General features: G+C 33.6%; 1 protein-coding gene across 1 annotated transcript; it reads left to right on the top strand.

Moving 5' to 3' along the window:
• The first annotated feature begins 5,416 nt into the window (after positions 1-5,416).
• Positions 5,417-22,355, top strand: LOC137403888 (protein DDI1 homolog 2-like). The gene is made up of 8 exons (XM_068089989.1): positions 5,417-5,682; positions 10,039-10,257; positions 14,041-14,138; positions 15,629-15,785; positions 16,012-16,140; positions 16,525-16,628; positions 18,344-18,512; positions 21,821-22,355. The coding sequence occupies exons 1-8, from the start codon at positions 5,451-5,453 to the stop codon at positions 22,072-22,074; spliced, it is 1,362 nt and encodes a 453-aa protein (XP_067946090.1). The 5' UTR covers positions 5,417-5,450; the 3' UTR covers positions 22,075-22,355.
• Positions 22,356-66,161: the final 43,806 nt, after the last annotated feature.

Here is a 66,161-nt window from a genome sequence, read left to right on the forward strand (position 1 = left end):
GTAACGCCTTGATATTGGCCCTCCTCGATCCTTGTGTAGCCAGTCTTGGGTACTATAGCGTTTTCCGGCAAAACCCATTGTTCTAGAATTCTCTGATACTTTTTTCATTCGGTTCATATAATTTTCATACTCGGATGGCATTTTCAATGTTCTACCAATGTTTGCTTCTAGACCTGAATTGGTAGACAAAGAAATGATAGAAGACTCAGCGTGACTGAAAGGGGGTGTCAATAAGGAAGGAGTGTTTAGTGTTTTGAAGGGTTGATAGGGCGGCTTCGAGTCCAAAATCGGTAATACTGACTGACCCTTTAGTTTGCTAGTTTTTATCTGTTGTGAGAGTCTGGAGAGAGGGTTGGCATTCCTGCAGACACGCTGGCTATACTGCTCGAGAGATGGCAGGATAGTGCCTGTACACTGTGTTAAACACGGCTCTGTTCTCGTTGCTCTGCATCGGTTTGCCTTCCAACGGCTAGTTGTTGTTGATTGTGAGACAATTCTGCTTGAATTCCTTGTCATGTTCTACACAGATGTACATTACAAACCGTATTATTAATCCTATAAATGGATCGTTTGAAGTATAAAGGGTCTATGTTACACTAGGAAAATAATTTCATGAATAGAAAATGACTTACTGTGATATTGAGCAAAGTGTAAAACTCAGACTAAAGCAGAAGAAAAAGGAACACTGCAAACAACCATTATAAACTGATCTCGAGCTATTATTTCACCACTAAATGACCTTACTCTTAATATACAGACAAGTCATGGAATTGGTCTGCAGAGAAAAAACTTCTAGCTCTTATTGTGAAGCTTGAACCCAAAATTCTGCAAGAATTAACTGCTGCAAGTGCACCTTGTCAGGAGGGAACAACAGGAAACAAAGTCAAGTAGAGACAAATCCCTAACTAACATTCATGAAATTACGGTGATGCATTAATTCACTTTTCTATTGCACTTTATGATCTCACAAACTCAACCCTAGTTGTATGCAAATGATTTAGTTGACAAATGACAGGCGCAAATAATAGTCAAGTGTCGTTTATGATTCTCTCCTAGTTCTCAGTTACTGCTCCTTCTCAAAGCGCTTGAAGACTTGCAAGCACTCTTTTACTTGTATGACAAATCTAACACTGCAGACACTAACTATTGGAATTGGACAATCTATTTATAGTCTTCTTTGTAATTTGGCACACTAATAATCGCTGATCAATATTCCTAGTTATTGATTATAAGTAACTCGACAACTTTGGGTTTGACTCTTGACTATAGAAATTGCTGCCACTGAACCCAACACTTTGTTCTAGTACAGTGATTTATGATCCTATGTTGCTAATCAGACAGTGTGTAGAATATTAGTTCATCAATAAATACTTCACTACCCTAGGACACTTATGTATTCGCCTCATGTAACTTTCGCATTTTTGCGGAGTCATCCTCTCGCGAAAATTTCATGCGCGAAACTAAACTATCATAATGAACGAGTGAAAACGCGAAATTAAATCGCTTTGTTCATTGATGGTCTAAGAAACAAATGGCAGCAAGCGATCAAATTGCATTGTCGACCTCGCCCACACCATTCTACCTGCGGTTTACAATTACAGGCCCGTATTCCCTGGGGCAGCTGGCTGGCTGAGCCATCCCAACTTTTTAGGAACTTTCCGCGGCTAAGTACAGTCAAACTCGGATAACTCGCCCTGGGATAAAATGTAACATTTCATCTCAAACACAAGGTTAACTCGAGCGGATTTGTTTGGTCTGTTCCCACGCTATGATAAATTGCTTCAGATAACTCGACCTCAACATTATTTATTCGAAAAATTATTTGCCCAACGGCTATGGAGACGGTTTTTATTGCTGTAGAATATCACTTTATTCCAAGCCATAGAGACATACATCAACTTTTAGTAGTTCTTAGGCGACATTATTATCATCATCAGTGGCAAAATATTCTTGTTAACGACCTTTATAAAGGTTTACAAAATATCAAGTTTTACCAAACACCCGCTTGGCCATGTCCCATCAAAAGCGTGGAAACCTCCGTATGAACTTAAAATAAAATTGGCAAAATTGATCTTTGTTAAAACGCTCGAAAGAAAAAGATGTCTTTTTTCTGAGCGTTTCAACTGCGGTCAAGTTTTGCCTATTTTAATTTAAAAATGTCTCGTCAGTCACATCACCTAAAATAAAACAAATCTCAAAAAATAGAAAAGTGTTGATACTTTCCGATAAATGTTTTTAAAACTCCACCCAAGAGGCCTGGCTGAGGCCCTACATAAGAAAAACCTGTTGGGGGCTTATACCGCCTCTCTCAACACCCCCAGGTGTTCATAACTAGTCGCCTAACATTAGCCGCCCCAACTTTTAACCAGTGAATACAGGCCTGCGGTGAACTGAACCTGAGGAATCTAATTATGTTTGTTCCACTGCATTTATTTTCACATCACTATATCTTCGCACTCTTCAGAGCTGCGAAATTAAGTTGCAGTGAAATTGTACTCTGTATGCTACTCACGAAACTAAATACTAGCGAAATATAAGTGTCCTAGGGTAGATCATAAGTTGGCCTGTAGTTCATAGCTTATCTTGTGTTTCATAGGTTAGTATGTAAGATTGTAAAAAAACTATTTACTCAGGCAATTAACAAGGCTCAAAGTCTACAGTGTAAAGTAGGATTATATAAGCTATTACTGCCTCCAATAAAAAACAATTTCTTATACAGAACTAAACTCATGTTTGATTTAACAATGTCAGTCAATTTATATACCTAACACGTATGAACAAATATTTATGACTGGATGTCATGAGATAAAAAGCTGTTCTTATATAACTTGAAATCAATTTTCAAGAAATCAAACTTAAAATATATGAGATAAATAAAAATACACTAATAAGGTAAACAAGAATACACTAATAAGGTAAACAAGAATACACTAATAAGGTAAACAAGAATAGACGAATGAGGTAAATAAGAATACACTAATAAGGTAAACAAGAATAGATGAATGAGGTAAATAAGAATACACTAATAAGGTAAACAAGAATAGATGAATGAAGTAAATAAGAATACACTAATAAGGTAAACAAGAATAGACGAATGAGGTAAATAAAAATACACAAATAAAGAAAATAAAAACACACGAATGATGTACATTACTTATATGAGAACTTCATCGGATTTTTACTGATACTTGAATCATAAAACTGACTCCTAATCAAATACATGAATCCCCATCACGAACTGACTCAAAGATAGCTATTAATTTTAGGAACCTTTTTAGCTGAGATCTAAAGAAAACTGAAGGCAATTCTTTATTTCCAGAACTTTCTGACTTAACTGAGTATAGGTCAACCTTCAGAGAATTTTCAGTCAGAGAGCTTTGAAAATGTATAGAATCACCTTACTTTTAGCGGTCTTACCTTCAGCTCCGGTTACTCGCATGAGGCTGTGTACTAGTCGAGTGAAAAACTCTCAATTTCATGTCTTAATGGAAGCTTTCAGTCCAACGCGGCTCGATTATTGTTGGCAGAGAACTGATTACATCCGTTCAACTACACTCACTCTGTTTGTCTATTAATTTGTGGTGCGAATGACCTAAAGAAAGTTAATAAATTATTCATATCTGACAAGAATAGTAATAATAAATCAAGCTAATTTGTTTTAATTGTAAAGTCTAACATTGCCAGCTTCATTGTTTGCAATCGATCAATATATTAACGAGACTACTAGTGTTGCTATACACACATAACAATCCTATCAATATCACACTGTACACAACATTTCATATATTGTGATATAAAATGGAGACTCCTATTTCATTGGTTCAATTCTCTTGAAATGAACTGACAGCGCTGCTTGCCAGACTGCTGATCTAAGTTTCACTTATGTAAATAGAATTCATAAATCAACCGCTTTGGCTTGTTTATATCTTCGTTCAGCCAATCACTCTAGTCATTGTAATTATAAAGGAACTATTTTTATAAAATGACTGAGAAAGGGGAAGAGTACAAGGAGTAACATTTTGACATTTGCCAAAAACAGGGCAGAAGGCTCAGGAAGTTATTGAACTGTTTCATTGACAAAACTCAATCAATTTAAGTTGTACCACAAAAACTAACAAATATTACGCCATAAATCGTAATACTCTTGAATACAGCTACGAAGTCAAACATGTAGCCTCGGTATACACATTCTTACCATTTGTACCATATATCTGCAGCTGCATAAACAAGGCGAGAACTCTTTTGCTATGAGAACATCTTCATCATCAGAAAATGTAGCTGCAAAGTAAAATAAGTAGATAGTATATAATGTGATAGGATCTTAACAACAGATAATGGTGAAAGTATATCTTATGAGAGGTAAATGAAGCATTTCATTGATAAACTGTTTAGTGCAAAATTATTAAATACTGACCGGGAATGCCATCTTCTATAGGTTCTAGAAGAGATATATGTATATATTCCTAGTACCATCCATCATTATGTATACATTATATATGATGTATATATGATGATGCATAGGTGATAGAGATATACATGCAAACAAGTCATCTAGTTGCACACATACACTCACTCATATGCACATGCACACACTCACTCATGCACACACACTCGCACACTCGTGCTCACATCCATGCACACACATATGTGCACACGCCCGTGGGCACACACACACGCTCACACACATGCATACATGCACACACATATACACATACACACATGAGCACAAATATGCGCGCACACCCGCATGCGCACACACGTAGACCCAGCTCGCACACACGCGCACACATGTGCACACGCGTACAGCGCACATATATACCAGTATTATATATATATAGCTATATATGTTTAACACATTTATATGAATATATGTATCTGTAAAACAGACTACATGGCACTATTTTAGCTTACATTTAGTTCATATATACAGTACTGTTGACTAAAGTTACGATCACCGCCTTACACTCTAACAAATTATCTTTAGTGCTGACATGAATAGGAGCTTTGTTAAAATTTTTAAAATAAGTGCCTATGTTTTCAGGTATATGAGTTCATTTACTTGTATTATTATTAATTCATTTAAATAATTATTTAATAACATGTCATATCATTTGTTTTAGCAGTCCTAAAAAATAATAGCTTTCTATATTTTGATTCTCTGCTCAACTACTTGCTTGATTATTCTAGAAATGCTCATATTTTTAAGACTCGACTACCAAAACTGGACTTAGCCGCGTGAATAGGTAATGAGAAACCGATAATGAGAAACGTCTGAAAATTGTAAATGATGTCTCCAAATCTTTTTACATCTTTAGAGTTTTGCTCTCGTTACCAGCAGGGTTTTCCATGACGTTAATACAGCGAATCCATCTTTTTTACATGTTTCATAATAGCCATTCATTGTTTCTATAATAATCTTATTTTGGGAACGTGATTTTGTACTCGCATAAATGAAGCTTACCATAACTACATTTAAAGATGACTTGTTTACTTTAGAGGTTCCAGAAGATATAGAATTAGAAAATGTTAAGGCTTACTGTGAAGTTGAGAGTGGTTTACCTGCAACAGACATTACTCTCGTTTGGGACGGTAATCATTTGAACGACGACAAAAAAACTGTGAAACAATATGGCATCGCTGATGGAGATATGATTTTTCTACAAATGAAACCTTTAAATACTGGTAAGTTAATCATATTTTGTGTTTTTCAGACTTTCTGCTCGTGAACGATAATGTAATTTGAATAGAATAACATAATGATATGACCCAGATGTAGATCTACGAAGTTGAACTATATAGATGCTTAGAGATCTTGCACACTTTTTAAGAATCGCTTAATATAATATTACTTGGAGGAATAAAAAATGGAAAGAACAATGATTTAGTACTGTCATATAAATGGTAGATTCAGAAAACCGTTATGAATGTCTTGACAAACAAACCACTACAACCGCTTGAGACTCAAAAATATCTAGCGCAATGTTATTTTATTCCTGGGAATAAGAGATTTTTATTATAAACTAAATATGATTCCATAATTTGATTATCGCTATCACCTTAACATAAAATCATCTGAATGATCTGATGCATGACTTCTAATCGTTTAGCAATGACCATATCAGAACAACATCAAATCTAGAGCCTGCTTACAAGCTCACCACGTGATTTCCGTAGTCAGCTTAACTTGAGGATGTGCCATTCCTTTCCAATTTTTTTGGATCGTGGTTGATCTTTCGGGTTTCTCTTGGCTTGATAGATCTAGATTCCCTACTTCTGTCTTCTATGATTACACTGGAGGTTCCGCATTTGCCACCTATTATTCGTGCTTGGAATCATAACTGCTGAAGCCATGGCTGTTATCAGAAGAAGCCGCAAAAGCTTTCAGCAACTTTTGTTTGTTATCTGATTGAGGTCTCATCGACAAAAGCCTCTTCCTATACGTAGGTCTCAAACTAACTGCGTGTCACCTAGTTTTCATCTGCAAATTTTACCATTGTTCATTTTTTTTCAGTCAGAGGTCCAACAATCAAAACATCATCTACAATCTGGCCTAGCCTCACTTTTCCTCTTTGGTAGCCAACATGAGTAATGAGGTCTCCTCCTACACATATTTGTTAACCATGTCCAACCTGCCTCACACCAATATTTTGGGTAACCTCTTTTTAAGCTAAATGCATATGAATTGAGCTTTCTTTAAAATGTTTTTACAAACATCAATCATCATAAATAACTATCTATTGCTAGAGTATTATGACTGACACAAGCCATCATCTCCAGACCAAATAAGAACAGGGTTTTATGGCTGATGTAAGAGAAAATCAATGCAAACAAACGCTTACAATTCTTTCAGGTTCAATTAAAATCTGGCTCACTGTTGGCTTTGGAGACTTTTTCCTCTCATTTCAAACATTACTCACATTCACAGATGTAGTGTCAATGGGCTTTGTGTCCTAATTGAAAACCTCTTTACTTTCAACCTCCCACAGTTTTGAATAGATTGTTGTCTTTTGCCTTATTGGGTTTGCTCCTTTGAAGGAGATAGAATTCCTAAATGTCTATTGATTAGCCTTTTTTTCTTATAATTTTGACATACTCTATGACTGATTCACGCAGCAGGCCGAGTGGTTCTGATGCTACTAGTACTTTGCATGAATTTTTATTCATCTGTGAAGTATTGTAGGTTATGGTTTGTTAAGTGTGTCCTAGTATTATGACCATTCCTTTTTGAATGATTTATCCCCATTTTTATATAAGAAACTGTTGTGGGCTAGATCACTTTACTCTTGTAAAACAGACTACACAATCCATATCAAAACCAGCACAAGAACGCAAAATGTCAAATCTGACCAAGGTACCATCAAAGCTATGCCTGGTATAGCATCAAACTTTCCAAGGATTTCTGACTTTAAAGGTTGACTTGCAACAAAATTCACAATACAGTTATTTGGTATCAAAAGATTCACCATATCTTACTCTGCTGTGTTGTATGTGCAAAATATGTGGGAATGTGATTACAAGCTCTTAAAAACTCAAGAACGAACAGTTAATCGCAGCCATCACGAAAACGCTGTAGGTTTGGAATCCCTTTATTTCGATGACGTGCTCAACTCAAACTGATTATTGTTTTGACACGTGATGCTGTCACGCGAATTGAAAGGCCAATAAAAGGCTCAATAAAAAATGTTTCGTAGCACTAATTTATGACAAACACTTCGGGTTTTACTGGAAAGCCTTTATCAAATATGGATGCTTGCTACTTTACAGTTTCGCTTCAGTTTGGTCTAATCATCTAGTCGTAATCTGATCATATGACCCATACTTCCTGCCAAATGGCGTGAACAATTTCTGCAGCAGTTTTCCACTATCACAGGTGACCAACAGGCTCATCATGTTTATCAGAGGATGGTATGCACTCTTTTGAGCGAAAGTTAAAAATTAAACGAATTTTTATGGTAGGTTTTGAGATATCAGTGCTCAAAGTGACAGCATTACAATGATGATGAAATAGACGCATAAGGACAATAGACATGGTTTTTATTGAATATGTGAAGTGTATTTGTGAAAATATTTTGAAGAATGAGGTTGCATGAAAGTGTAAACAGAAGCCATCGTGTTCAGCTACGTCCCATTTGATCTGTTATGGAAAGGGATTCCAATCTACGGCGGTTTCGTGATAGCTGCGATTAATTGTTCATTTTTTAGCTTTTAATAGCTTGTAATCACATTTCCACATATTTTGCACCTACAACATAGCAGAGTAAGACATGGTGCATCTGTTGATATCTAATAACTGTAATGTGAATTTTGTTGCAAGTCAACCTTTAACTGATATAATACAACTTAGTCAACGCTTGAATACCATGTACACATATTTGATTTGGTCATTTGCTATGCATAAGAAATTAACATTTCTATGTATTTTTTCTCAATGAAAAAAAGGAAATGTTGCCTTTGCACATTCAATGACAAGTTTTATGAGTTTCTACTGCAATACAAAGTGTTGCACTCTACAGACCTCATATGGTTGACTAAAGGAATGAATTTGTTAGGTTTACTCCTCTTTCAGGAGTATGGAAGAAAGTGTAACTGCATCTTATTGTTTGCAACTTGAAAATTTCTTTAACAAAGTCAAACAAGACGGGTAAGTAAATATAGCTATCAGTAAGTTTATGATTAGTCTCACTCACAGAATTATATCTTTTCAAGCTTTAGTTAGACTTACCAGAGCCCTAAATGATAGCAAAGCTTCTCCTTACCAGGATGTGGCATGTTTCGGGGTTTATGAATTTCTTTGAGTCTTGCTCAACTGGAAACATAATTCAATTAGCATAACACCGATAGTGAATTGATTTAAATGATGATCCCAATCACGTTTTTGATAAATCTCAGTGCTTGCCTTTTTGTTGAACCCTGGGTCTAGTTATAGCAATTAAAATTTAGCAATGAACAATCCGCACGGCACTAGATTTGATCTCAGGACCTGATGATCTAAAGGCGGCGAACTTGACCATTAACTACTCGGATTCATTGGGCAAATAGTCATTACATTGGTTAAGGTACTGACCCTTAAACCTCTAAAGTGGATGAACACAATTGTGGTAGCTTACTGCTCAACATGCTGAAATGATTAGCATAAGTATCTCTTTTTTTAGACAGGACTCATCTTTAAGGTGATTTTTACACTTGTATACATGCCTAGAGAATGAACCCATTGAAAAGGGGCCAATTCGCGCTTCTCAAAGTTATTGCACTTTCCACTTTACTCAGCATCTTTTCTCAACCAATGTGAGACACTTTCCTTGTCAAAGATAAGCACATCATTCGTTAAACTTGCAGGAAGATTCTCGGGGACGCAAAATGCCAAAGAGCATGTATTTGAAATACAACTGGCCACAGAGAGCAATAATTACAGGAGCACGCTTGCTCTTTGGTTCTAACGTACCTAACTCCAAATTAGCCTTAAGTTTAGAGAAAAATGTTGCCTTTACCTTATTCAGACAGCATTTCCTTGACTTTTGAGAGAAGTAAGGCTATTTTGAGTATACTCGATTTTGAGTAATGTGGTGGATGGAGTCATGTTTTGCAATATACCTATATGAAATTATGGTAATTCAATTATTTGCGATAGGTATATACATATAGCAGCAATGTGTAGGCCTAGGCTTGACTTTACATAATGGCCCCCACTCTAAAAAGGTTGGACACCTCTGGCTTTGGGTAACCCTATTGAATAAAATCTAGTTCAAGGTAGTTCAGGAACCCAATTCAAAATTTAATCCATAAAAAATCGAGGAATTGAAGAGGAATGTAACATTTAATCACACCTTTGACATGTTGAGTCCCCACTAACAGACTCGGTACGAAAATAAATCGCCTGGAAACATACTCGTTGATACCATTATTATAGTCCAGGGTCACTGTATCTAAAGCATTACAATTTAGATATGCATTTCTAATTTGTTTATGTGTATATCTATCTGTATTGTAGCATTATTCCTTCTAGCGACTCGCAATTTGAACATGTTTGCTTGATTTTAGCTTCTGGAGCACCTCAAAATAATCCTATGGCAATAGATTTTAGTGGCATTCAATTACCTGGTCAAGGAAGACCTCAGAGAAGCGCGCCTCCAAATACTGGGCGACCACAGGTTGATCCGTATACTTTGCGAGAGATGCTCTTGGCTAGCCCACATGAACTTGCATTATTAAAACAGAACAACCCTCCATTATCTGACGCTTTATTGAGTGGGGATCCTGGTAAGCTTGCTAGCTGTTATCTTGATGTAACCTTTGAATGTGTGAGAAGGTGAAAAGTGAAAATTGTAATATATTTAATACCATGCTATTGCAATACATCTAGCTACATGCTATTGCAATACATCTAGCCACATGCTGTTGTGATACATCTAGCTACATGCTATCACAGTGCATCTAGCCACATGCTATCACAATACATCTAGCTACATGATATCACAAAACATCTAGCTACATGCTATCACAATACATCTAGTCAAATGCTATCACAATACATCTAGCTACATGCTATTGCAATACATCTAGCCACATGCTGTTGTGATACATCTAGCTACATGCTATCACAATACATCTAGCCACATGCTATCACAATACATCTAGCTACATGATATCACAAAACATCTAGCTACATGCTATCACAATACATCTAGCTAAATGCTATCACAATACATCTAGCTACATGCTATCACAATACATCTAGCTACATGCTATTACAATACATGTAGCTACATGCTATCACAATACATCTAGCCACATGCTATCACAATACATCTAGCTACATGCTATCACAATACATCTAGCTACATGCTATCACAATACATCTAGCTACATGATATTACAATACATCTAGCTACATGCTATCACAATACATCTAGCCACATGCTATCACAATACATCTAGCTACATGCTATCACAATACATCTAGCTACATGCTATCACAATACATCTAGCTACATGCTATTACAATACATCTAGCTACATGCTATCACAATACATCTAGCTACATGCTATCACAATACATCTAGCTACATGCTATTACAATACATCTAGCTACATGCTATCACAATACATTTAGCTACATGCTATCGCAATATATCTAGCTGTATTCATGGGAATTCAGGCAGTCAAACATCGGTTGCCATCACCTCTACATACAAATTGCCTGGTATCCAGTATAAAAAGTTACCAAATATTTGTTTTCACGTACAAAATTTTCCCATGTACAGTTTTCGAAGTTTTTTGAAACATTACATTTCTGCAGCAGCAATTAAAAAAGACTGGTAGAGATTGAAGATAAAACACATAAGAATTAGCAATATATATATTGAGTTGATTTAAACTATGTCTAGTGTGAAATAAAGTGTGCTCAGTATCTCCATCACTCACTCTACCACCAAAATTACACATCCTGAGCCTACACTTTGTTCTCGTGTCTCAAAGGTAACAGAGCAAAAGTAGTCTCTTTTTGCTGATTAGTAATTTAGTTTTTACATAATTTTTTATAATGATTTTGGTTTTGAGCTATTATAATCTATATTAATGAATTTCGCCTTATCATGGTGTGTGTGCGTGCATGTGTGTCTGCATGCGTGTGTATGTATGTGTGCGTGTGTCTATGCGTGTGTGTCTATGCGTGTGTGTGTGCGCGTGTGTGTGCGTGCGTGTGTGTGTGTGCGTGTGTGTGTGCGCGTGTGTGTGCGCGTGTGCGTGTGTGTGCGTGTGTGTGTGTGTAGGACTGCATATGATTGCTACTCCGAATGAAAGCTTTGCAAATCCACATTCTTTGGCTGATTTCGTCTAAGTTCTACACATACAAGGTCTGATCCAAAAGTTCCCGGAATGGAGTTGTATACTCGTGCATATTCACACGATGGAAAAACCCATTGCAGGGTTGGCTGGGAAACACCTCTGGAGTGTTGTCACAAAATTTCAGGTTGCTATGACAATGCGTTCTCATGTGAGCTAACGATATGTCAAGGTCTGTCCGGTGCTTCCGTCTTTTTTTAACAAATTTATCGTCATGCCTAATCAATCGGAACAGCGTATTTGCATTAAATTGTGTGTGAAATTAGGGAAAACAAGTACTCAGACAGTTGAAATGTTAACTATTGCTTTTGAAGATGCTGGTCTATAAAAACCACAAATTTTTTAGTGGTACAAACGTTTTTGTAAAGGTAGAGACAGCACTGAAGATGACGCGAGGTCTGGCAGACCAGCGTCGGCAAGAACCTGCTCGTAAATTGACAGTGTGAGGTCACTAGTCATGCCAGATCGACGTTTAACCATTAGAGATATCTTGAGAGACTGGACTTAGTTTTGGAACAGTTCAAAAAGTTTTAACTGACAATTTAAACAACTTTTTAACAAATTAAACGAGTCGCAGCAAAGTTCGTGCCAAGCTTGCTGACTGATGACCAAAACGAGCTCAGGATGCACGCTTGCAACGATTTTAAGGAAGCTTTCAGGAATGATCAAAACTTTATTTTAAAGGTCGTAATATCCTTGTTTTTCCTAATTTCACACAAAATTTAATGCAAATGCGCTGTTCTGGTTTATTAGGCATGACGATAAATTTTTTTTTTAAAAAGACGGAAGCACCGGACAGACCTTGACATATCGTTAGCTCACATGAGAACGAATTGTCATAGCAACCTGAAATTTTGTGACAACACTCCAGAGGTGTTTCCCAGCCAACCCTGCAATGGGTTTTTCCAGCGTGTGAATATGCACGAGTATAAAACTCCATTCCGGGAACTTTTGGATCAGACCTGGTTTATACCGGCTTTTACAGCCCCGGGAAAAACTCATTTTTGTCAAAAAATGGGAAAAAGCCGGAAAAACTACACTGACAAAGTACACTGACACTAGTACACTGACACTAGTACGCTGACACTAGTACGCTGACACTAGTACGCTGACACTAGGACACTGACACTAGGACACTGACACTAGTACACTGACACTAGGACACTGACACTAGTACACTGACACTAGGACACTGACACTAGTACGCTGACACTAGTACGCTGACACTAGTACACTGACACTAGTACACTGACACTAGTACACTGACACTAGTACACTGTACGAGTACACTGGCAAGGTAGTCATGTGATGGCCCCATCCTCAAATCCATGATGAACAGACTGAGGATAGGAATATGAGTCATTCTTTATTTATTATGCCCCCTATCGGGGCTCATAGCGAAATCTGATTACTTATACTAAGTACTGTGGATGATAAGTGATCAACATGCGTGTATTCATAATATTGTGTGTGTCCATAACATTGTGTGTGTCCATAACATTGTGTGTGTCCAAAACATTGTGTACGTTTGTAACGTCGTCTTGTGGAAACTCATCGAATATTATACAAAGTTCTGATTTGTTGGTAGTTGTCTATCGTGTCACATTTTTGTATAGCAAATAATTATTTGAGATCTACATGTTAGGTTGTTATTCCAAGTAACTAAATGTTTTTATACTCTATTGGCAGTGCTCAAAGTGGTCACTTCATAAAACTAACTTTTCTTCAAAAAAAGTAATTAATTTAGGAATGACTGCTTCTGCCTGAAGGAAAGAAACATTGTTCCTTTGTAAGACTGTGATTCTGGCCTGGCGATATTGAACACTTTTAATTTGGCTTTCTCCGCATTTTGTTAAAATAACATAAATTGTTCAAATTGTGAAATGCATGTATCACTGACTTGGCTTTACTTTAATTCGCAATCCTGTGTTCAAATCACATTTCGAGTACCAGACCAGTTTTTGGAGAACTTTTGTTGCTTATGCTTGTGAGGTGTGCCTATTAATAGTCCCATACCCCACCCCATCTTTATTGTCTTAATCTGGGCAGGTGTGCCCATACCCCACTTCACCCAAGTTTGTTTATCTTATTAGTCTCACGGGCCAGAGAAGTTTAGGCTCTTGCTGCACTCTATGAGTAAACATATTATTGTAAGGAATGAGATATGTTCATAATTATGTTCATAATATCCTTTGTTAGCAAAATTCGTTGAGGTATTTCAACGTCAGACAGAAGAAAAAAAGCGCGCAGATGCAGAAAAGATGGCACTACTCACTGGGGATCCATTTGACCCTGAGGTCAGTTATGATAAGATTGTTTGAAAATAGTAATATAAATACAATATGATAATAGTAACATTTTTTTCATGGTATTCTCTTGAGCTGTTCCAATTTTGTTCTTAGCAATACCAGAGATAAACCTGAGTGATTTTATTTCATCTATTTGGTCCAATTTTATAAATCTACCACTGCTACATTGGTAGACTGCTACATGTACATACAGCAGACTGTAAACTCTTATAGCAACAGATAGGAATTGTATAATATCGCTCTTGTTGGAACCGGTTTAATCTTGTTTAGTTTAATTTGGTCTGATTTGGTTTGGTCTGATTTGGTTTGGTTTAATTTGGTCTGATTTGGTTTGGTCTGGTTTGATTTGATTTGGTTTAATTTGGTCTGATTTGGTATGGTCTGATTTGATTTGGTCTGGTTTAATTTGGTCTGATTTGGTGTGGTTTAATTTGATTTGGTTTAATTTGGTCTGATTTGGTTTGGTCTGATTTGATTTGGTCTGGTTTAATTTGGTCTGATTTGGTGTGGTTTAATTTGATTTGGTTTGGTTTAATTTGGTCTGATTTGGTTTGGTCTGATTTGATTTGGTTTAATTCGGTCTGATTTGGTTTGGTCCGATTTGGTTTGGTCTGGTTTAATTTGGTCTGATTTGGTGTGGTTTAATTTGATTTGGTTTGGTTTAATTCCGTCTGATTTGGTTTGTTCTGATTTGATTTGGTTGGGTCTGATTTGGTCTGATTTGATTTGGTTTAATTTGGTCTGATTTGGTATAGTGTGATTTGGTCTAGTTGGTATTGGTTGGTACTGGTTGGCATGTTAAGGGTCTTACTCTTATCTACCAGTACAGTACAGCCCACGCTGTGCTGCTACACTATATACTAGAACGATTTCAAACTTCAACAGTTCGGAGCTCGAATGAGAAATTCAAAAATATTATGCTTTGGAATTCCCACATATACTGTACATGTGTTCAGAATTGAAACAGTAAAGTGTGTGTCGATTTTGCTGCGCCAGTTTGTGTCAGCCTGTGAATGAGGATAGACGCACGCATTATGCACGCTTTGTGCATAATGTGGCCGATTTCTATTAATCACGTGTCTAAGAAAGTCAGCGGTGATTAGAAGGGAAAAAATAAAACTGGCAGGACCACGATTAAATTGAAAAATGAGCTAATAGCAAAGTTTGAAAACGGCATACGTCCCTTGTCTTTATTTTAGTGCATCCTTGCACAGTCTGCATCTGGGGTCATTTTTGGTGTGAACGATTTGTGATTGGAATTGCCTAGACTGGAGCACTTGCTTCTGCGCTACCACGATAAGTGGCACTGTACTGGCTGTTAATTCCCCTTTTCTCAGCCATATATATACTGCTGTGTTATTCCTCTATATGTATGCTATATTTTTGTACTGCTGTTCCATTCCCTTCTATATATGCTAGGTTTGTATAGCACTGTTCTATTCCATATATTTACAGTATGCTGTATTGCTATACTGTAGGTACAAAAGAAAATAGCCGAGGCCATACAGCAAGAGAATGTTAACGCTAACATGGAAGCGGCTATGGAATATTCCCCAGAAAGCTTTGGTCAGGTTCACATGCTATATATCAACTGTCGAGTTAATGGACACGCTGTTAAAGCCTTCGTTGACTCTGGTATGCATTTTGTTCTATGACTCTGCAATTCAAAATTTCAGGAATTGTCAGCCATTTTTACTCTAAATAGTAACTAATAATCACATCATACTCACTATATATATCCAACATTCTGAAGTATTGAGTGGCAGGACCTGCTTCTGTCTAGTTACCTAGTCTAGTACCTCTGTCTAGCTATATGACGAGATATTCCTGTGAATATAACTTGGACTTTCTTCGCGAATAGGTGCTCAGATGACGATAATGAGCAAGTCATGCGCAGAGCGATGTCACATCAGCCACCTTATGGATAAACGCTGGGCTGGCATCGCTAAAGGAGTTGGTGTACAGAAGATTCTTGGGCGGGTGCATATGTGTGAGTATCAAATGTGATATGGTACACATGTGTGAGTACAAATGTAATATGGTGCATCTGCGTGAGTATCAAATGAAATATGGTGCATATGCGTGAGTATCAAATGTGATATGGTACATATGTGTGAGTACAGATGTGATATGGTGCATATGTGTGAGTATGGAATGGGATATGGTGCATATGCGTGAGTATAAAATGGGATATGGTACATATGTGTGAGTACAGATGTGATATGGTGCATATGTGTGAGTATGGAATGTGATATGGTGCATATGCCGAAGTATCCATTTGGTTTGGTTTTGATAGTGATAATGTGAACAATGGCAACCATAAAGTGAAGTGAATTTTGATGTATAGACTCGTGTGTGTCTCTCTTATGTACAGGTCAGATATCAATAAATAATGATCACCTGCAGTGCTCTTTCTCTATCCTCGAAGATCAACAGATGGACATGCTTCTTGGACTCGACATGCTCAAGAGGCACCAGGTATGTTCATTCTTTTTGTCTCCCATCTATCTAGTTGCTATATAAGGTATACATGTATCTGCTATATAAAGTATATCTGCTATATAAAGTACATCTGCTATACAAGGTACATCCGCTATATAAGGTACATCTGCTATATGTGGTGTATCTGCTATATGTGGTGTATCTGATATATGTGATGTATCTGCTATATGTGGTGTATCTGCTATATGAGGTACGTATAATAGGTAGAATATAAAGAGTACTTACATGTTAGGTAATCAATACAAATTGCTTTCAAGCAGATATAGATCTGGTCTCATCAGGTGATAACCTCTGAAGTTACATATAAATTTTATTCAAAGATTCTGGCCACTGCTAATGACATCTCTGGTTATTCAGAAAATAATATGATAATAATATGATATGTTGTTTATGTAGCACTATACTTCTTGTAATAGCCTAGTAAAAACACTTCAAGTTTTTTTATGAAGCTGGTTTGAAAATTAATAAAAACGGCATAGTCTGAATCTCCCATTTCTAGCTAATCCAGTAAGACTAAAGCAGCATATGTTATTGAACTTTCACTATACATGGTTATATGAGGCTCTGCACTATCAGTCACTGGTTGGCAGCATTTGGAAGGGTCTCCCATAAAGACCTGGGGAGGAGAGTCCAACATTGGTTCTGACAAAAACTATCTTATGAACAGTTTATTTTTGTATTAAGTTTATAAAATTCTTATATCCCACCTTTAACCCTTTTTGAGATGCTTATCGCTGTCACTTGTCGCTGTCACTTGTCGCTGTCACTTGTCGCTGTCACTTGTCGCTGTCACTTGTCGCTGTCACTTAAAGCTGTCACTTATCGCTGTCACTTATCGCTGTCACTTATCGCTGTCACTTATCGCTGTCACTTATCGCTGTCACTTATCGCTGTCACTTATCGCTGTCACTTATCGCTGTCACTTATCGCTGTCACTTATCGCCGTCACTTATTGCTGTCATCTATCGCCGTCACTTATTGCTGTCATCTATCGCCGTCACTTATTGCTGTCATTACAGTAACTTCAACACTTTTTAAGATTGTTTTTGTTTTACATTTTGCAGTTTCATTGTTTGGTTTTGCTACAGATTTAGTTTTAAATAAAAGTTAGTTTAATTATGATTGAATTTAAACCAGGTTTTTCTCACAGTAGTTAAGGATTTTAGATATTACCACTTTCACTCGTCAAAGTATTCTTATAAGACTCAGTATCGTGCCTCCTTAACAGGCTCATATCTCTGTAGTCTTTATCACATCTCTTAGTCTTGATGATATTTCTGTAGTCTTGATGATGTCTCTGTAGTCTTGATCATATCTCTGTAGTCTTGATCATATCTCTGTAGTCTTGATCATATCTCTGTAGTCTTGGTCATATCTCTGTAGTCCCGATCATATCTCTGTAGTCTTGATCATTTTAAAGAAGCATAAGACGCATGGGTTATGTTTACCACAGACCTACTTAGTTCAGTTCATGATATAGATGACATACAATTGAATAAGTGCTTTATTGATGGGTTTATGGTGTAGATTAGTGTTTAGCACCATAGATATGTGTTTCAAATAGAATGAGACCAATGTTCTCTGAAGGGATTTATGTGTGTTGTGATACCTACGCTACAGAAATATAATTTTTCTCAAATAAAGACTTTCATCTTTTTCCAAGATGTTCCATTTACTGTTTCAACCACCAGTGTTGCATCGATCTGAAGAAGAACCTCTTACTAATTGGTACGACTGGAACAGAGACTTCATTTCTGTCTGAAGCAGACCTGCCAGCGATCGCTAGACTAAACAGAAGTATTAGCGCCTCTGAGGCTGATATAGAGATGACAGAGAGACTTCTAAATACTACCCAGACTGGTAGCTATTCTCAGCTGTTTCTTAACTCCTGTTTCTCCTTTATGTTTTTCTCCTCTTTTCTGCCATCCGCTAGCCAAAGTGCAAGGCATTCACTTCTATGTTACTACTAAACTCTTTAGCTAAAGTCTTTGATCGATAGCTTTAACTTGAGTCATGCCAGGACTAGTGTAAAGGTACAAACACCTTAAATAGCTTGTGTTTAGAGATTCATGTTGGTATATAGTCAACATCTTATGCTCATAATCCAGTCTGGTAGTAGCACCTTGTTTTTAGCTGCATGTTAAAAGGTATCAAGTACATCTACATGTATATGTTAAAAGGTATCAAGTACATCTACATGTATATGTTAAAAGGTATCAAGTACATCTACATGTATATGTTAAAGTATGCCCTAAGTGGTGAGTTTAAAATGATATGATGTTTTATAGCGTATAAATTATTGGGGAAGCATAGACGATATCAAAAAGTACAAACATAAAACAAAAAAGGCTGTCCAATAGTGTGACACTAGCAGCAGTTCCACTTTTTGAAACTTTTTGAAATTTCACATCTTGCTGGATTTGAACTCACGAAGATCGCAGCTGCAGATTTGTAATCGTTTGTTAACTATGAGTCTACAAAGGCTCTTACATTTCACAGCTCTAACTATGTACTGTATACACCCTTTCCCGATTTCACAAGCTAAATGACGTATATTTTTTAAACTCTATTAACTCTATGAAACATGTTGCTTATTCGTCCTTTCCATACTAGGGCTAATTTGTTTTCCGCAAAACGGCATAAACAATAATTTCCCTTGAAATTAAAAATTTGCTACTGTATTTTAGTTCAGCGTCATCCGTTATGGTAAAACGGGTTCGCAAACAGATAAGTGATTAAGCGAACTAAAATCATATAATCGTATACCAAATAATTTTTTATTGTAATCGAAGCAGAACAGACTATATTTAGCTATTACTTGCTAATGATTTCACATTTAAATACCTTTACAGTTTTATTTATCCTAATAATTTGTTTCACCAAAACACACTTCTTTCGTGATATGAAAATTAAAAGTTACAGTTGTTTGAAGAAGTTTGAAAAGTTGTTTTATTTGTTCTGTCAATTCATTTAAACTGCACAAACAACACTTTTCTCATGATATGAAGTTTAAAAGTTAGAATGGTAAATTTTGTATATGTTAAATAAATATTAATGTTCTGCCCAAAGACTTCTTTATTACCCGGACAACGCTGGCATTCATCTCGTCTATATATATATTTATATGTATGTACGTACGTGCGTGCGTGCGCCTGCGTATCTATGTATATACAAAGAAAAAGTACTCAATGTACTATGTGTAGAGTGAATTGTACTGCAATATAGAATATAAAAAGCACTTGGCTGTTAGTTAATCACTACAGATATAGATCTAGTCTCATCAGGGGATAACTTCTGAAGCCACATATAAGTTTTATTCAAAAATTCTGGCCACTGCTAATGACATCTCTGGTTATTCAGAAAATGATATGATAATGTTATGATCTGCTGTTTATGTTGCACTATTATACTTGTAATAGCCTAGTAAAAACACTTTAAATTTAGTTTAAGCATCCTACCATGACAAATTATATTTATAGCGTGTATACTATGATGTCTGTTTCTCAGGTAAAAATATATTTTAATATATTGCATGTACAGTGGTCCCCGGCCCGTATTCCTTGGAGCGGCTGGCCGGCTGAGCCGCCCCAACCTTTTAGTGATTTTCGGCGGCTAAGTACTAAGAATTTCAGTCTAAGCACATTCTCTTGGAATTTCCAACGACTAATTTACTAGCAACTAGTGCTCTATATTGTCTTCGTGGTTATCTCGCCAAATGAGTGATCTTGTGAGACTTTGTTAAGACTTGGAAACTGAACTTTATTGATTATAGTGGGGGTGTGAAGAAGACCCCCAAACTTGCATTTTCTTTATCATCACATAACCGAATCGAAACATCGATGAGGCGCACTATGGGGCAGGCTCTTCTAAATAATCTAATATTACACATATATAAAGATATTGAAATAGATACAGAATCAGTTGTGAAAGATTTCTTGACAGAACAAGAGCTATGGCAATAAAAAAGTAATAGCTCTTGTTCTGTCAATGTCCCTTACAGAAATCTGTAGTGTCATGAGTTTTATATCGTTCATTGAATAAAGAAAAAGTTTTGCTTACCATTAACCACAAACAATATATTAATGTAGATTTTGATGCTTACAATTGATTACATTTATGCATACTTTGAGGGTTGTTGATGCTTAAAAGGACCAGAGCTTTTAAGCATTTAAAAGTTCATAACTAATTGTCTAACATTTGCCGCTCCAACTTGCAACCAGGGAATACAGGCCTGAGTGGACCCTCACCATACGACATTAATTTGTTCCAATGTTGGCATCATAAGGCAAAAATTTCGTATAGAGGGGTATAGAAACCCATAGTGAATATCTAGTGCAAATATGGGTAAAAATCATCAAAATTTTATATACGTACTGTACATATTCAAAATTAGTAGCAAAATAATATGTTAACCATAGTAACTATAGTTACCTACAGTAACTTTAGTGAATTTAGTGGTTATGATCTGCAATAATATACAATGTTACAATGTACTGTGTGCAGTACATACCGTAGGAAGTTCTTACCCTCGAGACTGACGTGTAACATAAACATTGAATTTATCTTAAAAGAATTCAGCTTACTAAGCCCATACTTAAAACTAAGTTTTAGTACGTATTCTTAACTATTTTACTGAAATTCAATTTTTTCATAGCTAAAATTTTATCACCTATTTGTTTCCAGTTTCGTTTTCACAATAACTTATAACGAGTAGCCGCAGAGAATCGCAAATAACTGCTTCTCATCATTTAGTTATTCAAGTGCTGATTGGTTCAAGAATATTTAGCATGTACAATGTACAATGATGTACATGTACTTACATGTAAGTAGATGCGCGTGTATGTACATGTATTGTAATCATGAAAGTTTAGAAAGCTGTTTAAGCTTTTTGAAATTATGGCTCATACTTTAATTAAACCTTAGTTTTATTTCACGGAAATTCCATCTTGTATGTGAGGGTCTCAAATGTAACCCATTGAAGTAGGTGGGCTTAGCTACTCTTCCATCTTATTCTCAGGTGAACACAGCTCCTGAGAACTGTATTGTATACAAACTAGCCTTGTACTGCTGCCTGTTTGATAAAATAGCATATTATGATCCGATCAACACAACTAGTGAGTCTAGAGTCTGTGATGATTGAAGTCTAGCTGAAGTATACTCTTCTTTAGGACCTTCTACCTCTGCATCCTCCAATCAGCAAGGTTCTTCCTCTACGACTCCCGCTACACCTGCCGCTTCATCACTAGCTACATCTAATGCACGAGGTCCAACTCCTGTTTACCCAGACTACCTGGTTAAGCCTCTTGTTGATAATGGTTTCACAAGAGAACAAGCGCAGCAGGAGCTAGCCAACACCGGTGGGGACCCCGAACGCGCCTTGCTTAACCTCCTCGCCAAGTCTCTCAACACTCCCAGACAGTAAGAAATTTTCAGGCAGCACCAAGGACTTGACTAACCGAGGCATGATCTGATATTCTTAGGACTTCCAATAGCATCAACAAGTTTGCTGGTTATGTCTGTTCAGATGAGCCTTACATTCTGTTCAGCACTGGTAATACAGCTCAACCTTAGCTAAATAAAACACTTATCAATAGAAATTGATATTATTTCAACATAATTTCAAAGCTCTCCGTCATGTCAGCATTGGCTAAATATATATTAGTTTTCTTTGCTTTGTTTAAATAAAGTATTTATATAACATTAGCATGTATGCTCAGTCCTATCCTGCACTCTTATTGCTGCACATTTGTTGTCATGTTCTCAGAAGTGTAGATACAATATCTATTACAGGCTGGATAGTTTGATAATAGATACAAATATTTACATCTAAGTCCTTTTTACTCAATTATACTTTGCTAGCAACGGCTCAGTTGTCTACTGCAGTTAATCTCATCAGACTAGATCAAGTTAGTCATAGCGGCAAAGATGTATAAAATTGGAGTTGTCTGCTTATTACAAGGTATTTCTTGATATTGTAGTATAAACCTTCTATAACAACTGACAGGTTGTACTGTAATTGATTGTGACGGTCTTCAACGCTTGTTAGTAGTCTCACAAAGATTTTTAGCTTCAATTCGCTTAAAAAACTCTTCTGGACTCACTTGGTTTGCACTTGGCTAAGGTTGGCAATTGTGAGAGAAAGCTAATTGTCCAAAAAGCTAGGGGTTCATCAAATAGACTCTGTATACCATCTCATCATCTGAATAGAGTAGTCACCTTATCTATAGATATATATATATATATATGCATATATATATACTAGCTGAATGCCCGGCATTGTACGAGTAATAAAACAGTTTCTGCACAGAAAGTTTATTTTTAATCGACATACAACATTTACCATTCCAATTTTTAGATGAAGGCGTTTGTTTATTTCTCTGTGTCTGGTCAATGCATAATTAAAATATGTGAAAGCTCCAGGTATGGCAAAAACAGATTGTTGATGAACATTTCTTACTTCTTATGCTGCACATTCGTTTAAGATTTATAAACAGCTTATAAACAGTGACAGGTGATGTAGTTGCCATTGGCTAAGTTTCTGTACCCAATAAATTTGAGTAACTTAAAGGTTGACTTGCAACAAAATTCACTTTACAGTTATTTGGTATGAAAAGATTCACCATGTCTTACTCTGCAGTGATGTAAGTGCAAAATATGTGGAAATGTGATTACAAGATTACACATTAGATAGTTATGGTACAAAGACGAAAAAATATTTTAGCAACAGTTTATGACTAAAAGTTTCATACTGCATGCAGTAATCATCAGATGCTAGTGTGAAGACTTCACACTAGCATCTGATGATTACTGCATGCAGTATGAAACTTTTAGTCATAAACTGTTGCTAAAATATTTTTCCGTCTTTGTACTTATACAGGCTCGGTGGACCACTTTGAGCACTATATCAGTGAAGTCTCAACCATTATCTGTATATATATATATATATATATATATATTTATATATATATATATATGTGTGTGTGTGTGTGTGTGTGTGTATCTTGTGCACATGTATATATGTATATCTTGTGCACACCTTTCCAACAGATGCATCAACATGAATATATGTATATCTTGTGCACACCTTTCCAACAGATGCATCAACATGTATATATGTATATCTTGTGCACACCTTTCCAACAGATGTACTCATCCACAGGTAACATTTTAACTCATCTATCCTTTAACTCTTGAGTTTCTTTTTATGTTTTCCTAAATATATTTGATGTCTAGGCTATACGTTACGCATAGACATGCCTCTACAGGTTATTCTGATGTGTAACTTTCGTAGTAAAATCTTTTAAACAAATACCAATAAAAGGTGACACATGATTCACCTGTTGACCTGATTCCATTGTTAAGCGTTTACATTAGCGTTACCCAATGTAATATAATATGGATCAGCCAATGCAAATAAAGAATGCGTTTCGTGTGTATAATTTCGTTTAAAGGTATTTGTGAGTAGTTATGTACGAGCGAGTGCCACAGCAACCATACAAAAGTACTTCCACATGAGTGTAGGTAGCCTCTGTTAAACTGTTACCGGCAGTGTTGGGTAATTGGCCAATTTGGCGGACAAATTAGAATACCAAATACTGGAAAATATCATAACCAAATACCAAATAAAATACCAAATACTTGAAAATCTCATAGCCAAAAACCAAATAAAATATCAAATACTCACAATTTTGTAAATCAAATACCAAATCAAATAGTACCACTGGGAAATTTGAGAACCAAATACCAAGTGAAATGCCAAATACTGGCAATTGTTCGAACCAAGTATCAAATCAAACAGTAATACGTGAAAATCCCAATAGAAAATACCAAATACTGGCAATTCTTGAAACTAAATTCCAAATCAAATAGTAATACTTGGAAATTTCAAAACGAAATACCAAATAAAATATCAAATACTTGGAAATCTCAGTACCAAATACCAAATCAAATAGGGATATTAAAAAATTTTATATTAAAATACCAAATAAATTGCCAAACACTGCAATTTCTCGACATCAAATATCAAATCAAATAGTTATATTGTAAAATTTCCGAATCAAATATCAAATAAAATACCAAATACTGGAAATTTTAGAAACCAAATATCAAATCAAATAACAGAAGGCTACCGGAAAATTTCCTAACCAAATGATGTAGAATCTTACAGAGCCGACTCCAAATTAAATAATGGGAAATGTCAATTCAATATCAACATCATTATGCTAACTATGCTAAATATTAAATACTGGAAAATATCAAGACCAAATTAAATTTATTTGCAGACTGAATTATCAAATTATTTAAAAATAACTGATCACGTTCACATCCAACAACTCTGCCCATATAAAAATGTATACATTATTTATTACGTATTTATGTTACATTCAAATTGAATCAATATAATGTAGACAAAAAATTGTTTATGATTGAGTGTAATTTCAAAGGTACTACATTATTCATGTTATGTTCAAATTTAATAAAGATACTATTGACAGAAAATCGAGACAAATATAGAATGGCTTATTGTGATTGAGAGTTCTAAAGAATAAAATACACTATTATATCAAGGTAATTATGTATGCTGATGCAAGTTAGTTAGGATTAGAACTAATTAGGTGACGTTACAATGTAAACTGCTGTATACATTATTGAACATTAAATATTGCCAGACTTCTGCAAGAACGAGTTTGAGCGGATGTGCAGCTGTGCCTCAAACATATCGTCCCCCGTACGCATGCGCTCTGGTCTTAGGAAATGTCCGGCCGAACTAAACAGTCTTTCTACAGGGGCTGAGCCAGCGAGGACAACCAAGTAACTTTTGGCGTGTGTAGCTAGAAGAGTATTGGAGCTGGATCGCTCTCAGTACTCCATAGGGTCAACAGCTTCAATTTCAGGCGCTGACTTTAGGTATGTTTTGACCATGGTCAGCGCAGGATCTTTCTTAGCCCAGGCTGCTTTACTCCTGCCGAGAAGCTTTGCGTAAGTTCCCTCCAATCGTGGTTGCTTGTGTGGAGGGGGATTGTCAGCATCAGCAATATTCATCCCAAATAATTAACCAAAATACCAGAAAAAATATTGGCCAATTATGAACCAAATTATGATAACAAAGCAAATGCCAGATACTGGACAATCTCAATTATACCGAACATTACCAGATAAATTAGCAAACATTTATAAATTCAGAACCAAATATCAAATAAAATACCAAATACTAAAAATTCTCCAAACCAAATACCAAATCAAATAGTAAATACTAGGAAGTCACAGAACCAAATATCAAATAAAATAGTAATACTGGGAAATCTCAGGACCAAATATCAAATAAAATACCAATTACTAAAAATTCTCCAAACTAAATACCAAATCAAATAGTAATACTGGGAAATTTCTAAATCAAATACAAAATCAAATAACAAATACTGAGAAATCTAAAAACCAAATACCAAATAAAATACCAAATACTAGAAATTCTCGAAACCAAATACCAAATCAAATAAATATAGTAATTGGTATTTGAATTTGCAAATAGATCTATTTGAAATAAAATCAATTACCCAACCCTGGTTACCGGTACCAACCACTACCAGATGGATCATTGATAACTATTGGTTGTTACTGATATAATAATCTTTACAATATAATCTCTTGTAATATTATATTGTATATGTAACATATTACAATTTAATATTTGCTTATAGTATATATAACCGAGTAGTTTAGGTCAGCTGTAGCAGTTTGTACATGCACCCGAGGTCACATACGTAACAAACTTATGCACCATGAAGAAGACACTTTCAAATTACCTCTCAAGGTCTTTAATTATAATTACCTCTAACACCCTGGCAGGCTGATGTGCCATGAACGATCTTAGTAACTACGTTGTATATGCACAATTATTACAAATATGTCTATTAAAGTGAGCAATGGGAGATCTAATCCCATATGAAGCAATCTTTTTTCTAACCTCTAACCTTGAGGTACAAATAGATACACCTTATGGCTAGAGACAGCTGGACAGAGGGCTTTGGACAGACAGACGAACACGGCTCTTATTATAGTAACGATTACAACACGTTAGCTAAATTATATAACTAGAATTTCCACTGTCATACAGCCCACAACCAAAGTGATATTGGATAAAAAAGAAAGGGTACTGATGGTTGAGAAATGCAATATTAGCAGTCAAATGGCACTGCAGTGCAATAGGATAACTGCAATGGCGGCTGTAATATACTGGGTGTGGGTGTTATTATATACAACAAATAGCAATAATGAAAGGAAAAGATTACATGTTTATATCTCTCCCCTGCAATAGGTGAAATGCAATATTGGCCAATATTAGAAGTAAAATGCACTGATATTATTAGAATAACCAATATTATTAATATAGTAATAATATAAAACCAATGCACAATTTTGTTTACATTTCAAAACGTCATAGCTAACAATATCACAAAGTTGTGATATTTATATAGATTTTTAGAAATTCTGTACTACGTAGTCATTGTTCTGTAGTCATCCAAACTTATAATTAATTATTGTAATAATCTCATAAGAACCGTTAGAAGAAATATCATCGTCATTTTCTTTACTTACACTGCGTTGGACATCAGTTAGAATACCAAAGTACTCAAAATTGTTTAAAAGGTCAGTTACTTTGAAATCCGCAAAAATGAAACGATTTCAGTACTCCTAACCTAATTACAGAAACCTTCGGCAATTCGACAATGCTATAGACTGGTGAAACGCGCACGTTATTTTTTCCGTGAAATGCACACGACTTAATTGTTCTATTCTCTGTCGCTCGGCGTTTTAATTTCCGGTCTTAACTTTGATAAAAGTGAGGCTTAGCAAGTTTTAATAACGATTTTCGGCCAAATAAATCTGTATATTTATGTATAATCCGATCATATGGGTTAGTTTTAGGAATTTGCGGTAACCTTTCAAAGGCGTGGTAACATATTTAAATAGGTTTATATGCGTTTTGTATCGTTATTATACTTAAATGACTTTACTGAAAAATAGTTAAATTTGTTGATAGGATTTCGTTACAAGGGTTTGATGACGCCCGTTAACAAATAATTTTTCGGGAGTTGTGTGCACATGTGCCTTTATCATAAATCTCCTAAACCAATCACTTCGCTCGTGTTTGGTCGTGGGATTATATTTATAATAAATCTTATATCAGCATTACAAAGTTCCCATCAAGCCAGATGTGCATCGGTAGTAATTTGCTTTTACTGTTGCATTTTTGCCCTTGTTCGTGTGGCAGCAGACTTTCTGGCTTTAGAATTTATCAGCGATTGGTTCTTTGCGCGTCTTCAAATGCTATTGCTTTGACAATCCGCTGCATTTAGATAGCAGATCATTAAATATAGATCAATACTTGAGCAATTACTCAATAAGCAATATTTGAATGTAAGGCAGACGTTACGTATTTATTATTTTCACCGTTATTATTGAGCATCTATTAAGCGGATAATTTAGTTGTAATCAATACTGCTATTGAGGCCTGGCCTTCCTTCTTTGACCTGCAACCGAGTGTCACAGTAGCCAACCACTCTACCTGGCCTTTCTTCTTTAACCTGCAACAGAGTGTCACAGTAGCCGACCACTCTGCCTGGCCTTCCTTCTTTGACCCGTGACAGAGTGTCACAGTAGCCGACAACTCTACCTGGCCTTCCTTCTTTGACCTGCGACAGAGTGTCACAGTAGCCAACCAATCTATTCCCTTTTCTCCATTTTTCCTTGCTCCAAACTGATTAATAGAAGACCATATTTGGAATGAAATTTATATTAATTGTTTTATTTAGTCTAAAATAAAAGCATGAATTAGTGAATTATAAATCCTATAAAACAATTCCAGCATGCAATCAACAAACTTGCTATAAAACACCTATCTTAGCCTAAAACATTAAAATATTTGTAAACATCGTGGGCAACAACTTTCAGTGACACTTCACCATTGTCAACACCCTACCTGCCGCAGTTATTGCATACTGTCGTACAGCCAGAGGCCTAGTGGTCTAGATTGCCTGACATGCAAACAACAGGTTGGGGTTCAATCCACAAGAAGGCCACCGGTGGTGTCAGGAATGAGATCTGCTCTCTGTAACTGAACATGTATGTAGTCATTGAGGTTTCCTTGTCACTGGCCTCAGACATATCCAGCCAAGATCCCAGAGACATTGTTTGTGCACTGATACTCTTATAGATATGCACAGCCTCCGCTTGCAGTAAGCTAAGCAGACATCATACCTGATCTTTGAGTGATTGCTCAGGCATTCCTGTGTACCCCAATCAGGACAAAAACTACTGCAATTCTTTCAGAACAGTGAGGGTGTATGTGATTGACATCTGAAACCTTCCATGCACATAATCAGGTGGCTGGGAAATTTATCGCTATTGTGTTGCTATTGCAGGTGTGTATGAACATCTTAAAGGTTGACTTGCAACAAAATTCACAGTACAGTTATTTGGTATCAAAAGATCCACCATGTCTTACTCTGTTGTGTTGTAGGTGCCAAATATGTGGAAATGTGATTACAAGCTCTTAAAAGCTCAAAAACGAAAAGCCTCTGTAGATTAGAATCTGTTTATTTATCTGACGTAGTCATTACAGTTTGGTTATTGTCTTGTCACGTGAATCGTGATGTTCTCACGTGAATTGAAAGGCCAATACAAAGCTCAATATAAAACTTATCGTAGCACTAGTTATGACAAACACCTCAGTTTTACCGAAGACCCCGTATCAAATATAGATACTCACTACTTTACAGTTTTGTTTCGGCTTGGTCTAATCGTCTAGTCGTATTTTGATCATGTGACCCATACTTTGTGATTAATTTCTGCAGCATTTTTCGATTATTGCAGGTGATCAACAGGCTCATCATGTTTATCAGACAATGATATGTACTCCTTCGAAGTAAGGTTAACAAATTTAACGAATTTTTACGGTAAATTATAAGATATCAGTGCTAAAAGTGACAGCATTACAATGACGATAGAACAGACGCGTCAGAATAATAGACATAGTTTTATTGAATGCGTGAAGTATATTTGTGAAAATATTTCGACGAATGAGGTTGCATGAAAGTGTAAACAGAAACCATCTCTCACAACTGCATCCCATTTGAGCCATTTTGGAAAGAGAATCCAAACTACAGCGGTCTCGTGTGGCTGCGATTAACTGTTCATTTTTGAGCTTTTAAGAGCATGTAATCGTATTCCCACATATTTTGCACCTACAACACAACAGAGTAAGACATGATGAATCTTTTGATACCAAATAACTGTAATGTGAATGTTGTTGCAAGTCAACTTTTAAAGAAGACATCTGAATACATGTCTTATACTGCTGGACACATTGCAGCTCACAGCAACTCTGTATATTGAATTGATGTTGTCAACAGATGTTAAAAGTTTGTTGAGAATGGGCAGACGAGCTAAGCAGATTTTCGAATATTGCAATCTTTGACTATGATAAAAACCTGAAAAGCTAATTAGCAGCAGAGGGATAAGAAAGGTTCATCGTGCATGATGATCTTTTCTTAACGATGCTTTATGGTTATCACCCAATGATATCATGCAATGAAGATTATTGTCTAATGATATCACGCGTTGAAGGTTATTGTCCAATAATGTCATGTGTTGAAGGTTATTGCCCAATGATATCATGTGCTGAAGGCTATTGTCCAATGATATTATGTGTTAATGACTATTGTCCAATGTTATTATGTGCTGAAGGCTATTGCCCAATGATAACATGTGTTGAAGGTTATTGTTCAATAATATTATGTGTTGAAAGCCTTTGTCCAATGATATTATGTCCTGAGGGTTATTGTCCAATGATATTGCGTGTCAAAGGTTAATGATTTTGGTACTATTTTAAAAGGAAAATGATTTAATGAATCACACCATGGCAAAGGACTTCTAATCAAATATCAACATGTTCCTCTTACTGCCATCCAAAGCTTGTTACAGGCAGCAGCAGATGTAACCGCTGTTTAAATCTGACTCCATGTGCTGATTAATAACTAATACTCTTTAGGTTCTACCAAGATATTTTATTGACCAATAAAGGGCAGCGATCAACTCAGCGACAGCATGTCATAACTCACAAGAAGTAAAAGTGAGACAAACTGAAACTACTCGAGTCATCAGCTCAAAATGAAAAGGATTTTATGAACTATCTATAATCATTAGATTGGTGGCACAAATCCCACAAGAACCGTTCGTGTTAGGAAACCCCTCAAACTACAACCACAGCTGTGTCAAATTCTACTAGCAAAAGGCCACAACTAATCTTATACCAAAAAGAAGACGATTTGCGGAAGTGACCCTCTAATAGAAAAAACTAAAAGAACTAAAATATCAATGAAATATTACCAAACCTAATGATGATAAGATGAAAACTAAAATTGTAATTGTTTAGGTAGTCGGGAACTCGATGATCTTTCAGTTTTGAGTTCAATTCCTATCTGTTGTAAATATTTTTTGTTACTTTAGTAATGGATAGGTGCTGCATTCTTTTTACAATTTGCTCTTAAAGACAACCATTCAGCTCATTTTAAATTTAGATAAATTTTGTGTGCATGCAATTGTTCAAGCTCGTCAAAATTTTTACTTGTTAACACGATAGGCTTTTACGCTGTAAAATTTACAGCTCTATATAATTTCTCCGGCGACCAATAGCAATTTCTGTAAAAGGATTAGAACGATTTTTTTTGTATCTGTTACAAACTGGTCACTACCATCTTGTGATGGTTTTGTGAACCGACAGCATTTTATAATCTTTCCTTTTGCTCGATGCTGAGTTCAGATATGAAAACAGGCTGTTGACCGACGCTCAGTTATATATAGGAACAGCATTGCTTGCTCTTTGATCTATGATTAGATAAATTAGATTTACACAGCATTCGACACGTATAACACCGACTTTATTATTGTTTAATTAGCCCTAGTTCCATCACAAACAACTCAGAACCTTTACTAGACTTTCATAAAACAAGCGACGATATGAATCATTATAGCCCTCCAGTTCAACCATCTAATGACCGTAGTCTGTTCTGTTACCCCTATTTTATCTCCTTACTGACACGTGTTGACAACAACTAGCAGTCATTGTGTCTAGAGTCTAGACCAATGGCTTTTAACCTAGTTTATTACTGATGTCATAGCAAATGAGACAAACAGGAAGTACAACTACTGATGTCATTTTGCGGAAAGTTTTCTCTTCTGAGCGTTTTAACCGCGATCAAGTTTTGCTGATTTTAATCTTAAAACATCCTGGCTGTCAGATAAAACAAAAAAAGATTTAGAATGATAAGAAAATATTTCTACTTTCTGATAAAATATTTAAAATTTGTCAAGAGTGGCAAGAGTGAACCTTGTAAGGAAATTTCCATGTGAACAGTCTTGTATAATCTGTGGTTCCCCAGTCCAGCATGTTTCCTGGTTCAATAGCGGCTACTACAGCTGTAATGACAATATAGAGCTATAGGTTGATATAACCTGCCCACCCAGGGTGTTGAATAACACTGAACTAAAGACCTATAACAGACCACCCACCTGGGTGTGTTATACATTTCGTTGCATTGTTAACCATCCTATTAAATTATTGGCTGGTCATTCGGAAAGTTGGCGAGTAAAATAAACCATTACATCATTTGTATACTAAACTGCAGAAAACCTAGAGCAATGGTTTTTGACCTGAGCTCAAGCGAACCCTCGGGGTTTCGTGAGTCATTTCAGATGTTTGATGAAGGCCAGTCAAAGGCAACAGCAGAAGCCACACTGATTTGCACAATCATATCTTATTTTATTAAAAACTAGCTGGATGCCCAGCGTTGAACTGGTATAAAAAACAGTTTATAAAACAGTGGCAGATAATGTAGTGGCCTGCCACTTGCCATTAGCCTGGCACATTGCCAATGGTGAATTTGAGCAAACTAGTAAACTTACCAATATGAGCCGCGAGAGCAAGCTTTAGAGAAGCTGCGTAACGTAATGCTATGCGTATTTTCACCCACATATCGACATATATCACCTAATGAATCCATCGATCTCACGTAGATATTTGCCTGGTGAACGAGAGGTTCCGAGATCAAATCCAACAAGAAATGGTTATTTCATTTTTAAATTTTAGTAGCTATAGCTGGACACACCGAACTACACACAGACAGACAAACTTTAAGATTTATATATATAGATATGTTGTGAGTTCATGCAGTGTATGGATTTTGTTTTTTGAACACAGTGATGTTAATGCACAGTTCATTTTGTGCATCAGTAAAATGTATACCTGTGTCTTGAATGTAAAAAAACATTTTATTTTTCAAGAAAAAAAAGTTTCATGGCAGTGCATATGAAACTGGTGGGGTTTGATATGTCCAACAACGCTAAGAACCACTGGTCTAGACAATAACAACTGGTGAACAGCCAAAAACAAGTAAGAGAGACAATAGACAGAAGTACTTGGTAATTGAGGGAAGGTTGGACAACTCACATTTTTAATAGCACTGCAGTGGTTGAAGCTTTCTCAAGGCATTTACATCTTCAGCGGAGTGATATACTTTATGGGAAACAAGAGCTAGGAGAGCTCTTTAAGACCAGATGGTTGCTTTTTTGCACATCTTTTTTCAGGACTCCTTAATGAGGAACTTACTCAAAATTTTAGAAATCTTATCAGAAAGTATTTGTTTTTTTTTAATTATTGGTGATTGTTTTTAATGTTTGAGGTGATCTGACTGCCAGGATGTTTCAAGAACAAAATCGACAAAACTTGACTGTGGTTAAAACGCTCTGAAGAGAATTGTGCGCCGAAATGATGTCACTAGTTGAACCCCGCCTATCTCTCTTGTTAGTGATGTCAGCTATTGCGTAATGCATCTCTATTCTGACCGTTTGCCAAAGTGCAATTATAAACATCATAATCACGCCTTCAATTGAATCTGAGAATTCCAAGCCAGGATCTCATTTAAACTAACATATCTTTAGACTGGGTCTACAAAGACAAAAATAATATTAAATTGATGTCTTAGCTTTATATTGATATTCTTTTCATTTGCACCACTTCAATGGTGTGAGTCCACCTTAAACTACCAGCTAATGAACATGGCCATATATCATGCACGGTCATTATTGATTTAGCTGTAAATTGGCCTTACAATGGTAACACTAGACAGTGAATGCCAATATAAGCACTAAATAAGCATCCTGAGCAAACTCTCTGTCAGGACAACACGATGAGTTTTAGTTATTAGTCAAACCTCTTTTACAGCTTTTCCATTTTCGGCTGTCGATGAAAATATTGAAATTTGTTTCTGCTTGTTGAAAATTTCGCATTGCACCTCTTATAGAGGCGTAGCTTTAGTCTTGTCTTATCTTTACTATAATAAGAGTCGTGTCCGTCTGTCTGTTCGAAGCCATGGCTGGAGTTTGAAAAAAATACTGCATTGTAGGGGATTCGAACCCAAAACATTTGCCTTCACCTGCCAGCACCGCTATCACCTGCACTGATCAACCACTCTCTGGTTATTGAAAATAATTGTTGACATAGTTATTCACTGTGCTTTCGTCGCACCCCTGATGATCTCTCACAGCATGTGGGACTGTCAGGGTACTAATCTTCTTTACTATAATAAGATCCATGCTCATCCGTCTATCCAGAGGCACAGTTTAATAGTTGAGAAAAGGATGCATCAAGCAGGATTTTAACTCACAGCACTCATCACAGCACTCAGGTTGCCAGCCCAGTGCAGTGACAACTGTGCCAGTTGACTGCATTAGACATTGCAGAATTATATGTAGTGTGCGCATTCTATTCTCTGTGCTTTATCGGCACACCTGACAATCTCTCACAGTACATAAACTGCCAGGGTACTAGTGTATATGGGAGAGCTCACGGAGAGTTGGTAGTTGCTAAGGGAAGTTCGTAGTTGCTAAGGAGAGTTGTTGGTTGCGAAGAAAAACTTGTAGTTGCCAAGGGAAGTTGATTGTCGCTAAGGAATGTTAGTGGCTGCTCAGGAGAGTTGGTAACTGCTAGAAGTTTGTAGTTGCCAAAGGAAGTTGATTGTTGCTAAGGAAATTTAGGGGTTGCTGAAGAGAGTTGGTGGTTGCTAGAAGTTTGTAGTTGCCAAGGGAAGTTGATTGTTGCTAAGGAAAGTCAGAGGTTGCTAAGGATAGTTGGTGGTTGCTAAGCTAACGTACTGGTTGCCAAAGGAAGTGGGTAGTTGCGATGAGAGCTTGTAGTCGCTAAGGGAGGTTGTCAGTTGCTAAGGGAAATTACTAGCTGTCATGGGAAGTCGTTATAAACTAGTTATATAATTTGCAGTTGTTATTGTTAGCCTCTAATTAAGAATTCCTGTATTATTATGGATGATGGATTAGAAGGCAGGCCATATGAACAATGCAGACATTAAAAGTAAAACAATGTGAGATCAGGCTAAGATATCCATACATTCTTTTGCATCTCAACAACTTGATTAACCAGTTGGAATGTTTGCATGATTGCACTAAAAATTCATATATATATAATGAGAAAATGTCGCTATTAAACAATTTGTTAAACTACTTTAAGCTACATAGATCAGTTCCTTTCTTAATAATATAATAAATACAAAAATTCAAAAACGTTAATAAAAGATGATCGTATCAATATTTAGGGCCTAAATATAGGCGTTGTTTTGACTGGACTCTTTCTGGGTGAAAGTTGCTGGTCATGGTGGTAAACTATACTGTTTAAGGGTGGTTCCCACGGATAATACTCCTTAATGTTGGCCGGATGTTCTGCGAACCGTACAGATTTGCTCAAGTCCACTACTTTATTGCTATCGCTGTCTAAGGTTACTGAAGAATCAGTCTCAGGCTCTATGGATAACGTTTCGCTTTCCGACTGAACGTCAATGGAATTCTCAGAGCTAACGACGGTTATTTCAGATGCCTTCTGCAGTTTCACCCGTTTTTTGTTTTGCTCGCTTCCTATCTGTGGAGGCAGAGGTGGGGGTGTTGGCTTCATTATCGTAGCTTCAACACTCGCAACTGCCTTCTTCTCTGGAGGCTCCAAGGCATCGAGCAAACCGAGTGAGTGCTTGTTTATATGAGTTCGAGACTCCTTAGCCGCCTCCAGTTCTCTCGGAGATGTTTTGCCATTCTCTGTTGTTGCTTTTACGTTTGCATCGCTAAACGTTTCCACACTGATTGGTAACTTTACATTTAATTTCCATCTGGTGTCTTCTTTGTCTGCAGCACTATTAACAGAACTGGTTTTGTTGTTTTCTTGTGAAACATTTTCAGAACGAAGACCTAGTGGTGGTGCGGGTATTAGCTTACTAATCTCATTTTTTTGCATTTTCTGTGATTGTTGATTGCTAGGGCTGTCGGTCCTATTACTGTAGAGAACTTTGCTGCCTATTATACTACCTTCAGTGGCAGATTGTATATTTCTTTCAATCAAGTCTAGCTTTGAAAGTACAGACGTCACACCTGTCTCGTGTGAGTAACGCATGACAGGCTGAGGCTTGATTCTACAATCCAGCAGTAAACTGTTCTCTCTGCTAACGCTTGCCACCCTTGACCTTGGCGTGTTTCGTGGGATCATTCCTGTCAGGTCTAGCAACGACGCAGTTCTTGTAGTCATTATTTGGCCACCATTTAGGTTTGTGGTTAGAGCGGCAGGACGAGTTGTTGCACTTTTGTGTCGTTTGATTGGATGGTTGGTCTGGGTGGTTTCAGCTTTGCCTTTCAAAACTGGTAAAAATCCTCCAGATTGTGGCCCCAGATTCACTTTCCATGTGTGGGGGGTACATTTAGAGCCCTGAATTCCTTCAATAGAAAAGTTAGTTAATAAAACAAGTTACTAGCAAGAATAACTGCGATTATTGCCAGATACCTCTGTGTTTTGATAGCGTGTTGAGAAATTTGATAACAAGTTAAAGTTGAAGGTTTGCCATTTACATAAAATATTTCATTTAGATAAACAACAAAAAATAGTAAAAGTGGTTTTTCGGGTTGAAAAGGGCCTTATTGTTGTAAGTGAAAGTGTTTTCTGTACATTTCTAAATACATGGGCACATTTGCGCCCACGCTTCTTCATGTCACACGTAGAAGGTCGGTTGATCCGATAGGAGAACAACAGGGTTAGATAAGTTCTTTGTTCAATTCATTCTTTTTTAATCAATTCATCTGCTATTCATGAGTAGGAGGAAAAGAAAAGGAATGGCTCATGAATGTAGCGAAGAGGTACTCTTTTATCGACTGTTTGCGATTAAGCATGGCGCGAATATTTACTTAGAGTATTTGATTTGTTGTGGCGATGAGCAGAGAATAATTATTCTAGCATTATAGTCAATATCCTCAGATATGAGGCCAATATTTGGAACTTGACATATATCTTGATTCATGTAGTGAGTGGCCTAAAGACATGACTTCAAGGTTGATTTCAGTTTGCCCGACTTTTAGAGGAGAAAATTCATACACGATGATTATAATGGCTACATGTAGGTTTATTAGTTATTGATACGTCTATCCACTGTGTTGTCATGTTTCGAATAGGATTGGTGTTGCTCATTGCCGATGAATTCACATCCCACCGTTGCAATGACTCAGAGTTGCACTATAATAAATCTTTCCAAGATTTGTGATGCATTCCTCAAAATACAACTTGGTAAAGTAGACTCGCTTTCAGGGCACATTCACTTCTCAATTCACAACTAGTCAACTAGTCACACTAAAATAGTAATTATTTATCATCCTCGTACGAGCAACTCATCCTTGACGTGTAAATGTTCATGTGCAGGCAATAAGTCATGCAAAAACAATGAGTAGCAGTAGAACGTTTTCGAAGCAGAGACCCACATAGATGTGCTCTGAAATTTTGTTACCCCCATTGGAGAGAGCTTGGCCAAATATTATCGATTTGGATCCATCAGTAGGGATTGTTTCTATGATGTCAAATAGTACTCTTACAGCGAATGTCTTTGCACAAATTTACAGAAAAAAACGGCGTCAAATGTATCAAATTTTACCATTTCTATGATTTGGAGTGGAAGCAACTCCGAACCCCTTCGAAGCATAGAAACGCAGCATATATGACCAAACTGGCTAGGCTGTTTATTGGTTATTGATACTTGCTGTGCCATCAGAAATTATGAGTCAATCTCACATTTTAAGAGACATTTTCTGGTAGTGATGATTTACTGCCTTACTTTTGCCAAACACCATCACAAACCATGTACCATTAGATGCAGAATTCACTAACGATTAATATGAAGTGAGTTTCCAATAAGCAACAATTGGCAATTAATATTTTTCAATCAAAAGTGTATGTGACTGACCTTGACAAAAATCAAAAGATAACCTAGTTATTTGCTTAGTTTATTCTCAACTAATTAATTTCGTACTACTATTGCGACATACATACTTTGTAAATAGGTAGATAGCACCTGCTGCCGCACCCGCTGCCGCTATCAAGCATTGCATCACCATCTAATGAGAATTATTTCATAATGAATTGGTTTCTTCATATTAAATTTTGGTTGTTAATGCAGGTTATATATATATAATACTAAGTTTATAACCATATACTGCAGATTATATATATAATAATAAGTTTATAACCATATACTGCAGGTTATATATATAATAATAAGTTTATAACCATATACTGCAGGTTATATATATAATAATAAGTTTATAACCATATACTGCAGGTTATATATATAATAATAAGTTTATAACCATATACTGCAGGTTATATATATAATAATAAGTTTACAACCATATACTGCAGGTTATATATATAATAATAAGTTTATAACCATATACTGCAGGTTATATATATAATAATAAGTTTATAACCATATACTGCAGGTTATATATATAATAATAAGTTTATAACCATATACTGCAGATTATATATATAATAATAAGTTTATAACCATATACTGCAGGTTATATATATATAATAATAAGTTTATAACCATATACTGCAGGTTATATATATATAATAATAAGTTTATAACCATATACTGCAGGTTATATATATAATAATAAGTTTATAACCATATACTGCAGGTTATATATATAATAATAAGTTAATAACCATATACTGCAGGTTATATATATAATAATAAGTTTATAACCATATACTGCAGGTTATATATATAATAATAAGTTTATAACCATATACTGCAGATTATATATATAATAATAAGTTTATAACCATATACTGCAGGTTATATATATAATAATAAGTTTATAACCATATACTGCAGGTTATATATATAATAATAATAAGTTTATAACCATATACTGCAGGTTATATATATATAATAATAAGTTTATAACCATATACTGCAGGTTATATATATAATAATAAGTTTATAACCATATACTGTGATTAGTAGTGTTATAAATATTGAAACTAAATGTCGTCAATTGTGTCATAAAAAACAGGCCTTGAAACCTGGCAAACTGGTGCACCTAGAACTGGCTAACTAATGCATACAGTACTGGCTAACTGGTGCACACAGTACTGGCTAACAGACCATCCATGACAGCCTGTGCAATGTGCACCACTTCTGCGATGGTTATTGGCTGTCGGTCGCTTGATCAATACTTTCTTCCATGACAGTTGCTGCTGGACTAGTACTTCACCGTTTCCTCTAGCGTACTGTATAATGAGAATGCTATGCCGTGATCTGTTCGCTGGTGTGAACGAGGATGGGTTTGTGATAGTTTGAACATTGTTATTACAGACGATCACCGAAGTATTGTGTGAGTAATCCGTGGCAACCAATCACCATCACCGAAGCGGTGCACATTGCACAGGCTGTCGTGGATGCTTGGCAAATTATCAGAGAAGTTTGACAGTTGTAATGTTTCCCGACATATCCGTGTTGCCTTGGCGATTCCTTCGGTTTACGTTGCACACAATCGATGAATAATCCCCGAGAGGACAGCACCGACATACGCCGATATAGTGTGGTGGACCAGCCTTTAGAGCTCTCCTATATCCTGACCGACAACAAGTGGTGGAATACGAATAAAAACACCTTTGTAAAAATATCGCTCTATGTAACTCACAAGGCTCATTAAAATTTAATAGTGGACCATGCTGCGTCAGAATTGACTAACTAGTGCCACAGTCAAGAATCTGCTAGCTGGCGCACCCTCGGACATCTCTTGTGGAAATGGTAATTTTCAAGCGTTGGCAAACAGCATAAGGGAAGCTTCACTACCAGCACTTTAAATATATAATACTTACTATGTTCAACAATTTGATAGAACAAAACTTTGGTAAAATAAATTAAAACACGAATAGTAATATTTTTCAAGTAAAAAATATTACGGATAGTAATATTTGTTGTGAGGTTGTGTTCACCATAAATGGCACAAGCTGGATATTTTATAGACTCAAAGAAATGGTATAAGATCAAATTGCATAAAATAATTACAATATTTAAATATAGTGTAACCACTAATTATAGACATAACCTACTTTATGTCATAAGCACAGTTCCTTTTCAGATTTTGTGCTATATTCACCGAAAGTTTAAGAGCCGATTGAACCATTCCCATGATTATACCTCCAAATTTGGCAGACCTCTTCCTTGTCAACATATCCCTTAATACTGATTCAATAACTTATTGTTGCAATGAATTTACTAACTAAACTCCTCACCTAGTAACAAAAGAGCTAAAAATATCAAATTTTTCAGATTCCAACATTTTTAAAGTGCTGTTTTCATAGCAACATAGAAGCAACAGAAGCAATCAACCTACCGAGCAGTGTAGAATTGTCAACTGGCCATGTGGGCACTCCGGACATTTCAGACTTCCAAGGATCTGAGGCTTTTACAAAGGAATAGCTGAGTGGTGCGGGTCGGGCTGAAGCTGTAGACTTAGGTCTAACTTTCATGTTGTTATTCATTTTCTAGTCCATGCTGTCTGCCTCTGTGTAATACAATAATAATAATAATAATGCTATAATATGATATAATATATATAATATTGTATATTAACATAATATATATCTATATCTATATATATATTTCTCAAAGTATGTTTTATGTCTGTATGTCGTATGTCTGTCTGCGTTCTGGCTATAGCTGTTATTAGAACAGCCTAGCTGGGCAACAATGCTTACGCAATGTCATTGCCTATCGCATTTGAAGCTTACTAAGTAGCTTAGTGGAATTTTTCATTGGCAATGTGCCAGGCTAATTTAATAGCTTGAAAATTACAGTTGTTTGACAAAGTTTATAAACCGTTACAGTTGTTTTTATTTTTCTCTTAATTTATTTCAACTACACGACACACTTCTCTCATGATATGTAGTTTGTAAGTTAGAATGGTAAATTTTGTTATATGTTAAATACAAATCAATTTTCTGTCCAGACTTTTTTATTACTCGGGCAACGCCGGGTAGCACAGCTAGTGATATATATATAATAATAAATATATATAATATGGCAATAAAATAATACAATGATAATACTATAATATGATAATAAATATGGAAAAAACTGGAACGCAGAAACAATTGTATTGTAAGTAGATATTTAAATGTAGATGTTTAAAATACTCTGTATCTACTTGTATCTCCAATCTTTCTGACTATCCGTTACATTCGTACTTATCCTAAAGAAACCACTTCACTTCATACCATGCGCTAGCACTCTGTCAATTTATATTATAAAACAGAAATATGGCAAATAAGCTTTTTCTTTCAATACACATAATTTACTTTACTGTTTTTTTATTTTATGTTTTGAGGTTTAATTTACTTTAAGTTGCATTGACTTGTGTAAAGGAAGCAAATATCTACAGTACCTTAATACCTACTGTTAGTTGCAACAAGAATTGGTGCTAATGATGAACTTACACAAAATAATTAATAAATCTTATCAGAAAGTATCAGTATTTTCTATGATTTGCGATTGTTTTTGATGTTTGAGGTGATCTGACTGCCAGGATGCTTCAAGATCAAAATTGATAAAACTTGATCGCAGTTAAAACACTCAGATCAAGGCAGAGTGCACTTATGACGTCTACAATTGCAAAGAGACAGACGGAATAGAGACGTCTAACGCTGCTACTTGAACACAATAGCTGATATCAACTATAGCTACGATAACAACTAGTGATGTCATTTTGCATGTATTTTGCTTCTGACTGCATTAATCGCAATCAAGTTATATTGATTTTAATCTTGAGACATCCTGGTGATCAAATCACCTCAAACATAAAAACAGTCGCAAATGATAGCACAATTCCGATACTTTATGATAAAATCTACAAAAATTTTGATAGACGAATTGTTAAAATTTATAATGAAACCTGGAGTTGTCGTCTATACCTGCTAATTTACATTTGCTTCATGCATTTACCTACCATACTGACTAGTATCCTAGCAGTTCGGTGTGATGTGAGAGATTGTCATGCATGTCAATAAATAATTGAGAATGAGTATATGCACAATAATTATAAAACCCCAATGTGAATGTTTGGTGCAAGTAGTAGTGCGCCAATTTGTAATAGGGGATATCTTGGGTTCAAACCCTGTGTGTTACATCATTTCTCTCAAACTGTGCCTTCGGATGGACAATTGGACGAACACACGCTGGCAGTCCTATGCACTGTGTAAGGTCATCAGGTGTAATAAGTATGTGTGATCTTTTTTCCTAACGCTTTTATTGCGACTTCGTACAGACCAACAGACAGACCAACAGACAGACAAACAAACAGACAGACAAACACAGCTCTTATAGTAAAGATTTTGCAAACTTAACATTACTCCGGGCTACTTTTTAAAATCTGTAAAGTCAGGATATCGACAGTATCTGCTAAGTTTCAAAATTTTGTCATATTTACTACTTGCTTAGTGTCATGAACGTGATGAAGGTTTACGTGTAAGTTTTCATAATCTACACGTACTTTCATCATAACTCAACACTCGCACACTAGAATACTTTTAGCTAGTCATGTATTAGCTTCTGTCCCAAACCTAATATAACTATGCATGTGCCATTGAACGTATCTTACTATTCTCAGGCTAAGAAGGTTATGACAAGTATGTTCTTGTTTGTGTGTTAAATATATTAGTTTGTGTTAACCAGAGGCTCAAATAGACTCAAAAACGTCATTTTAAAGGGTGTCTATATGCTTTTCGTACTTTTGTTATGATATTATGTGCATAATTATTCCGTGACATAGCAAGGTGGTGGAGTACCGCACGTGGAAACCGGGTTACCCGAATTCGAGTTATACTCTTATTTTATTCCAAATTATAGCTTTAGCTCATATATATATATATATATATATAGGGGAAGGCGGGGTAATTTGTGCCACGGGGTAATTTGTGCCACGGGGTAATTTGTGCCAGGGTGCTTTTTGGAAAAACTATTGTATGTACGGTATTGTTTTTTTCTCTCACATAACAAGCGTTGGATAGTAGCCATATTGCTTCCTGTTTTTTCTCTTCAAAGCACATGGTGAGTAATTTACTCTAACTTTAGTCATTTTTTTAGTAAAAAGTATTTTTGATGCATGATATTTGGGAATAATTTTTTTGAAGAATGAACTGTAAAAGTTACACTAAACCATTTATTCCTTTTTAATATGTTTGTTGGGTATAATGACATCATTGTGTAAACTTATTCTATGTAGTACTTTTTTATAATTTCAGTTTTTGTTCAAAATGGAGGTTCAGGGTAATTTGAGCCACTGACACTGGGGTAATTTGTGCCGGCACAACTTACACCGTGCTTTTACTGCAACATATAACTTTATATAAAATTTTATTTATATATGGATTTTTACTGGTGAACTTCAATTATTTTAGCTCACTCTCACTGCTATAGCAAAAATGACACAAATTACAAAAGAAAGACAATGCATGTTGACAAAATCGGTGATAAGGGCAACTAGAAAAGGCTGTTAATAAACTACATGGACGCCTCTTGATGAACTAGAATTGGTTCATGAAGAAGCGTCTAGTATCAGAAATGCTGCCAAAGCGTATGGTCTAAACAGGATGACATTGGCTAGGTATATCACTAATAATATACAAAAAGGCTACGAGGGGACTGCTGTTGCTCACAGGGTTTTTACCGATGAAGAAGAGAGATCTATATCTGCCCTTATAAAAACTTCAGATGATTGCTTTCATGGGCTCAGCAAAGACAAATTTCAAAAACTCAGAAAAGAGCCAAATTGAAAAATAACTAAGAAAGATTCTTAAAAAAGAAGCAAACATGAAGCACCAGCAAATAAGCGCAAAGTTGCAAAAGTTCCAATACCCGAGTCATTGTTAGAAAAAGATATGCGAATGGAATTGTTGCAGGCAGATTCAAACAGTCCAGATGATGAGTTTGGTGAAACTGGCATCCTAGATCAGCCTACATTAGTTAAGAGCGGGGGATTTTGTGCTGGTGAACCATGTGACTGATCAACAGCATAACAAGTTCTATGTCAGAAAAGTGATGCTCTCGTAAAACACAATTTCGGAGTTAAATTCATGCTTGAAGTAAAGGGGCCGGCCGTATCATTCACTTTCCCTGATGAGGATGATCTAGAATTGATTACATTTAATAATGTGGTACTATAGCTTGGAAAGCCTATTTCTATCCCTGGGACCAAAAGGGCTACAAGTAAAGTTATGTTTAGTATTGACTTGGCTGACTTCACCATTGAATAGAAGATGTTTTAGTGTTTGATGTACTGACTTGTGCAGTGTCACCATTTAATTAAAATATATTATAGTATTTAAATACTTAGCTGAGTTATGTGGCACAAATTACCCCGCATGCGGAGTAAGTTGTGCCATTAATAAGGTTTTATAAGAAATGGTACCCTTTGTCACCTTGTAAGTTTTATTTAAACTGATTGATATATCTTGTTAAAGAACATATTAAACTACATACACAAAAATATTTGGGTGAAAAGAGTTAAAAGACACTAGTACATACATCAAAAACCGAAAAACGACACAAATTACCCCGCCTTTTCCTATATATAAATATAAATATTGTTTCCTCACCCCGGTTAACCCGTATGGGTGATAGTTTCTGCTCTAACTCGGGTCTCCTACCAGAGACCTGGGAGTTTGAGCACTCGCCTCAAGATCTTAGCTGTTCCCAATAGCGCACTTTTCTGCAACTCACCTGAGTTGATTGTTGTTGGTATTTGGGCAAGCCACATTTTATGCGCTGGTGTTATTGCGCCCAGTGCCCCAATGACTACTGGGATTACAGTTGTTCTTACATTCCAGCATTTTTCAATCTCTTCTCAAAGAGGGAGATATTTCTCTACCTTTTCTTTTTCTTTGCTGGCTATATTGTAGTCATTGGGTACAGCTATATCTATTATAGTAGCTCTCTTGTTCTCCTTGTCCACCACCACTATATCTGGTTGGTTTGCTATATATATATATATATATATATACATAGCATAATAATATGGCATAATCATGTCGCAGGTGTTGTGTATAGAAGTCTATGTGATGAGTGTGGCCTTAATAAACCACAACACTGGTGGGAAGCTCCTGGTAAGGTCAATGAAAATGACCGAGCTAAGATCCTCTGGGACTTCTACATCCGAACTGACAAGCATGTCCTAGCAAACCAACCAGATATAGTGGTGGTAGACAAGGAGAACAAGAGAGCTACTATAATAGATGTAGCTGTACCCAATGACTACAATATAGCCAGCAAAGAAAAAGAAAAGATAGAGAAATATCTCCCTCTTGGAGAAGAAATTGAAAAATGCTGGAATGTAAGAACAACTGTAATCCCAGTAGTCATTGGGGCACTGGGCGCGATAACACCGGCGCATAAAATGTGGCTTGCCCAAATACCAACAACAATCAACTCAGGTGAGTTGCAGAAAAGTGCGCTATTGGGAACAGCTAAGATCTTGAGGCGAGTGCTCAAACTCCCAGGTCTCTGGTAGGAGACTCGAGTTAGAGCAGAATTTACCACCCATACGGGGTAACCGGGGTGAGGAAACAATTTTATATATATATATATAATACTTTAATTAATAGCTACGAGCTCCTAACCACTATAATAGATATAACAGTACCCAATGACTCCAACATAGCCAGCAAAGAAAAGCAAAAAGGTGAGAAATCTCTTTTACTCGAAAAGGAGATTAAAAAATGCTGACATGTAAGAACAGCTGTCATCCCAGTAGTCATTGGAGTACTGGGTGCAATAACACCTGCATGTCAAATGTGGTTTGGTAAAATACCAACAACAGTCAACATAAGTGAGTTGCAGAAAAGCCCTCTATTGGTAACGGCTAAGATCTTAAAGCGGGTTCTCACACTCCCAGGTCTCTGGTAGAAGATCCAAGCTTGAGTAGACATTACCACCCACCTTGATAAGTCGGGGTGAGAAAACAATTTTGTTTATATTTATATATAATCGTTTTGTGTATGACATTATACTAATTTCATTCCATAGCACTGTGATCTCCCCAGAACGCGCATCAAAGAGACCATAATTCCACAAGACTAATCTAAACCTGTATTTTCAGACTGATTGCCCAGATTATACTCTACACTAAGGCTACAAGAGGCATGAATTTGTCAAACACAGGACTGAATCATATAGGCCCTACTGGTCTCCAAAACTGAAAGCAATTTGCTAGAAAGTTATCAAGGTGTGTAGGCATATATCCTGCTCATTAATTTCATTATCTTGATAATAATCGTTCAGACAAGACAACTAAAACTGTCTTGGCTTTTGATATCTAATATTGTAGACTTTCAAAGCGTAAAAAGATCATAATATTATATTAGCCTTGCACGACACTGATTTTACCTAATATTTCATTTTGATTGACTCAGACTCTCTATCTCTCTCTTTCTCTCCCCTTCTTTCTTCCCTCCCCCTCTCCCCCACTCTCTCCCTTTCCCTCTTTCTCTCCCCTTCTTTCTTTCTCCCCTCCCCCTCTCCCCCACTCTCTCCCTTTCTCTCTCTCTCTCTCTCCCTCCCTCCCTCCCTCTTTCTTTCTCTACTTTTCTCTCTCGTAATCGGTCGTTTTGACAATGACTGTCCTACGGTTTAGGCTTAATCATCGACTTCCATGCAGTTCTGTTTTCGGCTTTTTCTTGCACTAAATTCATACTGATACATGGTTGTTATGATTTACCATTTTTCAATTTGTGTGCATTCTAAAACGCTTTATCACTTTTGCTTTTACACTTTAACGCTTGAAGTATTCACTTCTATGTAGCTTAAAGCAACCCGAAAAGCTACAAAAAATGAACACTCTAAGCTATTATGAGAAACACAAAACAACAAACTGAGATAGAACATTACCTTGTAGTTGGCTCCTGATAATATACTCTTGTTTGTGATAGTATCAGCGTTCCAAGGCTTGCGACCGTAGATGACTACTTCTCGGTATATCTCAAGTAATTGATTTAAAGCCGTTATGGCCGCAGTCTTATCACGTAGTTTATATAAACATCATTTGTCAAACACTGCAGCGATTGTAAACACGAAGTCTAACAGTATCTCTCTCAAACACAATACAAGAAGTTGAACTCGTTCACTACACAGAACGGCCAGCCAGTGTCTGTCTCTTCTCTATACTTATGAGAGTCATAGCTATTCGCTGTTCGCTGCTCTCAAACAATGTCTGTTGTATTCGCTGACAAAGAATCGATGGATGAATATTCGATATTATCATCTACAACATCGTTCAAATAGAAACACTGGCTTTATCAAACATGTTATTAATGGGCTAATTTGAAAGGTGATAGGCTTTTGCCATCATCGCGCATTGCATGAATAAAATATGACCTGTGGGGTTTGCCTCGCATTCGTCTCCCCATTGTTAATCCTGGTAATGTCTAATGACCTTAGAGAATTCAATTGCACAAATGGTGAACTGTCATTGAACCAAATAAAAACCAGAAACAAGTTAATTAGTATGTGTGAAGTCTCAGTGTTTAGGAGCTTTGAATTTTATCACAGAGACATGGTACAGACGCCGGATGTACCTTGAATAATTGTTTTTACCAAGTTTAACTGTAACAGTATTAAATGGAGTCAGGTGGATGTCGTAGAACAGTACACAAATTCTATTTTTATATTTGTAAAGAGCAGCCAACTTCCACAAATGTTGCTTATTTTAATTCAAACAGACAGTAACCCACTTACTACTGAACAAGGTGATAGCTCTTGTAGCAGCATACTTACGGCCATTTAAGCTTTTAAAAAAGATCTATTTATGAGCTTTTCAATGTGTCATGCCAAAAAAAACATTAAAAAATTTTTTCTTTTTGAACATGAAAAAAATGGATGCTCTTTGAGTTGAATTTGAAATTTTTATTTTCAGTGTGGTGAGATGAAGCTTGGACAATTTACTTCTGATTATAATACCATTTAGCAAACCTTTGAACATGAGCTGCTCGAAAGAGAGAATCTGAAAAGCTGACAACCCTGATAGTAAATATATTCGCTGTAACCTATACAGACAAAAGCAATACACTCTCCAAGTGCTGACTTTACCTGCATTTAAGTTAAAGAGTTGCTCAACTTTTCCACAGATCAGACTTGAGACTGAGAGAGTTCAGAGGCAGGCTTTTACAGTACAGTTGTCAAGAGACTACAAGACTAGCACTGACAGAGTTTATGCATACTTTACTCAGAGTTGAGAGGTCAAGTTTGGCAGCCCAAACTAGAAATGAAGCAATTACCAACCTAATCTTTAGTAATTATGAGTTTATTACAAAAGTGGTTAGGCCATAAAAGAAATTATTAAATTTTAAGGACATGTCAAATTATATTTATAGCAAAGTAGTCTTTCCTGACGCCTGCCTGCGACATATCTTCATTGAATAAAGTATAGCTAAAGCACCGTCCACTTCAGGTTTTATAATACATGTACCATTAAGAACTAGTCAGGGTAGACAACTCCAAAATGATTAAAAACTGATTAGATTGAAATTTCATTGATTACCAACCTATTTCTTTATTAAAATTTCTAATTCATTGCCTTGGTGCAACCTGGTGATTATTGATTTAAGGGAAGCCTATGGTGCCCTTCCTGCCATCACATCTCACTCTATCTCTCACTCTATCACTCTTTGTTTCCTCTATTCCTTTCTATCTCTCTCTATTTCTCTTCATTTTTTCTGTACTTTTATAATTTTAGCTGTATCTCACCCACTCGTTGCTGGGTAATCTACTTTGGTAATTTGTTTCATTTCATGAACTGTTCTTATCAATGACAAAAGGGTAGAACCCCGGTGTGACCTGAAAAAGGTTGCATTCTGAATATTATAAAAAAGACGATTCCTTGAAAGATGTTAGCTATAAGAAACACTAAATTAGTACATGTACATGTATGTTCATATTTATAACTATTACATAGATCAACTAGCAATCTATAACTACTACATAGATTAACTAGCAATTTATAACTACTACATAGATTAACTAGCAATTTATAACTACTACATAGATCAACTAGCAATTTATAACTACTACATAGATCAACTAGCAATTTATAACTACTACATAGATCAACTAGCAATCTATAACTACTACATAGATCAACTAGCAATTTATAACTACTACATAGATCAACTAGCAATTTATAACTACTACATAGATCAACTAGCAATTTATAACTACTACATAGATCAACTAGCAATTTATAACTACTACATATATCAACTAGCAATTTATAACTACTACATAGATCAACTAGCAATTTATAACTACTACATAGATCAACTAGCAATTTATAACTACTACATATATCAACTAGCAATTTATAACTACTACATAGATCAACTAGCAATTTATAACTACTACATATATCAACTAGCAATCTATAACTACTACATAGATCAACTAGCAATCTATAACTACTACATAGATCAACTAGCGATTTATAACTACTACATAGATCAACTAGCAATTTATAACTACTACATAGATCAACTAGCAATTTATAACTACTACATAGATCAACTAGCAATTTATAACTACTACATAGATCAACTAGCAATTTATAACTACTACATATATCAACTAGCAATTTATAACTATTACATAGATCAACTAGCAATTTATAACTACTACATAGATCAACTAGCAATTTATAACTATTACATAGATCAACTAGCAATCTATAACTACTACATAGATCAACTAGCAATTTATAACTACTACATAGATTAACTAGCAATTTATAACTACTACATAGATCAACTAGCAATCTATAACTATTACATAGATCAACTAGCAATTTATAACTACTACATAGATCAACTAGCAATCTATAACTATTACATAGATCAACTAGCAATCTATAACTACTACATAGATCAACTAGCAATTTATAACTATTACATAGATCAACTAGCAATTTATAACTACTACATAGATCAACTAGCAATTTATAACTACTACATAGATTAACTAGCAATTTATAACTACTACATAGATCAACTAGCAATCTATAACTACTACATAGATCAACTAGCAATTTATAACTACTACATAGATCAACTAGCAATTTATAACTACTACATAGATCAACTAGCAATTTATAACTACTACATAGATCAACTAGCAATTTATAACTACTACATAGATCAACTAGCAATTTATAACTACTACATAGATCAACTAGCAATTTATAACTACTACATAGATCAACTAGCAATTTATAACTACTACATAGATCAACTAGCAATTTATAACTACTACATAGATCAACTAGCAATTTATAACTACTACATAGATCAACTAGCAATTTATAACTACTACATATATCAACTAGCAATTTATAACTACTACATAGATCAACTAGCAATCTATAACTACTACATAGATAAACTAGCAATCTATAACTACTACATAGATCAACTAGCAATCTATAACTATTACATAGATCAACTAGCAATTTATAACTACTACATAGATCAACTAGCAATCTATAACTATTACATAGATCAACTAGCAATTTATAACTACTACATAGATCAACTAGCAATCTATAACTATTACATAGATCAACTAGCAATTTATAACTACTACATAGATCAACTAGCAATCTATAACTACTACATAGATCAACTAGCAATTTATAACTACCACATAGATCAACTAGCAATTTATAACTACTACATAGATCAACTAGCAATCTATAACTACTACATAGATCAACTAGCAATCTATAACTATTACATAGATCAACTAGCAATTTATAACTACTACATAGATCAACTAGCAATTTATAACTACTACATAGATCAACTAGCAATTTATAACTACTACATAGATCAACTAGCAATTTATAACTACTACATAGATCAACTAGCAATCTATAACTACTACATAGATAAACTAGCAATCTATAACTACTACATAGATCAACTAGCAATCTATAACTACTACATAGATCAACTAGCAATTTATAACTACTACATAGATCAACTAGCAATCTATAACTACTACATAGATCAACTAGCAATTTATAACTACCACATAGATCAACTAGCAATTTATAACTACTACATAGATCAACTAGCAATCTATAACTACTACATAGATCAACTAGCAATCTATAACTATTACATAGATCAACTAGCAATTTATAACTACTACATAGATCAACTAGCAATTTATAACTACTACATAGATCAACTAGCAATTTATAACTACTACATAGATCAACTAGCAATTTATAACTACTACATAGATTAACTAGCAATTTATAACTACTACATAGATTAACTAGCAATTTATAACTACTACATAGATCAACTAGCAATTTATAACTACTACATAGATCAACTAGCAATTTATAACTACTACATAGATTAACTAGCAATTTATAACTACTACATAGATCAACTAGCAATCTATAACTACTACATAGATCAACTAGCAATTTATAACTACTACATAGATCAACTAGCAATTTATAACTACTACATAGATCAACTAGCAATTTATAACTACTACATAGATCAACTAGCAATTTATAACTACTACATAGATTAACTAGCAATTTATAACTACTACATAGATCAACTAGCAATTTATAACTACTACATAGATCAACTAGCAATTTATAACTACTACATAGATTAACTAGCAATTTATAACTACTACATAGATCAACTAGCAATCTATAACTACTACATAGATCAACTAGCAATTTATAACTACTACATAGATCAACTAGCAATTTATAACTACTACATAGATCAACTAGCAATTTATAACTACTACATAGATCAACTAGCAATTTATAACTACTACATAGATCAACTAGCAATTTATAACTATTACATAGATCAACTAGCAATTTATAACTACTACATAGATCAACTAGCAATTTATAACTACTACATAGATCAACTAGCAATTTATAACTACTACATAGATCAACTAGCAATTTATAACTACTACATAGATCAACTAGCAATTTATAACTACTACATAGATCAACTAGCAATTTATAACTACTACATAGATCAACTAGCAATTTATAACTACTACATATATCAACTAGCAATTTATAACTACTACATAGATTAACTAGCAATTTATAACTACTACATAGATCAACTAGCAATTTATAACTACTACATAGATCAACTAGCAATCTATAACTATTACATAGATCAACTAGCAATCTATAACTACTACATAGATCAACTAGCAATTTATAACTACTACATAGATCAACTAGCAATTTATAACTACTACATAGATCAACTAGCAATTTATAACTACTACATAGATCAACTAGCAATTTATAACTACTACATAGATCAACTAGCAATTTATAACTACTACATAGATCAACTAGCAATTTATAACTACTACATAGATCAACTAGCAATCTATAACTACTACATAGATCAACTAGCAATTTATAACTACTACATAGATCAACTAGCAATTTATAACTACTACATAGATCAACTAGCAATTTATAACTACTACATAGATCAACTAGCAATTTATAACTACTACATAGATTAACTAGCAATTTATAACTACTACATAGATTAACTAGCAATTTATAACTACTACATAGATCAACTAGCAATTTATAACTACTACATAGATCAACTAGCAATCTATAACTACTACATAGATCAACTAGCAATTTATAACTACTACATATATCAACTAGCAATCTATAACTACTACATAGATCAACTAGCAATTTATAACTACTACATATATCAACTAGCAATTTATAACTACTACGTAGATCAACTAGCAATCTATAACTATTACATAGATCAACTAGCAATTTATAACTACTACATATATCAACTAGCAATTTATAACTACTACATAGATCAACTAGCAATTTATAACTAATACATATATCAACTAGCAATTTATAACTACTACGTAGATCAACTAGCAATCTATAACTATTACATAGATCAACTAGCAATCTATAACTACTACATAGATCAACTAGCAATTTATAACTATTACATAGATCAACTAGCAATTTATAACTACTACATAGATTAACTAGCAATTTATAACTACTACATAGATCAACTAGCAATTTATAACTACTACATAGATCAACTAGCAATTTATAACTACTACATAGATCAACTAGCAATTTATAACTACTACATAGATCAACTAGCAATTTATAACTACTACATAGATCAACTAGCAATTTATAACTACTACATAGATCAACTAGCAATTTATAACTACTACATATATCAACTAGCAATTTATAACTACTACGTAGATCAACTAGCAATCTATAACTATTACATAGATCAACTAGCAATCTATAACTACTACATAGATCAACTAGCAATTTATAACTATTACATAGATCAACTAGCAATTTATAACTACTACATAGATTAACTAGCAATTTATAACTACTACATAGATCAACTAGCAATTTATAACTATTACATAGATCAACTAGCAATTTATAACTACTACATAGATTAACTAGCAATTTATAACTACTACATAGATCAACTAGCAATTTATAACTATTACATAGATCAACTAGCAATTTATAACTACTACATAGATCAACTAGCAATTTATAACTACTACATAGATCAACTAGCAATCTATAACTACTACATAGATTAACTAGCAATTTATAACTACTACATAGATCAACTAGCAATTTATAACTACTACATAGATCAACTAGCAATCTATAACTACTACATAGATCAACTAGCAATTTATAACTACTACATAGATCAACTAGCAATTTATAACTACTACATAGATCAACTAGCAATCTATAACTATTACATAGATCAACTAGCAATTTATAACTACTACATAGATCAACTAGCGATTTATAACTACTACATAGATCAACTAGCGATTTATAACTACTACATATATCAACTAGCAATTTATAACTATTACATATATCAACTAGCAATTTATAACTACTACATAGATCAACTAGCAATTTATAACTACTACATAGATCAACTAGCAATTTATAACTACTACATAGATCAACTAGCAATTTATAACTACTACATAGATCAACTAGCAATTTATAACTACTACATATATCAACTAGCAATTTATAACTACTACATAGATCAACTAGCAATTTATAACTACTACATAGATTAACTAGCAATCTATAACTATTACGTAGATCAACTAGCAATTTATAACTACTACATAGATCAACTAGCAATTTATAACTACTACATCGATCAACTAGCAATTTATAACTACTACATAGATCAACTAGCAATCTATAACTACTACATAGATTAACTAGCAATTTATAACTACTACATAGATCAACTAGCAATTTATAACTACTACATAGATCAACTAGCAATTTATAACTATTACATAGATCAACTAGCAATTTATAACTATTACATAGATCAACTAGCAATTTATAACTATTACATAGATCAACTAGCAATTTATAACTATTACATAGATCAACTAGCAATTTATAACTATTACATAGATCAACTAGCAGTCTATAACTACTACATAGATCAACTAGCAATTTATAACTATTACATAGATCAACTAGCAATTTATAACTACTACATAGATTAACTAGCAATTTATAACTACTACATAGATCAACTAGCAATTTATAACTATTACATAGATCAACTAGCAATTTATAACTACTACATAGATCAACTAGCAATTTATAACTACTACATAGATTAACTAGCAATCTATAACTACTACATAGATCAACTAGCGATTTATAACTACTACATAGATCAACTAGCAGTCTATAACTACTACATAGATCAACTAGCAATTTATAACTATTACATAGATCAACTAGCAATCTATAACTACTACATAGATCAACTAGCGATTTATAACTACTACATAGATCAACTAGCAGTCTATAACTACTACATAGATCAACTAGCAATTTATAACTATTACATAGATCAACTAGCAATTTATAACTACTACATAGATCAACTAGCAATTTATAACTACTACATAGATCAACTAGCAATTTATAACTACTACATAGATCAACTAGCAATTTATAACTACTACATATATCAACTAGCAATTTATAACTACTACATAGATCAACTAGCAATTTATAACTACTACATAGATTAACTAGCAATTTATAACTACTACATAGATCAACTAGCAATTTATAACTACTACATAGATTAACTAGCAATTTATAACTACTACATAGATCAACTAGCAATTTATAACTACTACATAGATTAACTAGCAATTTATAACTACTACATAGATTAACTAGCAATTTATAACTACTACATAGATCAACTAGCAATTTATAACTACTACATAGATCAACTAGCAATTTATAACTACTACATAGATTAACTAGCAATTTATAACTACTACATAGATCAACTAGCAATTTATAACTACTACATAGATTAACTAGCAATTTATAACTACTACATAGATCAACTAGCAATTTATAACTACTACATAGATCAACTAGCAATCTATAACTATTACATAGATCAACTAGCAATCTATAACTACTACATAGATCAACTAGCAATTTATAACTACTACATAGATCAACTAGCAATTTATAACTACTACATAGATCAACTAGCAATTTATAACTACTACATAGATCAACTAGCAATTTATAACTACTACATAGATCAACTAGCAATTTATAACTACTACATATATCAACTAGCAATTTATAACTACTACATAGATCAACTAGCAATTTATAACTACTACATAGATTAACTAGCAATCTATAACTATTACATAGATCAACTAGCAATTTATAACTACTACATAGATCAACTAGCAATTTATAACTACTACATAGATCAACTAGCAATTTATAACTACTACATAGATCAACTAGCAATCTATAACTACTACATAGATTAACTAGCAATTTATAACTACTACATAGATCAACTAGCAATTTATAACTACTACATAGATCAACTAGCAATTTATAACTACTACATAGATCAACTAGCAATTTATAACTACTACATAGATCAACTAGCAATTTATAACTACTACATAGATCAACTAGCAATTTATAACTACTACATAGATCAACTAGCAATTTATAACTACTACATAGATCAACTAGCAATTTATAACTACTACATTGATCAACTAGCAATTTATAACTACTACATAGATCAACTAGCAATTTATAACTACTACATAGATCAACTAGCAATTTATAACTACTACATAGATCAACTAGCAATTTATAACTACTACATATATCAACTAGCAATCTATAACTACTACATAGATCAACTAGCAATTTATAACTACTACATAGATCAACTAGCAATTTATAACTACTACATAGATCAACTAGCAATTTATAACTACTACATATATCAACTAGCAATCTATAACTACTACATAGATCAACTAGCAATTTATAACTACTACATAGATCAACTAGCAATTTATAACTACTACATAGATCAACTAGCAATTTATAACTACTACATATATCAACTAGCAATCTATAACTACTACATAGATCAACTAGCAATTTATAACTACTACATAGATCAACTAGCAATTTATAACTACTACATATATCAACTAGCAATTTATAACTACTACATTGATCAACTAGCAATTTATAACTACTACATAGATCAACTAGCAATTTATAACTACTACATAGATCAACTAGCAATTTATAACTACTACATAGATTAACTAGCAATTTATAACTACTACATAGATCAACTAGCAATTTATAACTACTACATAGATCAACTAGCAATTTATAACTACTACATAGATCAACTAGCAATTTATAACTACTACATAGATCAACTAGCAATTTATAACTACTACATAGATCAACTAGCAATTTATAACTACTACATAGATCAACTAGCAATTTATAACTACTACATAGATCACTAGCAATCTATAACTATTACATAGATCAACTAGCAATTTATAACTACTACATAGATCAACTAGCAATCTATAACTATTACATAGATCAACTAGCAATTTATAACTACTACATAGATCAACTAGCAATTTATAACTACTACATAGATCAACTAGCAATTTATAACTACTACATAGATCAACTAGCAATCTATAACTATTACATAGATCAACTAGCAATTTATAACTACTACATAGATCAACTAACAATTTATAACTACTACATAGATCAACTAGCAATCTATAACTACTACATAGATCAACTAGCAATTTATAACTACTACATAGATCAACTAGCAATTTATAACTACTACATAGATCAACTAGCAATTTATAACAACTACATAGATCAACTAGCAATTTATAACTACTACATAGATCAACTAGCAATTTATAACTACTACAATAGATCAACTAGCAATTTATAACTACTACATAGATCAACTAGCAATTTATAACTACTACATAGATCAACTAGCAATTTATAACTACTACATAGATCAACTAGCAATTTATAACTACTACATAGATCAACTAGCAATTTATAACTACTACATAGATCAACTAGCAATTTATAACTACTACATAGATCAACTAGCAATTTATAACTACTACATAGATCAACTAGCAATTTATAACTACTACATAGATCAACTAGCAATTTATAACTATTACATAGATCAACTAGCAATTTATAACTACTACATATATTAACTAGCAATTTATAACTACTACATAGATCAACTAGCAATCTATAACTACTACATAGATCAACTAGCAATTTATAACTACTACATAGATTAACTAGCAATTTATAACTACTACATAGATCAACTAGCAATTTATAACTACTACATAGATCAACTAGCAATTTATAACTACTACATAGATCAACTAGCAATTTATAACTATTACATAGATCAACTAGCAATTTATAACTACTACATATATTAACTAGCAATTTATAACTACTACATAGATAAACTAGCAATTTATAACTACTACATAGATCAACTAGCAATTTATAACTACTACATAGATTAACTAGCAATTTATAACTACTACATAGATCAACTAGCAATTTATAACTACTACATAGATCAACTAGCAATTTATAACTACTACATAGATCAACTAGCAATTTATAACTACTACATAGATCAACTAGCAATTTATAACTATTACATAGATCAACTAGCAATTTATAACTACTACATATATTAACTAGCAATTTATAACTACTACATAGATCAACTAGCAATCTATAACTACTACATAGATCAACTAGCAATCTATAACTACTACATAGATCAACTAGCAATTTATAACTACTACATAGATTAACTAGCAATTTATAACTACTACATAGATCAACTAGCAATTTATAACTACTACATAGATCAACTAGCAATTTATAACTACTACATAGATCAACTAGCAATTTATAACTACTACATAGATCAACTAGCAATTTATAACTACTACATAGATCAACTAGCGATTTATAACTACTACATAGATCAACTAGCAATTTATAACTACTACATAGATCAACTAGCGATTTATAACTATTACATAGATCAACTAGCAATTTATAACTACTACATATATTAACTAGCAATTTATAACTATTACATAGATCAACTAGCAATTTATAACTACTACATATATTAACTAGCAATTTATAACTACTACATAGATCAACTAGCAATCTATAACTACTACATAGATCAACTAGCAATCTATAACTATTACATAGATCAACTAGCGATTTATAACTACTACATAGATCAACTAGCAATTTATAACTACTACATAGATCAACTAGCAATTTATAACTATTACATAGATCAACTAGCAATTTATAACTACTACATAGATCAACTAGCGATTTATAACTACTACATAGATCAACTAGCAATTTATAACTACTACATAGATCAACTAGCGATTTATAACTATTACATAGATCAACTAGCAATTTATAACTACTACATATATTAACTAGCGATTTATAACTATTACATAGATCAACTAGCAATTTATAACTACTACATATATCAACTAGCAATTTATAACTACTACATAGATCAACTAGCAATTTATAACTACTACATAGATTAACTAGCAATCTATAACTATTACATAGATCAACTAGCGATTTATAACTACTACATAGATCAACTAGCAATTTATAACTACTACATAGATCAACTAGCAATTTATAACTATTACATAGATCAACTAGCAATTTATAACTACTACATATATTAACTAGCAATTTATAACTATTACATAGATCAACTAGCAATTTATAACTACTACATATATTAACTAGCAATTTATAACTACTACATAGATCAACTAGCAATCTATAACTACTACATAGATCAACTAGCAATCTATAACTACTACATAGATCAACTAGCAATTTATAACTACTACATAGATCAACTAGCAATTTATAACTACTACATAGATCAACTAGCGATTTATAACTATTACATAGATCAACTAGCAATTTATAACTACTACATAGATCAACTAGCAATTTATAACTACTACATAGATCAACTAGCAATTTATAACTATTACATAGATCAACTAGCAATTTATAACTACTACATATATTAACTAGCAATTTATAACTACTACATAGATCAACTAGCAATCTATAACTACTACATAGATCAACTAGCAATCTATAACTACTACATAGATCAACTAGCAATTTATAACTACTACATAGATCAACTAGCAATTTATAACTACTACATAGATCAACTAGCAATTTATAACTACTACATATATCAACTAGCAATTTATAACTACTACATAGATCAACTAGCAATTTATAACTACTACATAGATCAACTAGCAATTTATAACTACTACATAGATCAACTAGCAATCTATAACTACTACATAGATTAACTAGCAATTTATAACTACTACATAGATCAACTAGCAATTTATAACTACTACATAGATCAACTAGCAATTTATAACTACTACATAGATCAACTAGCAATTTATAACTACTACATATATCAACTAGCAATTTATAACTACTACATAGATCAACTAGCAATTTATAACTACTACATATATCAACTAGCAATCTATAACTACTACATAGATCAACTAGCAATCTATAACTATTACATAGATCAACTAGCAATTTATAACTACTACATAGATCAACTAGCAATCTATAACTATTACATAGATCAACTAGCAATTTATAACTACTACATAGATCAACTAGCAATTTATAACTACTACATAGATCAACTAGCAATTTATAACTACTACATAGATCAACTAGCAATTTATAACTACTACATAGATCAACTAGCAATTTATAACTACTACATAGATCAACTAGCAATTTATAACTACTACATAGATCAACTAGCAATTTATAACTACTACATAGATCAACTAGCAATTTATAACTACTACATAGATCAACTAGCGATTTATAACTATTACATAGATCAACTAGCAATTTATAACTACTACATAGATCAACTAGCAATCTATAACTATTACATAGATCAACTAGCAATTTATAACTACTACATAGATCAACTAGCAATTTATAACTACTACATAGATCAACTAGCAATTTATAACTACTACATAGATCAACTAGCAATTTATAACTACTACATAGATCAACTAGCAATCTATAACTATTACATAGATCAACTAGCAATTTATAACTACTACATAGATCAACTAGCAATCTATAACTATTACATAGATCAACTAGCAATTTATAACTACTACATAGATCAACTAGCAATTTATAACTACTACATAGATCAACTAGCAATTTATAACTACTACATAGATCAACTAGCAATTTATAACTACTACATAGATTAACTAGCAATTTATAACTACTACATAGATCAACTAGCAATTTATAACTACTACATAGATTAACTAGCAATTTATAACTACTACATAGATCAACTAGCAATTTATAACTACTACATATATCAACTAGCAATTTATAACTACTACATAGATCAACTAGCAATCTATAACTATTACATAGATCAACTAGCAATCTATAACTACTACATAGATCAACTAGCAATTTATAACTACTACATAGATCAACTAGCAATTTATAACTACTACATAGATCAACTAGCAATTTATAACTACTACATAGATCAACTAGCAATTTATAACTACTACATAGATCAACTAGCAATTTATAACTATTACATAGATCAACTAGCAATTTATAACTACTACATATATTAACTAGCAATTTATAACTACTACATAGATCAACTAGCAATCTATAACTACTACATAGATCAACTAGCAATCTATAACTACTACATAGATCAACTAGCAATTTATAACTACTACATAGATTAACTAGCAATTTATAACTACTACATAGATCAACTAGCAATTTATAACTACTACATAGATCAACTAGCAATTTATAACTACTACATAGATCAACTAGCAATTTATAACTACTACATAGATCAACTAGCAATTTATAACTACTACATAGATCAACTAGCGATTTATAACTACTACATAGATCAACTAGCAATTTATAACTACTACATAGATCAACTAGCGATTTATAACTATTACATAGATCAACTAGCAATTTATAACTACTACATATATTAACTAGCAATTTATAACTATTACATAGATCAACTAGCAATTTATAACTACTACATATATTAACTAGCAATTTATAACTACTACATAGATCAACTAGCAATCTATAACTACTACATAGATCAACTAGCAATCTATAACTATTACATAGATCAACTAGCGATTTATAACTACTACATAGATCAACTAGCAATTTATAACTACTACATAGATCAACTAGCAATTTATAACTATTACATAGATCAACTAGCAATTTATAACTACTACATAGATCAACTAGCGATTTATAACTACTACATAGATCAACTAGCAATTTATAACTACTACATAGATCAACTAGCGATTTATAACTATTACATAGATCAACTAGCAATTTATAACTACTACATATATTAACTAGCGATTTATAACTATTACATAGATCAACTAGCAATTTATAACTACTACATATATCAACTAGCAATTTATAACTACTACATAGATCAACTAGCAATTTATAACTACTACATAGATTAACTAGCAATCTATAACTATTACATAGATCAACTAGCGATTTATAACTACTACATAGATCAACTAGCAATTTATAACTACTACATAGATCAACTAGCAATTTATAACTATTACATAGATCAACTAGCAATTTATAACTACTACATATATTAACTAGCAATTTATAACTATTACATAGATCAACTAGCAATTTATAACTACTACATATATTAACTAGCAATTTATAACTACTACATAGATCAACTAGCAATCTATAACTACTACATAGATCAACTAGCAATCTATAACTACTACATAGATCAACTAGCAATTTATAACTACTACATAGATCAACTAGCAATTTATAACTACTACATAGATCAACTAGCGATTTATAACTATTACATAGATCAACTAGCAATTTATAACTACTACATAGATCAACTAGCAATTTATAACTACTACATAGATCAACTAGCAATTTATAACTATTACATAGATCAACTAGCAATTTATAACTACTACATATATTAACTAGCAATTTATAACTACTACATAGATCAACTAGCAATCTATAACTACTACATAGATCAACTAGCAATCTATAACTACTACATAGATCAACTAGCAATTTATAACTACTACATAGATCAACTAGCAATTTATAACTACTACATAGATCAACTAGCAATTTATAACTACTACATATATCAACTAGCAATTTATAACTACTACATAGATCAACTAGCAATTTATAACTACTACATAGATCAACTAGCAATTTATAACTACTACATAGATCAACTAGCAATCTATAACTACTACATAGATTAACTAGCAATTTATAACTACTACATAGATCAACTAGCAATTTATAACTACTACATAGATCAACTAGCAATTTATAACTACTACATAGATCAACTAGCAATTTATAACTACTACATATATCAACTAGCAATTTATAACTACTACATAGATCAACTAGCAATTTATAACTACTACATATATCAACTAGCAATCTATAACTACTACATAGATCAACTAGCAATCTATAACTATTACATAGATCAACTAGCAATTTATAACTACTACATAGATCAACTAGCAATCTATAACTATTACATAGATCAACTAGCAATTTATAACTACTACATAGATCAACTAGCAATTTATAACTACTACATAGATCAACTAGCAATTTATAACTACTACATAGATCAACTAGCAATTTATAACTACTACATAGATCAACTAGCAATTTATAACTACTACATAGATCAACTAGCAATTTATAACTACTACATAGATCAACTAGCAATTTATAACTACTACATAGATCAACTAGCAATTTATAACTACTACATAGATCAACTAGCAATTTATAACTACTACATAGATCAACTAGCAATCTATAACTATTACATAGATCAACTAGCAATTTATAACTACTACATAGATCAACTAGCAATTTATAACTACTACATAGATTAACTAGCAATCTATAACTACTACATAGATCAACTAGCAATTTATAACTACTACATAGATCAACTAGCAATCTATAACTACTACATAGATCAACTAGCAATTTATAACTACTACATAGATCAACTAGCAATTTATAACTACTACATATATCAACTAGCAATTTATAACTACTACATAGATCAACTAGCAATTTATAACTACTACATAGATCAACTAGCAATTTATAACTACTACATAGATCAACTAGCAATCTATAACTACTACATAGATTAACTAGCAATTTATAACTACTACATAGATCAACTAGCAATTTATAACTACTACATAGATCAACTAGCAATTTATAACTACTACATAGATCAACTAGCAATTTATAACTACTACATATATCAACTAGCAATTTATAACTATTACATAGATCAACTAGCAATTTATAACTACTACATAGATCAACTAGCAATTTATAACTACTACATATATCAACTAGCAATCTATAACTACTACATATATCAACTAGCAATTTATAACTACTACATAGATCAACTAGCAATTTATAACTACTACATAGATCAACTAGCAATTTATAACTACTACATAGATCAACTAGCAATCTATAACTACTACATAGATTAACTAGCAATTTATAACTACTACATAGATCAACTAGCAATTTATAACTACTACATAGATCAACTAGCAATTTATAACTACTACATAGATCAACTAGCAATTTATAACTACTACATATATCAACTAGCAATTTATAACTATTACATAGATCAACTAGCAATTTATAACTACTACATAGATCAACTAGCAATTTATAACTACTACATATATCAACTAGCAATTTATAACTATTACATAGATCAACTAGCAATTTATAACTACTACATAGATCAACTAGCAATTTATAACTACTACATAGATCAACTAGCAATTTATAACTACTACATAGATCAACTAGCAATTTATAACTACTACATAGATCAACTAGCAATTTATAACTACTACATAGATCAACTAGCAATTTATAACTACTACATAGATCAACTAGCAATCTATAACTATTACATAGATCAACTAGCAATTTATAACTACTACATAGATCAACTAGCAATTTATAACTACTACATAGATTAACTAGCAATCTATAACTACTACATAGATCAACTAGCAATTTATAACTACTACATAGATCAACTAGCAATCTATAACTATTACATAGATCAACTAGCAATTTATAACTACTACATAGATCAACTAGCAATTTATAACTATTACATAGATCAACTAGCAATTTATAACTACTACATAGATCAACTAGCAATTTATAACTATTACATAGATCAACTAGCAATTTATAACTATTACATAGATCAACTAGCAATCTATAACTACTACATAGATCAACTAGCAATTTATAACTACTACATATATCAACTAGCAATCTATAACTACTACATAGATCAACTAGCAATTTATAACTACTACATAGATTAACTAGCAATCTATAACTACTACATAGATCAACTAGCAATTTATAACTACTACATAGATCAACTAGCAATTTATAACTATTACATAGATCAACTAGCAATTTATAACTACTACATAGATCAACTAGCAATTTATAACTATTACATAGATCAACTAGCAATTTATAACTATTACATAGATCAACTAGCAATCTATAACTACTACATAGATCAACTAGCAATTTATAACTACTACATATATCAACTAGCAATTTATAACTATTACATAGATCAACTAGCAATTTATAACTACTACATAGATCAACTAGCAATTTATAACTACTACATAGATCAACTAGCAATTTATAACTATTACATAGATCAACTAGCAATTTATAACTACTACATAGATCAACTAGCAATTTATAACTACTACATATATCAACTAGCAATTTATAACTACTACATAGATCAACTAGCAATTTATAACTACTACATAGATCAACTAGCAATTTATAACTACTACATATATCAACTAGCAATTTATAACTACTACATAGATCAACTAGCAATCTATAACTACTACATAGATCAACTAGCAATTTATAACTACTACATAGATCAACTAGCAATTTATAACTACTACATATATCAACTAGCAATTTATAACTACTACATAGATCAACTAGCAATTTATAACTACTACATAGATCAACTAGCAATCTATAACTACTACATAGATTAACTAGCAATCTATAACTACTACATAGATCAACTAGCAATTTATAACTACTACATATATCAACTAGCAATTTATAACTATTACATAGATCAACTAGCAATTTATAACTACTACATAGATCAACTAGCAATTTATAACTATTACATAGATCAACTAGCAATTTATA

Source organism: Watersipora subatra, chromosome 9 (genome assembly GCF_963576615.1).
Source record: "Watersipora subatra chromosome 9, tzWatSuba1.1, whole genome shotgun sequence".
In the NCBI taxonomy this organism is placed as follows: domain Eukaryota; kingdom Metazoa; phylum Bryozoa; class Gymnolaemata; order Cheilostomatida; family Watersiporidae; genus Watersipora; species Watersipora subatra.

What these genes read in the sequence shown, in the direction of transcription:
- LOC137403888 (XM_068089989.1), top strand. Translation starts at nt 5,451, where the DNA reads ATGAAGCTTACCATAACTACATTTAAAGATGACTTGTTTACTTTAGAG. An exon ending in GGGATCCATTTGACCCTGAG is followed by an intron (nt 14,139 to 15,628) that starts GTCAGTTATGAT and finishes GCTATACTGTAG; the next exon opens with GTACAAAAGAAAATAGCCGA. An exon ending in ACATGCTCAAGAGGCACCAG is followed by an intron (nt 16,629 to 18,343) that starts GTATGTTCATTC and finishes TTCAACCACCAG; the next exon opens with TGTTGCATCGATCTGAAGAA.